Consider the following 71,932-nt stretch of genomic DNA (forward strand, 5'->3'; position numbering starts at 1 on the left):
AAGGCATACCTATAAATAGAGGACATTCTTCCCCTTTTTGGGGTTAGCTTCTTTTTCAGATCTCAATATTGTAATCATCAAACATATAGAAGCTCTCTCTCTCAAAGATATTGGTTCGGATTTTGTGGTGTTCTTCCTTAGCTTTGCTTACCCTTTCAATATATTTAGCATAAATCATCAATCGTAATACACATTCACACAGCACAAACACGTATACATATAACTACAAACAAATCCATCGACTTTTCGTACCAACCAAATAGATTAAAGTTCATCCACATATCCTATACCTCACTTACAAATTTAATTGTTACCGAAATTCGGGTAAAACATTTGAGTGCCCTTCGATACTCGAGAAATTTTTATTATAAAAAAAGATATATTCAAATAGTGAAATTGTACTCCCTTCGATTCATAATAAGCATCCATTTAGCTTTCTTACATAATAAAGCATGAATTAATTTTATTTTTTTAGATTTGTCCTTATTGAGTACTAAGTGACCAGATCCCAATATATTAAGTTAATAGTAATACTCTCTCCGTCTCAGATTATCTGTTGTGGTTACCAAAAATAATATCTCAAATTATTTATCGTTTTAGAAGTTTAAGGCATAAATAATTATGTTTTCTTCATTTTACTTTTAGTAGAATTTAATCATTAATGAAGATGACACGTAAATAAAGTAAATATTAATGAAGAAAGATTATAACTTAGACATAAATAAGGGTAAAGCTAGTCAAATACCATCCTAATTAATATCTCTTAACTGGAACGACAGATAATTTGAGACGGGGGGAGTAATATTTTCTTAAAGGGTGTGTTAAAGACCAAGTGATCACTTATTTTGAACCAGAAGGAATAATATTTATGTTCAAATGGTTAAATGTTACTCCTTCCGTCCCAATTTAAGTGTGTTATTTTCTTTTTAGGTCTATCCAAAAAGAGTTTCTCTTTCAATATTTAGTAAGTATTTTCCCCGGATCAAAAAAAGAGTCCGCTTAGCCATTTGCACACCCCTTAAAAAACTACTCACTCCAAGAAAAAAAATATAAATTGACTAAACTACCCCTAATTAAATAAGCATTGGGATTTGACCACATAACACTTAATAGGGGTAAATCTGGAAAGATAAGGTTAATTGTTTCTTGATTCAATAAGTGAACACTTTTTTTGACCCAAGAAAAAAAGGCTAAATGGACACTTTTTTTGATCTGGAGGGAGTATTTCAATTTAAACATTCTACATGACAAATTTAAGATGAGAAGATTTAAAGCATTACACAAACTTTACTATAAGATCACAAAATTTAAAAATTTCATTTTATTTCTTAAATTTGGTGGCAAGCCAAACTAACACTTAAATTGGGACGGAAGGATTATTAATGCAATCTGTTTGCAGTGGAGTCGTACAACAGTGTTAAAGAGTAAAACGCAGCGTTTTAATCATAACCAAAACTTTCAGTTGTTGCTAATCGCTGTGAAGGAATAACCGAAGCCCAATTTGCATCTCGACAATGGCCGCCATCTTAGCTCGTAAATCGTTATCTGCTTTGCGTTCTCGTCAGCTTGTAAGTCTCCATTTCTTTTTACATATTAATCGATCCCAAATTAGTTGGGATTTACTATCTGAGGTTTCGCACAGTCGATCCTCGTCATAATTGCTAATTCATACAATATTACGCCTGTCCAATTCAAACATAACTGTGTTTTTCATGAAGGTTTCATTTGTGGTGTTTGATTATCGGAGGAAACTTATGGGAGGTGGGGGAGCTGTTTTCTCCGTGAATATCTCAATTTACACTCCATACCACTTGCTCCAACCAATGCTTAAACATTATTATCAATTTTTCTGCTAGATGTTTCATCAAAATTTTCAATGCAAAACACAATCAATAGTTGGACATTTTTATCGATATTTAATACGTGTTTTCCAAAAAGATTTTCCCTCGCCAACCAAACACTGAAAACATTTTCCAAGGAGAACATTATCCTTCTTACCAAGCACACTCTTTGGTATGATGGAAAATGTTTTCCGGTTTTCATACTTATTTTCTTGTGTTTGGTACGTAAGCAGAAAATATTGCCCCAAAATCATTTGTGTATAATCTATGCAAATACTATGGGAGTTGGAGGCAGGGGTAGGGGTGTGGGGGCTGTGGGGATAGAGTGTGTTGAATGGTGGGGAGGGGACAATCAAGGAAGTCATTTTCCTAATTTTTGAGGAACTTATTTTCCCAGAGAAAATGTTTTCCAAAACATTTGACCATCCAAACATGCGAAAAATGAAAATATTTTCTGCAAAATGTTTTCCACCATACCAAGCTCACCCTTAAAAAGTAAAGTTTGGATACCCCCACCTTTCTTGTATTCATGAGCATCACACTACGTCTAGGTGGCCTGATTTAAACTGCCTTAACATCCTTATTTTGGTGCTTTGGTATGTGGATAAAGGAGGTGGCGATGGTATGTTGACGGCGTAAAAAAACACTCAAAACTTTTATGTATTCTCTATAAATTCCAATGTCAGTAAAATTATGTGCATCTAACCGTTTCATTATCCTTGCTTGCTCCCGGAGCTATTTGAAACTCTGATGTTATTATTAAAGTTAAACTTACCTGCACATTTTGGAAGGAGTTAAGTTTGAATAGAGTTAATAGATATAGATGATTCATATAGTGGAACCCAACTTGTTTGGGTTGAGAGGAAGCTGATTGATTGATTGAAATGTACCCGTATGACACTTGATTATATGACTGTCAGCTTTCATTTTAATCCATTGTACTCTGAGCTTATGCTTGAGAGGAGAACCTCCTGTCTTGTAAATTAGTGTTTGTTTTTAATACTGTGCCATCGAACAGTAATGGATGCCAACACTGCTCGACAACTTTGTTTTGCATACTGTTATTTTTCATATTGCAGTTCCTTCAAGGCGCATTTTCATTTACTGGAGTTATTTCTGAAATAGGTAGGGTAGAGAATGGTCTTTTTCTGCATATCCCTTTTTCTCTTGCCCTTACAAGATGCAAACCATGATTAGATATTTTGGCTGGTCTGATGTTTGAATTAGCTTAAAGAGATTTTGGATATCTATTATTGCTGTTTTTATTCATGATTGACAGTTTGACACCGTTAAGATATGCTCTGTCTGTTTGTGAAACTTTGGTGAAAAGGAAAGAGGTGACAAATACTTGGCTACTTTAGGCTTTTGTTGTGTATTACAACTCAAACATGTATGCATATGTGTTTATAAAATGTGTCAGAAGACTCAAAGCTAAGTGGTTTGATCTTTTCTTCTTTGTTTGGGAGGTACAGGTTTTGGCAGGACAGGCACTGCAAGGGACTAATGGCCACAGTGGAACTCTGCTTGGTACCAGATCATTTGCTACCAAGCATTCGTTTTCTACTGACAAAGGTCTGTGCTAAGCTCTCCGGTCCTCCCCCCAATCCCCTAAGTCAAAAGGCCCCTTTTTACTTTGCATATCTTAACATATAAAGCATCTGTATGACTGACCCAGCCTAGACCAATCTTGTATTGTGCCAGTTCGCTACTGATGATTGCCCAGAGGTGCATGATTTTTGACCTCCTAGATTTTCACATACAATGTGCCGTGTAGTATATGACCTCTACAATCAGACAGCAAGAAAAATTATATTCACGTTTGTAGTACGGATGCCCATATTAACCATCCATTGCGATTAAGGACAAAATGAAATTGGCTTTACTGGTTTCATGATACCATACATTACGACTTATTTCAGATGTACAATGTTGCAAGTGTAAACTACTTGGATCAGAGTTGATTGGCTCTATCATTTGTCAAGCTGTTTCTTGGAATCTACTTACTAGGTTCTTTTTGTAGAATAAATGATTCTAGTTACTTTTTCTCATGCATCAGATGATGAAGAAAGAGAGCAGCTAGCAAAGGAGTTGTCAAAAGATTGGAATTCAGGTAAAGCCTTTTCAAAGATCTGTACTTGGCATTGCATTTTGGTTTCTCTACTGCTTCATGCATTATTAAGTTGCTGAATGTTGTCAAATAAATGCAGTTTTTGAGCGAAGCATCAATACACTATTTTTGACTGAAATGGTTCGAGGTCTGATGCTGACTCTCAAGTACTTCTTTGAGAAGAAAGTAACGGTAAGTCTCCTTCTGCTTTGACTTTTTATATCTTTGTCCCTTTTTTTTGGTTTCTTTTCCTGTCAGCCATTTGCTGATTGACTGTGCTCCATCTAATTTTGACATGGTTGCATTTTACATTTTATGGAGTCTTTACATCGATGTAGCAGAAAATCCAATAACCATTTTCACTTTGCAGATTAACTATCCTTTTGAAAAGGGCCCTTTAAGCCCCCGTTTCCGTGGGGAACATGCTCTTCGTCGTTATCCAACTGGAGAGGAAAGATGCATTGCATGTAAACTTTGTGAAGCTGTAAGTGCTAGTTTCAAATGACTAATATCAGCTATAATACTTGATATACATTTGCCACTGGGGTTTGCCACTTTGGTCTAGCGATGAAGGAAGTACCACACGGAATGCAAATGTCTGCGAGTTTAAACCCAGCTGAGCTGCTGAGGACTAAAGCCAAACTAACTGGTGCTTGAGTGGGAGGAGGGTAGAGGGACAGGCCTGTACTATCCCAAGTGTTGAACCTGTGAACCAACTGGGGCTGGGTTGGCTAACTCACAGCGGATTTCCTCAGTTATTAAAAAAAAGATAGTGATACATCCAGTGTTATCAAAGGCACGCTTTAAGCGCGCTTAAGCCCTGAAGCGAGGCTCAAAACATGTTGAGCGCTTCGCCTCGATTTATGTGCGCTTCGGGTCGTCATCAAGGCTCTAAAACATACTTTTGTGCCAATGAGCCTCTCTTGAGGAGGTGACACTAGATGATTGATATTTCACTTTATCTTAATATTTTTACAATTTCTTTGTCCATATATTTGTTATTCATGCTTATTATTATTAATCTTGGACTAAACATATATATATTTGTATTTTTGCACCACTGCGCTTTTTTCATTAAAGCCCACTCTTTATAACTTAAAAAACCTTAGATAGCTTTTGATAACACTGGATACATCTTAATTTTTGCATCTTGTTCACATTGATAGCCGTTGGTTACTCTTATGAAACTTATGGTTTATGTTATTTAGATGCCTTCATGTGCATGGTCACTATCATTTTACTGAGGTGAGAGTTTGAGAAGGTAGAATATGAAAGTTGGTCACTTATTTTGAGATTGATATTAATTGTTTGTATTTAAGGCCTTCTGGGAGTGTATGCACTTAAGTTTACAAGTCTCAAACTTTTTGTTGCCACGGATTCTTCTAACCGCGCCTCCTGACAAAAAAAAAGGGTGTAGCAAAATAGAGGTTGAAGAAATTTCAAAATGGCCCCAGGAATTTGGTCTAGTGGTAAGGTCGCAACATGTGAATTAGGTGCACATCACGGGTTTTGAATCCAGCTGCAGACAAGAGCATGGTCTTTAAGTGGATAAGGGTAGATGGATGGGCCCAATATCCACTGAGTTTCGAACCTTGCGCCACTACTGACCCTTGGGATTTCTCGGTTATAAAAAAAGTTCAAAATGCCTAAAGATGATTTGGTAGAATGTAGTTATTTTATTGCATTCAACCTTGAAACATCTCCTATTCTCCAGATCAAGATCCTGATCAGTTAGTATGGTGATTAAAGGTGAGAGTTGGCAATGTATGCTTTACTCTCAAGGATGCGAAAGCTGTGACAATTACAGCATTCTCGTCTGGGAAGAGCATATGCAGTTTATAGAGCACCTTCAAGAAGTGTAAAAGCAGACAAGCATGTAAATTTATGTTATACAATGGTGAATGTTTTAACTTCCTTAGTTGACATTGCGACAACCTAAACTAGAAAGAAAAGAGCTGCCATGGAGCTAGACCAGTGATCTCTTTATCTTTTTTCAAAGGATTGTTCGTCCACCATTATGAACCATGGTGCTGCCAGATTTAATCTATGGCCTGTGTGGCTGTGTCAATGATGTTACTAGCCTACTTTAACTCTATATAGTATGATGTGTCTTACTTACTGAAACAAATAAAATGGGAATTTAACAGATTTGTCCTGCTCAAGCTATCACTATCGAGGCCGAGGAGCGAGAGGATGGGAGTCGTCGGACAACTAGGTAGATGATGGTGGTTCTTTCAATGTCATACTTGCTATTCAGACATCCGTCACCGATGCTTATGTGTAAATTGAATTTTACAGGTATGATATTGACATGACAAAATGCATTTACTGTGGATTCTGCCAAGAAGCCTGCCCTGTTGATGCAATTGTTGAAGGGCCCAACTTTGAATTTGCAACTGAAACTCATGAGGTTTGTTGTAATAAGTAAATTAACTATGTATCAGAGCGAAAGTTGAGATAAATGAATAATTTATATCCCAAAGCATGGAAAATGTGGATGATAACTACATGGCTTGACTAACATATTGCTTAACCCATTAGGAACTTCTTTACGACAAGGAGAAGCTTCTTGAGAATGGTGATCGATGGGAAACTGAGATTGCAGAGAATCTGAGATCTGAAAGCCTCTACCGCTGAGTGCTTTTGGTTAACTTTTGAGTTGCGATACAATGGAACTTTCTAGCTTCTGAGGAATTAATAAAATAAAGGGATCTATTGAAGGCTGTTCTCTTTTTGTTCTTTCTGTTGCTTTTCCATTATTGAGATGGCTCTATTTAGTATAAAAACAGATTGGTGAAAATATGGAGCAGCATCTTATCATATTTGATAAAGGTTGATGCTACTGTTTTATGTATTCTAGAGTGACAAAATGACAATTTTGTGAAGTAAAAGTTCTTGTCAGTTTAATCTGCTTCATAGGTGGTGTCTCTTTTAGTTTCAAGATATTGGTGTTTATTGTATGAGACATGTAGCCCATGGTGTATCCGCCTGCTCCTGTATTTGCTTATTATTACCAAGTTTTTGGGATTTCAATCTTACCACTTGAGCAATGTCTCATCAGCAAATATTACTGAAGTTCATAGATTGCAGTCCTTTTATTTTGAATTGGCAATCCTGTAGACTCAATATTATACGAAATTTTCAAATGGTAGTATCTTGACATTGTCACAGCCTTTTATTATACACCATTGAAGTGAAGTATTGGAGTATTACAGCATGCATGCTATTACTAGTTTCAATTGTACTCTGTTTCAAAATGTTTTTTTAGTATAATAGATTAGCACACTTCTGGAAACCAAATGTGGAAGCAAAAAGGGGGGAAGAGTTTGAGCCCGTTTGGCTTAGCTTATAAGTTGTTGAAAACAACATGTTTTCCGCTTTTTTGAGTGTTTGGATGGTCAGTTTATAAGCCTGTTTGTGCTTAAAATAAGCCTAAAAAAATAAGTTGGGGATTCCGGTAGTCCAACTTATTTTTTTTGGCTTATAAACTGTTTTTTATTTTACCCCAAACTTATTAGGCTTTATAAAGCTGTTTTTTTTTTTTTTAATTAAAAGCCAAACGGGCCTTTGAAGCCTGGGACCTAGAACAAGGAAAGCTTCAGATTGAACTAATAAAGTTGCACAACATGGAGTTAATGACAGGTTCAATAATGTGGGGTTTATTTTAGGTTTTATAAGTATTAGGTCATTATTTATGTTTTCTACTCCAAATACAATTACTCTCTATAAAACTATTAGCGTACTAAAATTGAATCATCCAGAGAGAAACTATTTCTAGGAAATGGTCTTAAATCTCTTTTGTGAATATTTCCAAAAAATTGTCCAAACGGCAAAGTTGATAATTCTGAGGTTGATTATCCATTAAAAATGAAAATATTTTAGAAAGAGATTATAAATTAAACTACATATTTGCATTTTTCATATACGAGTAAATTTAGTGATCCAATGATGACTTCGAATACCTGTTGCATTAATTTTCCCACTGTTAGCCTTCATGGACCCTCTTTCGAATTTGTGTTTTCATGCTAACTTTTCGTATATTTTTCGTGTTATCGAATGTTCTGAATGACACTTCTAATCCATCTGGTTTCCTCAATTTGTATTTCAGAAAGAAATATTCTACTCCCTCCGACTAGTTGTCCATTTCTACTTGTTTAATTTGAAAAATTAGGAGATAATTTACTGTTTGATACTTATTTTTTTTATTATTAATTATTGGGTTAGAAAGTTCAAAAATTAAATAATTTTTATAATATTTTATTAATTTTAATCCTTAAATGACTTAATAATAATTAGGAGTGATATAATAAAATTCTCAATTCAAATATACTATAAGTAAAAATGGACGGAAGAAGTATTAAAAACACTTTCAGGTGTGTTACAACATAGAGATGACCATCATTCTCCACTTACTAGACACGTGATTGCCCAAGCTTTAGAGTGCAGCACACACCATAATATTCCATTTTCGTAAAATTCTCTTTTGCCCTTTCGGCGTTTCAAAGTAACACACTAGATCAACTTTTTCCGCACAAACATTCTCCCCACACACACAAAAAACAACAAACACTCACACAGATCTACAACTCTATCTACCAATCACAAACTTCATTTCTAGAGAGAGAGAAAAATGGATGAGAAGTTGATACAGCGATTAGAGTCCGCCGTGTCGCGGCTGGAGTCGCTGTCCGTCGGCGGCGGAGCTCCGGTTGGAGACGGCGGAGTTGCGGCGGCGTTAGATCCGTCGATAATTGCGTTTGACGATCTGAGGTCACAGTTCGTAGGGAGAGTACGGAGTGCTGCAGAGAAGATTGGTGGACAAGTTTTAGATGTTACGAAGATTGTTGAAGAAGCTTTTCAAGCTCAAAGACAACTTCTTATCAAAATCAAGGAAACTCAGGTTAATTAGCTTTCTTAAAATCAACTCACACATTGTTTGGATGCTTGTTACATATTGTTTCATAATGTACCGTATTATATCTTATTGTACTGTATTGTTTTGATGAATACAACTTTTGGATAGATTGTATCATTTTCCGTCGTTACATAATGTTAGACATCAACAATTTGGATGTTAATAAGATTGTTGAGGAAGCTTTTGAAGCTCAGAGACAACTTCTTATTAAAATCATGGAAACTCAGGTTAATTAGCTGTTTTAATGAAACTCAAATGGATAGAAATGATTCATATAGCTGAGATTTTAACTAGTTTTGGATAGAGGTTTAGTTGATTAGTGTACTGATGCTACATACGTAATTACAGATTATATGCTTGATATGCTGTCACTGTCTGGTATAGAGTTGTGTGTGTCAATATACAGTTGAAGAAGAGTTAATGGTCAAAAACACACCTAAACTATCACCTTTTCGAGAGTTTTATACCTCGACTATCCAATGTTCCGTTTACCTACCTAAACCATCACTTCTTTTGCATTAAAACACACCTCGATGCTGAGTTGGCCTTCACGTGCCGGTTGTCGATAGAAATGATATAAGCTAGTTCTAACTAGTTTGGTATATAGGTTTAACTGATTAATATGCAGATGGTACATACAGAATTAAGATGATATACTGTATAGTTGATTGATATACTGTAACTGTCTGGTATACGAGTTGAGTGTGTCAATATACAGTTGAAGTACTGTAATGCAAGTTACATCCTTTTTCCATTATTGACACCAAACGTTTATCTATTTAGACAATAGGAAAAAGAGAGAATTGGAAACATGCATCTATATACATATATACACATACTTAATGCATGTAATGTTAGAATAACAATCATAAAAAATAGCATTAGTTTTCGTGACAAATTCATTAATGATTATTCTATTTATAATGTTAATGAACTTAAATAAAAGTTATAAAACCTAGGTTAAGAGAAATAAATTTATACATAATATAAAAACATATTACATGGATAGAGGATTGAAAATGTCCAGGGTAAAATAGACATTGAATAGGATAAGGGCGGTAGAATATCTATTGTTCATAGTTGTTTGATTTTAAAGCAAAGTTGAGGGGTGTAAATAATTTTCACCTTTTTTGTTTTGATAAGTCATATTTGCTACGGTTTGTCTATTCAATTTAAGTAGTACAAATGCGAGGACTTATATAGCATGTACCTTTTGTTTTCTCGTTGTTGTATTTCATGTGGTTTGTGCATCATGAGTGTGGAAAAACACTAATGATTTTTATAGTATATGAACTAGTCTAATTTGGAGGGTAGGGAGACTCGTTTCAAGTGCATCAAGGTGAAATTAGTCAAGAGTCGAATAGGTCTTTTTGGGGAATTCTGCTAATTGAAACAGTTATGAGGTGTCCCGATCTTTGGATTGGACTTGTAATTTCCCTCGAAAGAAAGGTTAATTTGGAGCATAAAGGTTAATTTGGAGCATAAGATGTCTTGTTCCAACTGCATGGAGAAGATAGAGCTCAGAAGCAGAATAGGTTTTACTGAACTTCTGCTTATTGAAAAAAAAGGGTCTTAATTGTAGCTTCTGCAGTTCTGCTAATTGAAGCAATTGTGAACTATCCAAGTTTTTGGACCGGACTCGCTCTTTTTGTCAAAAGAGGTGTTGAATTTAATTTTATTTTTTTGGGAGAAAAAAGAGGCGTTGAATTTTTCACTTTGAAGTTGTCCATCGCGCATGCAGAGTGTAATTTCTTTTGCAAGTTTGCAAAATCTTTCAAGTTTATCTCCTTTCATTTAATGCAACACACATACTGCTGCTATAGACTGTTAATAGACCAATCTGTTAACCAGTGTGCTGTTTGTTATATTTAGGACCTTGAGGTGTTGTGATAATGCACTCTGATTAGCACAAGAATCGAATCTCTTCTGTTTTTGAAATATACTTATTTTTTATGCTGCCAATATAATGCTCACTTTTGGCCTTGATCTGCAGAAACCTGACATGTCTGGTTTGGCTGAGTTTCTTAAGCCTCTGAATGATGTGATTTTGAAAGCTACAAAAATGACAGAAGGTCGGCGATCTGATTTCTTCAACCACTTGAAGGCTGCTGTTGATAGTCTAACAGCCCTGGCATGGATTGCTTACACTGGAAAAGATTGTGGTAAAATATTCTCTAACTTCTCCACTTTGTTTAGTCCCAGTCCACTTGTTGACGATGCCGGTACTCTCCAGGTTTGAGCATGCCTATTGCACACGTGGAAGAAAGTTGGCAGATGGCTGAATTTTACAATAACAAGGTAATTAGACTTTCTCTAGCTGCTCACTTTTTCCTATGATCATTCTCTTGATTGAGGAATTCTTTGAGATATTTTTGTGTGATCTGGCCAACATTAGGTGGAAAAAGGAACTATGATTATTTATATTTCATTCATACCTTAGATTTCCTTGATTAGTGTTGTTTTTTGAATTTACTGTCCTTCATTATTGGAGCAAAAGAGCCATTTGCACTTTTTTATCCTTCTTGCCATATGCCCTTTTATGCAGTATGAAGAAGTGAATGCTATTTTTGGTGCTTTTGGAATGGAGCAAAAATTTTCCATGGGAAAGACTTAAAATTGTTTTTATATATCAGTTTCTAGTGTTTGGTTGGGGTAAAATTTGGGATATATGGTTAGGGGTGTTCATGGGCCGGTTTGGGTCGGTTTTGGGTTAAAACCAAAACCAAACCAATCTAGTCGGATTTAAAATTATTAAAACCAAACCAAACCAAATATAATATATATCCATTGGTTTGGGTCAGGTTTTCGGTTTTTAAGAAAATTAACGGTATTTCTCTCTTTCATGTTTTTCCTACAATTAGGAGATAATTTTCTATCCTTTTCCAACTTATAATCCATTATTACCCTTTTATTGTGGTAGCTATATTTTCTTGCATTATGGAGAAAATGTCTTAGGATTTATGACTTAGATTAAGTGAATAAAGCTTATAAGAAATACAAAAAATAAATCTAGGTAAATCTCATATAGTTGTTTCTTTGAATAAATGAGTTTGAATTCATGGATTTCTTTTTCAAAATCGGCTTAAGGTATAAAGTTCATTAGCCTATTAGAGATAAAATAAACTTTTGCTTAAAAATTATATAAATTATTTAAAAATATTTATAAAAATTAAAATTTTGTATATATATAATTATAAAAATTATGTATAAAATTTGTCGGCTTGGTTCGCTTTTTTCTTCGGTTCGCTTTTAGTAAAATAAAAAATATACCAAATATTATTGGTTTTTAAAAATTCAAAACCAAACCAAACCTAACCCAAGTAAATATCGGTTTATTCAATCGGTTAGGTTTTGGTTTTCGGTTTGGAGCGTTTTTTAACCAAACCGTGAACACCCCTATATATAGTAATAGTACAAGGTGTAGGATAGGTATAAAGATAGTGTTTTCGTGATATATTTTTATTACTGAAGGTTACTGTCAATCACTAAATGGTAGGCCACGACATGAGTTCAAACCCTGCCACAACAAAAATCTGGTATTTAAGTGGAGAAAGGGTAGAAAACTAGAAGGGCGGGTCCATTATCCGCCGAGTTTCGAATTGTGTGCAACTGAACCTCAGGGAATTCCCGGTTATCAAAATAATGTTGATTGAAACAAGTGATATGGAGTAGAGTTGGATATTTGTAAATGAAAATGGCTTCACTGATAAGTGACAGTAGTCATGGTTTTTCCTTTTTAACGGGATGTATTTTCTTCGGAGTAACTGAATATGCAGAACATTTTCCTTCTTACCAAACTACTTGAATCAAAGTATCATGGAATCCTCATCAAAGTATAACGAATAAGTTGATAATTCTTCATTTGGCACTTCTTGAAACTTAAAGAGTGTGCTTATAGAACATTTGAGGAATTTTATGAGATGATTCATAATAGAAACCATGTTTGTTCTTTCTCATTGAAAAGCAAAACACAAACATAATTGGGTCACATTTGAAATGGAGCTGGTGATCAGGCACCTCTCTGGTCCACCTTTTCTCTTTCTTATTGATGATTGGAAACAAGGAATCTAACCAAGGTTTGTTCGACAGCGAGTTAGTACAAGATGTATGGTAGGCTTACGTTACAAGTTCGAATTTTAACCCGTGAATCTAACCTGTTTTTAAGTGGAGATGTTGGTACAGGGATGGGTTCAATATCCATCGAGCTTCGAAGTTGGAAACACGGACTTCTTGGTTATCAAATAAGGAAGGAAGAAAGAGAGAGCATCATGAGATGTTGTTGCAATTTGAAAAAGGTTGTTACACTTTGTAATCCTATCTTTCTTAAAAAAAGGTTGTTGCAATTTGAAGTGAAGGCTGAGGCATCTAATAGAGTGCAAGAGGGTGTGAACTCAACCTGTAAGGTGGGAGAGGTTAAAAGGCCCAAAAGCACCTATGGGCAGAGAATTCTTCAGACTTTTGAGTTCTCTAGAGGCCTCCTAGGGATTGGTGGTATCTGATCTTAGAATTCTGGGAGAAAATTTGATGCCTTCCAAGAATCAGAAAAAAGAAAATTGTGGCCTTCGGCCTTCCATTACCAAATTCTCGATTTATTGGAGGGGCTCCGCAACGTAGTCAAAGTCATAATCACCAAAATAAGGCCGGAGGTGAGAGTGGTGGTGTCAAGGATAAAGAATTGACAAGAGAGGTTGAACTTGTCGCTAACTGTGTCTGGAAGTGTTCCCAAACAAGTGTAATTTCCACACGTTAAGTTTAAAATAAGTATCATTGTTTCAAGACATTGTCCTTTTTACTTTCTATGCTATTGATTTATGAATAATCCCAACTATTTGGGCTTGATGTGTAGTTGTTGGTGTTGAACTGAAAAACAAAGAAACTAGTTATTAAATGTAATTTCTTAGTCAGTGATCGTGCCCCAAGTTGGGTGCACGGTGCACCTCGGCTAATCTACCTATAAACCTGTCCAGCCCACAAGTATAGGTTGCCAAGTAAATCCTGCTCATCGAGGTCAGAGCGATATGCTAGCCCCTAATGTTATGATTGAAATTTGAACCTGGAAACTCTAGGTTATTACTCCCATGCCTCGACCACTAGGCCAGCTGCTAGGAGACTTACCAAATGTGCGTTTTATCCTTGTTTCCATAATTTTAGGACCCCAGAAGAAAAATGACAAAAATTTAGATACCAAAATTGCTTGAGTTGCCTTTAGCTAGTGCAAAACAGTACTCTGAGTCCATTCAGTTCTTTGCTCTGAATTTTCTTCCGAGCTGGAAGATCGTATCCAATTTATGCTCTGCTATTTTGTTGCTGTTATGTATGCTGTTTCCCTTCCTTAATAAATAAGATGGTATGTAAAATGTTCATACTGTTCTAACTTTTGTTAAATTTTATGATATATAGGTCCTTGTGGAGTTCAGAAACAAAGACCCGAATCATGTTGAATGGGCAAAAGCCTTGAAAGAGCTTTATCTTCCTGGCTTGCGGGATTATGTTAAGAGTCACTATCCATTGGGCCCTGTATGGAGTGCTACAGGGAAAGTTGCTGTATCTGCACCACCAAAAGCTCCCGCACCAAGTCGTCCTATGCCGCCGCCTCCACCACCAGCTTCTCTATTCAGCTCTGAATCTCCCCAGGCTTCATCATCACGCCCGAAGAAAGGGATGGCAGCTGTTTTTGATGAAATTAATTCGGGGAAGCCAGTGACCGGTGGTAATGCTCAGCTACCTTCTCTCCTGTTTAATGTAAGATACAGTTTTACCCTTAGTTGATTGTTCTTTTTCTAGGATTGAGAAAGGTGACAGATGATATGAAGACAAAGAACCGCACAGACAGAACCGGGGTCATTAGTGCAGGAGAAAAAGAAGGCCTTGTTAGCTCACCCTCTTTCTCTAAAGCTGGACCTCCAAAACTGGAGCTTCAGATGGGTCGTAAGTGAGTGAAATTCTGCTCTCAATTAATCTATGCTTGAGATTAGGTAAATATGCTTCTGACTCTGATCTTGTGTTTCCTCCAAGATGGGTGGTTGAGAATCAAATAGGAAGAAAGAATCTAGTCATTGATGATTGCGATGCAAAGCAATCTGTCTATATTTTTGGGTGTAAAGATTCAGTTCTGCAGATCCAAGGTAACTTCATTTTTAAATCTAATATGAAGTAGTGGCACAAACTGGAAAATGATGAGTTGGTTTTCAGCGCTCTAATATGCAGAGGATCTTGTTTGATGTCACACAGGGAAAGTCAACAACATAACAATTGATAAGTGCACTAAAATGGGAGTCGTATTCACGGTCAGTGCCTGATTTCATAATGAGGGACTAGGTTGTTTTAAGGATTGGAGGCTGTTGTGTCCTATACCTAAGTGCTTAATTTGATTTATAAATTTGGTGGACAGGATGTTGTTGCAGCTTTTGAGGTTGTCAACTGCAATGGTGTGGAGGTGCAATGTCAGGTATTCAAATAAGTCTTTCCTTTGAGGTTTAGTGATGTATCTATTGGAACTTCAGTTTTATGTACCATCACTTCGTCATTTTTTCCCCTTGTGTGCACTCTTTAGGGTTCAGCGCCGACAATTTCAGTCGATAATACAACTGGATGCCAATTATACTTGAGCAAAGATTCTTTGGAGACTTCCATTACAACAGCTAAGTCAAGTGAAATTAATGTTTTGGTTCCTGGTGCAGGGCCTGACAGTGATTGGGTATGTTCTTTTTTTCTTTTTCTTAATTATCTATTCATGTGTTATCTATTTATGCTAAGCATCAAACTCATATGGGATGAACTTAGAAGCTAATGACCTCCAAAAGCATTGTCGGTGACATTCCACTTGGTGACAAGTTCTTAGTGGGAACAATACCTTTAAAGTGTGTGCATGAAGATAACACATGCAAGTTTTGGACTAATATTTGAAGTTGAAGTCAGAAAAAATTATTTTGAATCAGAAGTTGACGAAAAGTTTCTGTAAGTTGAAATTGTGCATGGATAGTTGTAGTTCTTTTTTTAGAAAAGGTTTGTGAAAGTAGAAGATGAGTGAGTAAAAGTAGATTTGGAAGACTTCAAACCACAATTCAACTTGATGTTTTTTTTTTCAAGCTTAAATTTTGTTCTCAATTTCACAAACGCCAACTTGCAACGTGAAACCTCTCCTTAGTGTTTTGAGAGGTAGCAGAACAGAAAAGGAGCTGTTGATGCTTATAATCTGAGTTTCCGTTATAGTGTTTCAAGCACTGTTCTGTATATATGTTACACCATCAAAAGCCTGTAAGTTGAGCTAAATGCTGAGCTGAAGCCACACCATGGGCTTTTAAAGAAGATCCCGTTGTGTTTGAATTCAGTGTGATATTCTCATCTTGTTGTGTTATTCTGTCTTTTTCTTGTTTCCTTGGACACGCTTGGCAAAATCATGAGCTTCATACCAGCAAGTAAATCCAAAGACGCCCTTTCTCCTTGCAAAAGATGATGCTATTTCCTTCCTATTATCAATCAGTATTAGATGAACAGCACCTGGCATCTCAACTGATGTGCAAGTACATATTATAGTAGTACTGTAGAAGTATTTTTATACCCTATTAACAAAAGTGGTTGGAACTTATTTCTGGCTGCGTTAAATCTCTCTGGATTTCCTGTTTCAATCAACTAGTTTTTATCTTTTTGGATGATAAGTTCGACTTCGAACTAGTCTAACATACGGACAATTATTGCAGGGTGAGCACGCTTTACCGCAGCAGTTTTCTCATGTATATAAGGACGGCCACTTTGTGACTACACCTGTCTCCCATTCAGGAGGTTAACTGGTGACAATTTCCACATTCAAATGCTTGTGCTTTTTCTTCTGAATTACCAATTTGTTTTTTCTAGAAGAGTTTAAAGGGTGGTTGATTATTTTCTTGCTTGAGTGTAAGTTATGGTCTGATCATTGTATCTTGTGCCTATTGTCCGCATCTCGTCTCGGCTGTTTTTCCAAAATGAGCGACTATGTGACTTTTTTTTGTGGTCATACGTCTGTTATTTTTGTATTAAAAGCTTGATTTTTGTAAGGATATCCCTGTAGTGCTGATATCCGCTGCCATTGTCCAACTTTTCCTCCTCAAAAACGTGCATTTGCTGGAGAGCATGTCCAACTTATTTTGACTTGTAAAAACCCACTGGGTGTGCGTAAACATTTTTAGTAAATCTATAGGGGGGAACAATTTTATTTTGTGGACGGATGGAGTAATTTATTATGTACTTCTAAATTTCTGCTATTATTTGGAGCTGGCTCCCTCCAGTTCCTTTCTCTTCGTTTTCCCCTAGTTGGCTTCAGATTATCAGCACATGTCAAGTTTTTAATCTAATGTCTCACATTTATTTGATTAATTTATATTTATTTACAAATAAAATTTCTACCCTGCTCGCGGCTGTTGAAATTAAAAAAAAAAATAGTAGTACATCAAAGAACGCCGCGAATTAAAGTATCGCCATCAACCAACAAGCCTCTTTACGTTGAAATGCGCGTTGTGATCTAGCTTGGATTCCATGGTTAACCGATGTAATGAATTCCCACAGAATATCATTGCAAACTAGATCATTTTTAAACTAGAAACGAATATTTCAACTATATCATTTTTCGTTATCCACCACTGATACCAATTAAGGACTACCATCAGATGACACATAGTTGAATAATGACCTATCATACAAATAACTTACCTTGGTCTCATTCCCATTTTCTAACTACACTTTGATGTCTAACTACGCAAAACAGTGTCGGAACAACACTCGAATTATGTGTCCTCATACAGTTTTAAACGATTTATGTTAAATTGAGCATAACAGTCTTATGGTTGAAGCTAAATAAGAAAACGCTGTCAAACCAAAGCAAGACCAATGTAGCCAAATAAATTCTAGGCTTGTAGCTAAAACTTGCCGATAAATGTCTAGTACGCATACATGCAATTGCCAAATCGGTACGTTAAATAACAAGAGTCCCGAAATGATACATAAAAAGTGCGCACCATGTTGTCTTAAGTTCCAACAAAAACAAAAATGACACAACTTATAAACAAACTTAACCACAAAATTGTTATGTACTCATGCTGCTTCTGACGAGCAGATATATACATTTACCCCCATTAGTCTAATCTATGTTTCAAGGTGGAAGAATATATACAAAGGAAAAAATGAAGAAGCTATTTTTCTGTAGCTAAAGCACCCTTCCAATCTAGTGTACAAGACTACAATTTTAGCTGCATAAATTTGAACTACTCACATGCTATGTTACAAATGCTATCAAGGGTTACTTGGAATGGACAACCTCACCAGTCGATCCATGTTCACTACCTGTGAATTCATCACTTGATATTTCAGATTTCTTCAACTTTTTAATACCATATGAACCTCCCTCACATTCTGAACTTTCGCCTGATCCAGGTATTCCACTATGACCTGGTGTTGATCCTTTATTTAAATCATCCAATAAAGAAATATCGCCTTCTAAAGTACGTACAATCTGCAAAATACAATATATTGTTGATCAACCAATCTTTTCTAATGCATTATACGACACAAATCTATTTTTACTATTCTTTTTATGTTTCTACAAAAGAAACACATTATTTAGATTATTTTACCATTGAAAAATCGATTAATAGAGGCTACAAAGAATTTTCTTAATTTATAGCTATATATACTTATAATCAAAGTTAATAGTACTTACTTAATAAGGAAATTCACTATTATAGAATTATTGCTACGGATTTGAGCGTATATAAAAGAAGTAATAATGTATGAGAAACTAACTTGACTCATTTTTGGACGTCTCTTTGCAGAATGTTTAATGGATGCAGCGGCACAAATGACCATGCATAGCATTTGCTGGCCATCAAATTTTCCTTCCAAGCGTGGATCTATTAATTCATCATAATTTCCACCCTCTGTTGCACGATTGAGAATTGGCCTAGCCTGAATGTACATATATAAAAGATGTGCATTTAAATCAGTTGAAATTAAGGATTTTACGTTTTTTTGAAGCAACAAATTATTAAATTTGAAAATATACATACCCAATCAACTAAGTTGTCACCGTCACTGTTGACATCTATTGGACGACGTCCAGTAATAAGTTCCAGAAGCATAATACCATAAGAATATACATCAGATTTTTCTGTCAACTTGCCGGTTGAAGCATACTCTGGTGCCAAGTACCTATTTTTTTGAAAATAATGAAAACAAAAATAATTCATCTAATATTTTTGAGAGAAATGGAAACATTAGTAGGAATAGAAAGCAGAGAATTTGGAAAGAAAATTTCTGTTATTCTTAAAGGAAAAGAAGTCTAAATTTTTTCTTGTATTGTAGGGGTGGGTGTTCGGTATTTTCAAAGTTCAGGTTCGGCAATTCGGTAATCGGTAGTTGAAAGTGGATACCGAATATCGAACCGAAAAAGTTGGGTTTGGTAATTCAGTAATCGTTAAATCAAACTTTGGTTCGATATGGTATTCGGTAATATCGTATTGAAGTTGGAGTCGATTATATTATAAATTTAATATTGTTCTTCCATTTTTTTTTTTTCTGTTTTTCGATGTGCAGCTTTATAAATATGAAGCCAGTAAAGAGCAAAAACAAGAGCATCCTACCAGTTTATCCAAAAATCTAAGTACATATAAAGATCTCAGCTCCACTAATGTAAGAAGCAGATAGCTAGCAGCATCCTGATTCTTTTCAAAATGGAACACCCTATGAAGAACTGAAATGAGAGAAAAATATAGGCTTGAACTAATCAAGCGAAAAACACCGTACTAGATCACCGTAAAAGGCTGAGCTAGTAAAATAAAACAAGCACAGTAATCAGGGGTTATCGTGTTGGAAATTTGGGAGAGCAAGACAATAAAAGTAACACTCAAAACTCACTAGAAGAGAAATGGAGGAAAGATGATTTTCTATTCAACTTGACTGGATCCAAATGGCTAGATTACATGACTATTTATAAGTGAATTCATCCATGTATCTAGTCTAGCATACATGTATCACTATTAATAATTTCACACTTCACATCCTCCAAGTATATGAATAAGAATTCACTAGAATAATCTAGAATTTTTCACTAATTCATGTATCTCCTAATACATTAATCTACTAGTTCATGAACTCAGTGGCAGAGCCACTCATGGCCAAGGGTGGTCACCTGCACACCCTTGGTTGGAAAATAATACTAGTACATGGATTAGCTATTATAGTTAATTGGATATATATTAAATTTTGAACACCCTTAAAATAATTGAGATAGATAGCTTAGAGGTAAAGGGTGTTCAATTTTAACTAAAAGTCACGGTTTAAAGCTTGCGTCAAACGCTGGTCATCTTCTTTCTTTAAAAGAAAACATACAAACAATGATTGAAGCTACTTGGTTGATTTGTATTTGCACTTATTTTCTTCCATTTCCGACTGAACTTATTTGTATTTGAGTTATGATTTGCATTTGGTTTATTCCTATGTTGGTTTGGAGTTACGTTGGACTTATTTATTGAAGCTTCTTTAGTCTTTCTTCTTTCCTTCCTATTTCCTAGAAAAGAAGAAGACGTATTGTTAAAAAGAAGACAACCAGATCTAATAGCAAGTTAGCTAGCACTTATGTTGTTCTCTTTCCTTTTTTAATTGTTTTTGTGAACATTTTAATTATCCAACTTTGTTCTTTTTTTTTTCTTTTTTTTCAAAGAATATTAATTAGTCATTATCTCTCGCTTTGTAACATTCTCGGAATGCCCCTTGTTGTTCTCCACTTGTGGGATTACGTACACTGGGTATGTTGTTGTTGCTGTCATTTGATACTGTAATCACCGTAAGAGTTTTCTAGCAATGAAATTTATCAAGAATAACTTGCGAAATCAAATGGACCATAAATTTTTAGGCGGGTGTGCAATGATAATGTTAAAAATTTCTTTGCACTCATTCATCGGAAAAAAAATTATATACTTGTCAACATTTGAACAACCTTACCAAAATTTCTGGCTTCGCTACTGCATGAAATAAATTAAATATAATGTGAACAAGTTTATTTTTTCAACACAATGGCCAAGCATGCACTATTTGGCATTAATCAATCAGACCATGAGCACAAGCAAAAATGATAACATTCGGAAACTGAGTTATAATGGAAGATTAACAAGTATGAAGACATCAAGAAAAGCTAATTGACACAACTAAAAGACATCTAGATATATGGGTTATAATTAGGGGTGAGTTTTTTTTTTTAATAAATAATACGGTATTCGGTAAATATCGAATACCGAACGGTATTAATACATCGTACCAAATCCGAACACGAATATCATAATTCTAAAATTTTACTCCGAATACCGTACCGACTACCTAATTACCAAATACCAAATTACAACTAAAACAATAAGATATATTTAGATTGCTTACCCAAAAGTTCCCATGATACGGGTAGACACATGAGTAAAATTATCGGCTGCAAGCTTAGCTAACCCAAAATCAGCCACCTGTTCATAACAATGTTCGTTAGGATATTCATAATAGAGTTGAACAATGTATAATTAGCGAAAAGGAAATTCCTGAAATATTAGTTGGTCTTGTTGTGTGACATGGTTGCTTCTAGCTAGCACATTTATATGTACTCTATCACGTCACTTAAATCAATTACCCATTATCTGTAGAATCAATTTTCTGAAAACTAGACAAGTAACCTTCAATAGCTAGCGCGCAGGTTGAATTACAGTAATAGTGTAAAATAAGATAATCCTACGTACGTATAATATTAATATACCTTGGCTTCGAAGTTGTTGTCCAGTAGGATATTTGCACCTTTAATGTCTCTGTGAATAATGCGAGGGTGGCCTGAAATTTATATAAGACTACTTAGCCATCGAAGGACATATATATATATATATATATATATATATATATATATATATATATATATCAATTATCCAGAGGGAAAATGTTAAATAATAAATAATTGACTTACAATCTTCATGAATATAAGCAAACCCTTTGGCTGCTCCTATTGCAATTTTAAGCCTCGTAGGGAAATCCATAACTGGGTTACCAGGTCCTACAAGGATATATGGACAAGTATTAAAGAAAGGAATAACATGTTTAAAAAGTATTATAACTAAATTACTAGAGTTTTACTAATTTAAGTGTGTTTGGTATGACAAAAGTCATTCTTTATTTCAAAAAAAAAAAAAAAAAAAAAAAAAGAGGAGTCACTCTTTATGAAAGCTATTTTTTTTATTATCTAAAAAGGTATGTTTTCCTCAAAAAAAATGGTGATTCTGAAACAACAAAAAATGACTTTCTCGTGAAAAATATTTTCACAAAAATGACTTGTGTCATACTAAACACACTATTAAGTAATGTTAGTATGTACATATAAAATATTTATACCATGAAGGTGATATTCAAGAGTGTTGTTCGGAATAAACTCATAGACAAGCATCCTTTGAGATCCAGAAATGCAATAACCAACTAAAGACACAAGATGTCGATGATTGACACGGTTTATAATTTCAACCTCAGCTTGAAATTCCCTCTCTCCTTGTCCGCTGTTTGATTTTAAACTTTTTACAGCGACCTCTTTACCATTAGGTAAAACCCCTTTATGTACAAATCCAAAACCACCTTGTCCAAGAAGATTGGCCTTAGAAAATCCTCCAGTTGCAGTTGCTAAGTCATCATAAGTTAAACTACTTTGGTTAAAACCAAAAGATATATTTGTTGGATTTGGAGGCCGTGGCTTAGGGTTTTTTTGTTGTCGTTGTTGGTGTTGTGTGCCAGAGAAATTAGCAGAGCTCGTGGTGCTATGTTGTGTGCTGGAGAAATTTCTAGAGCTCGAGTTGCTCATTGGTGGTGGCGGCGGTGGTGATGCTATTGGCCAATTATATTCGGAGCTAATTCCAGCACTATTAGTTGGAGGGGGAATCTTAACAACATGTTCTGTAGATTGGACATTCTTGTTCCAATTCCCTTGTTGTTCATTGTTATAATAGTCATCTCCTGTACAAATATATCACACACTGATTTAGAAGCCAAATAATAAAAGGCAACAAGCAAGATAGCAAACAAATATAGGAAATCAGAAGAATGATCTGATTTGAAATTTATACACGTTACTGCAATTAGATCTACTATAGAAGGTTAAGCTTACTCTTCATGTTACTAATTACACCATTTATAAATAATTATTTGTAACGATCTTTCAATCGACTTGATAATGTAAAAAATTTCTATACTGTCTGTGTTCATAAATAAACTCCTTTAGTACAATGAAGTAAGTTGGAGTTGATCATTAATATTATGTTCATTTTATAGGCATTGTATACAACGAGGTCGATATCTTGATAGTGAAAATAAGACTAATTATGGGCTTATGATGATTCTGACTTCTGAGGGTAGATCTTTTATACTTAAAAACTAACTATACTCCAAAATAATAAACAAGGAAACTAAGGGAATAAGAAAATAAAAACAACGGGGGTGGGGGAGTGGGGGAAGAAAATATAAGCTAAACAGAAAATGCAAAGAGTGAGATCCATTTGTTAATTTGAATTGGGCTTGTTTATATTCTCTAGTGTATTAGCTGAAAAAAGTTACTCCACCCGTCACAATTTAATTATGTGATACATTTTCGTTGGGCATATGGTCCGCAATAAGCATTTTATGTCGCTATAAATTATGTTAAAATAAAAATTTTAAACTTTAATTATTTTTAAATATATAAAAAAATATCACTCTTTCTGAAATAGACTAAAAAAAAAAAGTGCATCACATCAATTGGGAATAAAAGGTGCATCTATTTATAGCTAGCCAAAAGATAATCTCAGAAGAAAAAAACAAGCATTATATCCACAATATAACAATATAAGGTAATTAAGACATGAAAAGAGAATAGATTACTCTTGGCTCTATAAGAATTGTCCATGTATAAGCCCATATGATCACGTGGCCTCCTCCTTTTCTTTTTACACCAAGATATGAGGCAAACTAGCAATAGAAGAAATAATAATCCAGCAGCAACACCAATTCCTATAAGAAGCGTTTTGTCATGATTATTATTGTTAGATGAGTCACTATCATGTGAAGAATGTTTTGGCAGTGGTGGTGACTTATGTCTTGAATGAGAGTCGGGAGGGGGTGGTGGAGGGGGCGGTGGGGGCGGTGGAGGGGGCGGGGGGCGGAGATGATTGTGATCCTCCCTTAGATGAATCTAACGATTTTGGTGAAGGTTGAGACTTATTATTATCATTGTTGTTATTATCATTGTTATTATTATTGTTATTGTCGTTGTTATCATTAGAAGAGTTAGTACTATCTCCTGATGGTGATGAGTCGTCGTTAGGCGAAGAAGATTGAGAATTTGAATCCTTGGATAAAGAGGATAATGAAGAGTTATTGTGTGACGAGGAGAAGGAGGAAGAAGGTGGAGATTCATTAGATTGTGACGAAGACATTTTTGAAGAGTCTTTGGTTAATCCTAGTTAGGTAAAAGCACGCCGTATAGATCCTTTGGCTAATCCTAGTTAGGTAAAAGCACGTCATATATATCCTTGCCACTCTCCCAAAATAATCAATTCCTGTTGAAAAATCACATTAAATCATGACATGAAAAAGTTGCAACTGCATGCGGTGCTAATAAAAAAACCTAGGTTTTGAACATAATCTAATTCTTCCTAAACGATGAACAAGATGAAAATGTGAAGTCAAATGTTTATATTATTCTTTCGTATTGTCTTGTAGAGACAAATTAGAAGAAAGAGAAGACATGTTAGGGAAGAATTAGAGGGATTGGAGGAGAAGAGGTGATTGATACCTTTAGGAGAAGGGCAGGGAGGATCTCAAAGGAAAGAAAGGTCAAAACATGTGTATGTGATAATAGTTTTTACAAAAAGAACTTATGAGTCATATTCCTTCCTCATACTCCTCCTAAATTTAAGGACTAATCATTATCTTTTCGTTATTACTAAAGGAGAAAAAACAGTTTTCTTTTTTTATTTATAATTTACGCCTAAAATGGCACGTACCTTCTATAAATAGAGCAGAATGTTACACATTATAAGTGGCAGAGGTAGGCGAAAGCCAAAGCACCCTCCACCAAAAGACCTGTGGCAAAAGGAAACCTACAGTTACTATACAAAGTCCTATGGACAACATATATACAACAAAAGTATTAGCTTTTCAAAAGACATTTTTCCTATGTATTTGAGCTACTTCACTGATAATTAATAATGGCATGAAAGATGTCATTGAGAAGCTGGTGCAGGAAATTTGGACCAGGGAATTATTCAATACAACTCAAGTCCCTATGCCTCTCCTGTGCTTCTAGTAGGGAAAAGGGATGGATTTGATTTATGATGGACAGACAACTTCATGAAAGAGATTTGAGTTTATTCGCTCCAACCTTATAGAAAAGTGACATTGTCTGTTACATCCCGTATTCTCGTGCGTTGAGTTGCATCATAGGTTAGTCACATAAGCTCAAAGGACAGGGTTATGTTTGAAGTTATAAGTGTGTATGTTATGTTCCACAAGTGATAAGTAAGTGCCGCGAAGGTTGAAGGTTAAACGAATCAGAAAGAAATAAAATAAGTTTATTTGAGTTTGGGATGTTGAATAACTTATACAGGCCGTATGGAGTTTTGGACATATCCAAGTATGCAAATAAAGAGATCGATGTATAAAAGTTTTAGGTCTCGAAATAATTTCCGCGGATGAACAGTACTGCTACAGTGCTACAGTGATGCCGACTTTGGCACCTATATAAGGGGCAAAAACCCCATTTTTCTGCACTAAAATTCCCCCAAATATTCCAGAAAATTCGCAACAAAGAGAGAGAGTAAATATACATCATAAAAGTGAGGATTTTGAGTAATTTCAAGTGATGGAGTATTAATCGAGATCCGGATAACGTGCAGTTGCGATTGTACTATTGTCTTGCGGTGGAATTGGCTTGGATTTAAAGTGAATATTGAAGATATTGTCGCTCTATCAAGAATAAGGTATGAATTTCTCCTTATTAATATTAATTTCGATTTATTTACGGAAAAGACGTAAAATCATTAAAAAATGGCTAAGTGATGGAAATATAGGACGAACACCATATGGGCTGTTCTATAGAATACGTTGATATGGGAAATGATGTTTTTGTTGTTGGTATCGTTATTGTTATTGTTGGTTGTTGAATTGAGAATTCGGGCTAGGCATATAACAGGGGAAATGCTTTGCCCGATTTTGTGAAATATAAAATAGTGTAGTTTGAAACTTGGTACAAGTGTGTGATAAAGAGGCTAACGTTAGTGTGAATCCTCTTAAATGTAGACTCGCGAATTCGGATGAATAAGTGTGGATAAGCGGAGGTTGAACGGGTATGTTAAGGCTAGTCCCTTTCTTCTAAAGGCATGATTCCTTTCTTATGAATCCAATAGGTGTTTTTCAAATGTCCCATGGTCCCTTTATGTGAATCCATAAATGTTTTCCAAAAATATTTTTATTCCCAAAAGCTAGAAATTCATGATTCAGCCAGAGTTCATGATTCAAAGGCATGACTTCTTTCTTGATAATCCATAAATATTTTCCAAATTGTCCCTATTTTTCGAGTCAAAGATTTATGATTCTATAAGCTTTTATGACAACAACAACGGACATGTTTTTACAATGTTAATGACGATGCTAAAGATGAGAATGTTTCTATGATGGTTACGACGATGATGATGATTTCATGTTTAAAAGTCCCAAGCTTATGATTTCAATGTGAATATGAGAATGTTGAGTTATTTTCGTGATTTTCTTGATTTTTATTCATTGTTATTGATCTCGCCTTATAATAATAGTTCCTTCAAGGTGAGATATAGCGATGATGATTGCTCCATAACATAAATCGGAGGTTACCGACCTTACGTCACTCCGATAGAGTCGTAGCTTTTATTTGGCTCTCGTACGTTTATATATATGTACGTATTTTCTCACACCGCGCCGCGCTATAGTCGGCCGGGCATGGCACGTAGACGTGCACACCACCGCAAAGGCATGTTATGATATTACCCCGGAACAAGCTAATGATGATAACACCGAGCCTTAATGCCGGGCATGACATCGTATCTAACACCGAGCCTTAACGGCCGGGCATGATACTATATATATGACACCGAGCCTTAATGGCCGGGCATGGTACTATGTATATGTATAAAATATTTTTTTAAAAGGCTAAGCACGATGACATCCGCCTGTGAGGCATCCGTATGTATGTGTTATCTCTCATATTCCATGATACCTTTCATATCTATATTATGTTGTTATCCATGCCTTACATACTCGGACATTATTCGTACCGACGTCCCTTCTTGTGGACGCCGGCGTTTCATGCCACACGTGTATACGTACGAGCATGTGATGTTAGTAGAAGATGTTCCGGTTGGATTCGGATCAAGCTCCATTTTCTTCCTGTGAGTGCCGCCGAGTCGCAGTATTTATGTTACGGTATCTTGTTTTATGTTAAAGACTTTGCGTACGCAGTCACGTATATAACATGTCGGTTTTGTAAGTCGGCTCGTAAGCCGATGAATCATTACGCCTCATGTTACGAATTTCCTATGATTACGCTTTTTACTTGATTTGAGAAACACGAAAAGCATGTTTTTTGAACACCACATTATACACTCATTTCATGATTTAAGAGTCCGCAAGATTTTGAGTATCACGAGAATCAATGGGTTCGCCGGCCCTAAGTAATGGTCGGGTGCCCATCATGCCCTATCAAAAGTCATGTGACAAATTGGTATCCGACGATTCGTCCTGTGGGGTTATCGCCAAAGTCGTGTCCGGTAGAGAGTCCCGTTTGTTGGCGCGCGCCACATTTATAAACAGGAGGCTACGGGGGCATCTAGTGTTACTCTTCTTTCACATCTAAGATCGTGCGACAGAGCCAAGTCATAGGAAATGAGGTTCCTTATACTAACCTTTGATTTCGTAATAAAGACGTTTCGACAGGAGAAAGTGAGTGATGATATGGGAAGTCACAGAGGTAAGTTACTTCGTGGAGGTAAGTTATTGTAAGTACAAGTAGAGGAATTGATTAAATGTATCCCTTGATGATAAGTTCAGTCAAAAGTTTGTGAACTGGACAATTGAATGAATCAGTGCAAAGGTAAGCAATGGTACGAAGGATGTATGTCGGGTAAGGTAAGAATATCGCCTATATGATTGAGATCGCTAAAGGATCAGATATACCTCGAGGTGTGATATATGAGGTAAGTTTTGATATCTTTGTTCTTTTACCGAAATTGGGAGCCCTGGGTGGCTGGGATATGTCGTATATGTATGTATATATATATGCCCTGTGAGGCATTGTCGGTATTTGTCGTACGCAGTTTTGGATAGTAAGAATTATATGGAGACTCGCCGCATTTTTTTTTTTTTCAAAATCGGGTCATCCGGTTAAGTACATCTGAAGCAGAAGAAACGTGAAAAGGAAATATCGTAAATAGACAATAAGTGGGATGCGTTGCTTTAGAAGAGTTATGGATTTGACATGGTCTGAAGAATGATCTGTGAGGAAGGTGAGTTATGCGAAGAGAAGGTTATTATGACAAATTCAAAGGTATTAAGGTATTGAAAGGATTATGGGAAGATTGGTAGTACTAAAATATGATTTAAAAAGAGAAAGGTTAACTCCAATAGAGTGTGCTACTGAAGTATCGATTGGGATGGAAAAGCACAAGTGAAATACGACGAGTCTATTATTAAGCATGAAGGAACAAAGATGACAAGAGACAGTGGCATAGAATACGAAGGTTTATAACGAATGTGAATAACTTGGTAAGACAACTTATATGGTAAGTGTAATAGTGGTCAATCGAAAAGAGTTACGTGATAAGTATGCTTACTCCACGAGGGTTATTCGGTTTATAAGTTAGCTTTATGAATGAGAGCAAGTATGGCACTCTATAGAATTGATTATGATTGGGATATAATGAGGACGTAGCAAGAACTATAATACAAAGTAAGTAAAGTATAGCGAGGAAACGGCGAAGAAGAGTGACATGTTCTATGTGAATATAGAGTGAGTGCGAGTGTGAAACCGCAAGCGAACCATGAAGAAAGGATAAGAAAGCTTATAAGACCTTGTTAGGGAAAGTTCATGTCACTACCCAACCCCATAGGCCGTGACTAGTGCCCGAGCTGGGCACCCATACGCACCTGTTAACCATAATCAGCGTACAAACAGATTATACATATACAAAAGTCGACATCGTATCATAGCCGGCATAACCACTCGTATACATACGTAAAAGTGAAACGTCGCCCCAAAGCCGTCACAAATATATATATATATATACGTCACAACTTTCGCAGATGATAACGCGCATAAGCCGTAAGGCCGTCGTAATATAGGTGGACGTCCAAATCACAAATCACACAGACACAATTGAACAGTGGCTACCCACAACCCACACATATGTCTCACGTACCCCTAAGAGCAATAATGGGTAATCATATGACGACGTGGCCCCGCCCCCGTCACCAATAGACATGTATATACATATATATCGGGAAGAGTCGTACCAAAACATAGGCTCCGAACAAGGAGCGCTCCAAAATAGCCGAATGGAAATCCTAAGTCAAGGATCATCACGACGAGTATCCGTACCGCGGGTACGAAACGCGACCCCAAGAAAGCGGGGTCAACACGAAATATGTCGAGTATGCAAAGTACGAAATGTAGTAAACATGTTCATAATCGGAACAAAAGTATAGAAATAAGTGCAAAATCCAGAATACCAAAATACTTACTGATTAAAACACAAATCATGCATGGGGCTCAGGGAATATGGTCGCCCACCCGTCATTGGCGCCATAACACAGCATAACACCAGAGGATTTCATATCTCTCCGTAACCCAACATATCACATAACACATCATAACGCCATAACACATCATAACACCAAAATATAACGGATCGGCACTTTCAATGGAGGAGCTTTCGGCGAACCATAACACATCATACTGAATATATCATAGTGCGCACGATAACATAAACCGCCCGGGACTCGGCCCGAAAGATGTAACAACCATATGCACAAGCAGTAGTCATGAGGAACTATACGCAAGCTTTAAAACATTTTCAAAAAACTCCATAGAAAAGTCAAAACGAACTATCATTTAAACCAAGAGAATAGTCAAATTAAGTTTTCCCCCGAAGGTCACCGGAACATATCAATTAGAACTTTTAGAAATCATAGATACGTATCAAACCATATGAAGTAGCTTACGGAAATCAAGAACATAATCGTCATTACAGACTCGATAGGTAAGTAAGTAATCGACGCTCGAGGGTTAAGATGATAGTCATGCTAAGTTCTTTCAAAAGTCGTTAGAACTACACAAAGGAAAGTCGCGGGACCCACGGACAAGTATCAAACCAATCCGAGCCCGCTTATGAAAGTTAGGGAGAGTCATTATACGCGCGCAGCCTTCTACGAGCATATCGAGGCGATGGCTCCGTTTTACGAAAGTTACGGCCCTTTTCGACATAGAACCCTTTAGAACAAAACTTTGGCGCAACATTTGAAATTCAATCATACCAAAGATATAAGGACCATTATTCTATTACATTACGAATGCCAATATTAAGAAGTGAATAAGAATCGTAGACATGCTCGGATCGCAAGAACGGAGTTACCCCGAGGCTCGTAGCATAGCCTACGACAACTAAGACATGCCAAAAGAAAGAAAGGTTAGGCTTTACATACCTTGCCCGCGTCCTAAGCTAATCCAAACTCAAGTCTCGGCTTCCCAAGATCTACAACAACGTCGTTAGACACCAAACATTAGTCATAAGCACTTAGGAATCCAATTCCAAGCTATCACTTTATCTACAGAAATTTGGGCAGCATTTCCCCTGTAAATTCAACAACCCCGAGAATTCAACTCGGCCAAATCATCAACAACAATACCAACAACCATACCAACAACATCAACAAGTGATTCAAAACTCATTCTAACGTTAGTAACTCTTTTCTATATAATTCGACGGCATTTCTTTTACATTCAAATCACCACATACAATTAAGCCAACTCCAATGCTTATACATTCAAATACCAATCCGAAACCATTCAGACAAAACTCAAGAACATTTCAAACAATCCACACAACATTCCAAATGGCCCAACCAACTTACAACATCACCCGAAACCTTCCAAATTCAACAAGAACAACAACAACACATTTCTTTCTTCCAAATTCATAAACTACACCAACACACATTAACAACATCATTCTCATAAATTCAAGAAACTATAATAAAATCACATTATCTTCTAAAACAACCTACAAACGATTACAACTTCAATTTAAATCATCAAACCTTCATTTTTATCATAGAATCCACAACAACAACAACCAAAAATACTAAATAAAATTTGTTCATCATGTTCTACAAACCAGCCCATACAGCTCAACATCAACATGCAAAATTTCATGAATTTCATCCATTTCTACACTCTACAACACACAAACCATCCATAACATATGTAAAAGAAGATTAAACCTTACCTTTTCCACTTTGTTCTTCACTTGGCTAAGGTTGTGCTTGCAAGAATGAATGGTTTGCTTACTCCAACAACCACTCCATGTTAATAAGGACCTTCTAATGAGTTGAAAATCTAGAAGAAATTAATTTTTTCTTGATCAATTTGAAAGCCAAATTCGCCACCCTCTTTGGCCGAATACCCCTTTCATTTTTCTCTCCATTTTTCTCCAAGTTTCTAAGTGAGAGATGATGAATTATGACTTGCTAGTCATCTAATATCCACATATATAATTCATCCAAATGTCCCATGGCCCACACATGGCTTGGATGAATTAAAATTTAAAACCACAAAGTGGGAACCACCCCTAATCCACACAACCAACTTGGCCTTTTCATGAAAAATAAATAACTTTTCATAATTCACTTTTAACCCCAAATTTTCCTTAATATTCCATACCAACAAAATCATAAGCAACTCATACCTTAAAACAAAGTCGAAGGTCAAAGTCTCAACCTCGTATCCCGTAATAGTCTTGTCCTTAACTTTTCATGGTTAGATCGGAATCCCAACGTACAAAATACGGATATAACATCCTCCCCTTTAGAACATTCGTCCTCGAATGTTAAACGATCTACAGGTCTTATAAGCATTTCGGGAGAGTCTCTTTTATAGCTACCACATACGACTCATTTCATCAACAACCAAATAAGGAATTTAGATTACTTGTAGACATAGGAAATAAGTAGGGATACGTATTCTTCACCTCTTCCCTGTTATTGTTCCGCCACAATACCTTAACGGAAGTTATGTCTTTAGTACGCAATCTTCTCACCCGACGATCCAAAGATGGCTACAAAGGCGTTCCTCGTAGGATGAATCCCCGTCACCGGATATCATCTATGGGAATTACTCCGAAAGATCGCTATACCTTTACGAAGCGATACGCGGAAGACCGGATGCACGCTCCCAAATCGATGGTAGATCTAATTCATAGGCAACCTTGCCTATCTTACTTGACAATCCGGTAAGGTCCAATACGCCTCGGACTAAGCTTCCTCCTTTTCTACCGAATCTCATAACACCCTCAAGGGTGGCACTTCCAAAGATACCCAATCGTCGACCCGGAACTCTAGGTGTCGACGTCGACTATCCGCATATGACTCGGTCGACTCCGAGCCGCTAATAACCGCTCCCGAACGAGTTTCACTTTGTCAACTACTCGCCGAATCATATCTAGGCCCATTTATCTTAGTTTCGCCAACATCGACCAGCCAATCGGCGACCCGCACTTTCGCTACACAAAGCCTCATACGGCTATCCGGATGCGAGAACGGTAGCTATTATTATAGGCAACTCCATAATGGCGGATGATCATCCCAATTCCTCGAAATCAAGAACGCAGCCCGCAACATATCTTTTTTAGTGTCCGAATAGTACATTCGTACGCTCGTCCGTCCGTCGTATCCGAGGTGACATACCTATCGTATCGAGTCACTCGTGACCCCGTCCGCCATTAGTGGTCTCCTTGTAGTAAATTCCGAGCTCCGCCCACCGACATAGACTTTGATCCTTGAGCTGCGTTATGTCTCTCTTATATAATTTCGCACATCCTTTCCATCGATCCAAAGTATGGTATATGAATACGCTTACCGCACCCTTCGCTATCCTTCAACGTTTAGTACACTTATGGCAACTCATAATGGTCCGAGTTTAAACATCCTTGTCACATAACTATTACCTTTTGCTTTCCTTTATCCCTCAATCTCACCCCAAAAGCATGTGGCTATGGAAATTCTTACTCCCTTACGATTCTCCCATAACACAAGTATACGTGTCTTCGATTTCCTTGTATTGGCAATCGTTTTGAATTCTAGCTCCAAGCTAATAAATTTCCCCTTCTGGAGCATAAGAATGTCATAATCTCTTTCAAGTCCGATATGTTCTTCCCCCCTTTATTAAGGAGGTCCTAATACATCAATAATTTTTAGGTATCCACCGTCGTGGTCCCTATCCTTTCGTCCCTTTCGTCGAAATCATTTTTCCTACCCCACACATTCCTCTTTTTGTTCCATACTACCACACTCCTAATCCCTCTCACACGCCTACCCTCAAATTTTTACCCAAATAGTGTCGTACTTTGCCCGTCGTCTCTCTTGGAGGTTTTACTTCTTCATGCTTCTTACTCTTTCGCTTTTTCCGACATTCTGGTCACCTTACCTTCCCTTTACTTACTTTCATTTCTAAATATCATTGTATTAGGACTTTCCAAGCTCAACCTGTAGTGAAAACAACATCAGCTTGCCTTATAACATTTGTGCCATTTTTTTCTCTTACTTGAGCTTCGTTATCTAGTCCGATTATTGCCTTCCAATATGTCACAACGTCGATTGCTGGGATTCAATATAGCCATGTATGGGATATCATATACATACGTATACCTAATTGCTACCGTCTTGCTTACAAAATATCCCCAAACACTATTCAACTTACCCCCGCTTCTAAAGCCGTAACGCACCTTCTTTCTTTTCACCGGTTCACCCGCTCGTCCTGCGTGGCCTCTTAAGGTTCCTGCCCACTCTGTATACTCTAATTTCTCTTAGGCTACCCTAGCTTCTCATTTGCTTCCTATGTCTGAATTTATAAGACTTTCAAAACACTTCCCAGGGGGTCACCCATCCTGAAATTTCTCCCACTCCAGCACGCTTAACTTTGGGACTCTGATGAAATGCGATGCTCTAATGCTAGTATGATCGCGTCCACCTCACCGCATGACCTTCATCACCTAGTCTGGAGTAAATTGAAGTCTTAACAGATTTCAAAACGTTCTCATAACGCATATCCCGCCGAACTAGAAAGGGTCTCTTACTCCAATCAATAATCATTTAATACTTGTAGGCATTCCAAATTCTCAGTTAGGTGGCACTTATATTCCAACGATAAGTGTCCAAAGCTCTCTTGAAATAGTATCTTTATCTCAACCCATAACATCTGTTTCTTAAGCCTACCGTCTTTGTCGCCTAAGGATTCCATTATTTTCAAGGTGAAGTCGTGTGCACACAGTACTCCTTTATGCTTTATGCCTTTTTACCCTTACTGTGCACCTAACACAGGCTTCTAACTCACTCAAAAGCACACCAAGTTCGTCTTAATAATGGTCTTACCTTATCACCATGTCGTCGTACCACCCTTTAGATTCATAACTGTGTATTCCCTTTTCGTTCCATATTCGTACTCATTTAATTACGTCTATCTTGGGTGCTTCCTTTAGTATCCCCTTACCATATTTCTCCGCCTCTATGTCCATCCTTCTTTTCTGCGCACGAGGAATTTTATAATATCTCTATGTCCTTCGGAAAATACTACACCTACATAATCCCTTCTCCTTTTCAAATCATATTTCGTTCATCTCTATTTGTTCTTATCATACCAGTCATTTCCTAGCACTCATTCTACCTCGTTACTCATCTTTCCATAATTTGGTCTTTCACAGTTCCGTCACTGATATTACTCGTGTTCTCGGCTACACATGTCATCATCTATTACTGCACTGTTATCTCGCCCGCTTTTCCTTTCATCTCCTTCTTCCAATTAACCCCTTCTTCTTTTGTGCTCGCTATCATTTCCGTTATCTCATAATCTCTATTCTGAACTTTCCGTATTATAGAACTTCATAAATCCCTCTTTTTTTTTTTTTTGATCAATAGCTCACCTTTATTCTTTAGTCTCATAGATCACGTTGTATCTTTTAATCACTTCCTCGCTAGGCTTGCTCATTTCCACAACAATCCTTATTATATTCACATAATATCCTGTTCGTAATCAATCTTATGGTGTAATACTTCTTAACCTTTTGCCCTTTCTGGTCAATCTTATCCTTAATATCTCACAAGCTGTCTTATCAGTACATTCATATCCGTCACAATTCTCTTTTTTTTTTTCTCTGTACTTTTGTCTCAATCATACTATTATTTCTTCTAACTATAAACTCGTCATAATTTATCCCTGCTTATCAATTCAGTTGGTACCCTAATATAACACTCTATCAAAATTTGCCGCTCTCTTCTAAATCATCTCTTAATATCGCAAGCCCTTTTCCAAATCCTTTTCATCATATCGATATCGACCTCCTAATTACTATTATCATCAATTCAAATAATTTATTTATTTCTCAAGGTCGACTCGTACTTGCAACTTAGCCAAACCTATCCTTACTATTGACACGACCTTTCAAAGCATATCACAAACCCATATCTCATTCTCTCTTTTTTATTTTCCGGGGAAAATTTCAAGGAGTTTTCTATATTTCTTACTATCTCAAAACCTCGTACGCAGAAATACCAACAATGCCTCATGGCCAACATATATATATATATATATATATATATCATACACAGTGGCTTCCAATATCAACAACAATATGAAAATGATGGACTTACCTCATATGTCCAACTCGACCGCACCTCGTTACACTTGCCGTCCACTTTGTCCTTCACATTCTTAACTTTACATTTCAATCGTACCTTAATACCTTACCCGACATATATCTTTTGTGCCTTTGCTTACCTGCGTGCTCTGTAAATTCCAATATTGTCAATCACTCTCTTTTGTCGATGTCGTCCTTCTGCTGAAATCAAAAGTTAGTACGAGGATTTCATTTTCTATGACTTGGCTCTATCGCACGATCTAAGACAAAAAGGTCACCGATTCCTAAATGCCCCGCAACCCCTCGTTGTTTATAAGCGTGGCCGGCTTCACACCATAAACAAGACTCGACGGACACGTGTTCGTAGACAATCCGAGGACGAACCGCGCCCGATACCACCCCCCGTCACGACCCAACCCCGTAGCCGTGACTAGTGCCCGAGCCGGGCACCCATACGCACCCGTTAACCATAATCGCCGTACAATACAATTATACTTATACATAACCGAGATCAAAATGTCGATCATAGTAACATAACCGTATCTCGTATACATACGTAAAAGTGAAACGTCGCCCCAAAGTCTCTCACAATATATATATATACATATATCGTCACAACTTTTCATGATAACGCACATAAGCCGGTAATGCTATCACAATATGTGGGGACGTCCAAATCACAAATCATATACACAACCGAACAAAGTGATTACCCACAACCCACACATATGTCTACGTACCCCCAAGAGTAATAACATAATCATATGACGGACAGGCCCCGCCGTACCCATCGAATAGACATATACATACACATATATTTAACAAAGGTGTCTCGTACCAAAACATAGGCTCGAACAAGGAGCGCTCCAAAATAGCCGAATGGAAATCCTAAGCCGGCGGATCATCACGACGAGTATCCGTACTGGGCGGCACGAAACGCAGCCTCCCGAAGAAAGCGGGGTCAAGATAAATATGTACTGAGTATGCAAAGCATGAAATATAGTAAACAGGTTCATAATCGGAACAAAAGTACAGAAATAAGTGCAAAATCCAGAATACCAAAATACTTACTGATTAAAACACAAATCATGCATGGGGCTCAGGGAATATGGTCGCCCACCCGTCATTGGCGCCATAACACAGCATAACACCAGAGGATTTCATATCTCCGTAACCCAACATATCACATAACACATCATAACGCCATAACACAGCATAACACCAAAATATAACGGGATCCGGCCCTCTAGCGAGGAGCTCGGTGAACCATAACACATCATACTCCGGAATATATCATAGTGCGCACGACTACATAACCCGCCCGGGACTCGGCGAAAGATGTAACAACCATATGCACGAGCAGAGTCATGAGGAACTATATGCAGTTTAAAACATTTTCAAAAACTCCATAGAATAGTCAAAACGAACTATCATTTAAAACCAAGAGAATAGTCAAATCAAGTTTCCCCCGAATGTCACCGGGGAACATATCAATTAGAACTTTTAGAAATCATAGATACGTATCAAAACCATATGAAGTAGCTTATGGAAATCAAGAACATAATCGTCATTACGTACTCGATAAGGTAAGTAAGTAATCGACGCCGAGGGTTAAGATGATAGTCATGCTAAGTTCTTTCAAAAGTCGTTAGAACTACACAAAGGAAAGTCGGGGACCCACGGACAAGTATCAAACCAATCCGAGCTCGCCATGAAAGTATAGAGTCATTATACGCTACGAACCTTCTACGAGCATATCGAGGCGATCCGGCTCGTCTACGAAAGTTACGGCCCTTTTTCGACATAGAACCCTTTAGGAACAAAACTTTTTATGCAACATTTGAAATCCAATCATACCAAAGATATAAGGACCATTATTCTATTACATTACGAATGCCAATATTAAGAAGTGAATAAGAATCGTAGACATGCTCGGATCGCAAGAATGGAGTTACCCCGAGGCTCGTAGCATAGCCTACTTACACTAAGACATGCCAAAAGAAAGAAAGGTTAGGCTTTACATACCTTGCCCGCATCCTAAGCTAATCCAAACTCAAGTCTCGGCTTCCCAAGATCTACAACAACGTCGTTAGACACCAAACATTAGTCATAAGCACTTAGAATCCAATTCCAAGCTATCACTTTATCTACAGAAATTTGGGCAAAAGATTTTCAACCCGTAGAATTCAACTCGGCCAAATCATCAACAACAATACCAACAACCATACCAACAACATCAACAAGTGATTCAAAACGCATTCTAACGTTAGTAACTCTTTTCTATATAATTCGACGGCATTTCTTTTACATTCAAATCACCACATACAATTAAGCCAACTCCAATGCTTATACATTCAAATACCAATCCGAAACTATTCAGACAAAACTCAAGAACATTTCAAACAATCCACACAACATTCCAAACGGCCCAACCAACTTACAACATCACCCGAAACCTTCCAAATTCAACAAGAACAACAACAACACATTTTTTTCTTCCAAATTCATAAACTACACCAACACACATTAACAACATCATTCTCATAAATTCAAGAAACTATAATAAAATCACATTATCTTCTCCAACAACCTACAAACAATTACAACTTCAATTTAAATCATTGAACCTTCATTTTTATCATAGAATCCATACAACGACAACCAAAAATACTAAATAAAATTTGTTCATCATGTTCTACAAACCAGCCCACTACACGGCTCAACTCCAACATGCAAAGTTTCATGAATTTCATCCATTTCTACACTCTACAACACACATAAACCATCCATAACATATGAAAAGAAGATTAAACCTTACCTTTTCCACTTTGTTCTTCAACTTGGCTAGGGTTGTGCTTGCAAGAATGAATGGTTGGCTTACTCCAACAACCACTCCATGTTAATAAGGACCTTCCAATGAGTTGAAAATCTAGAAGAAATTAATTTTTCTTGATCAATTTGAAGAAGCCAAATTCGGCCAGCCCCTTGGCCGAATACCCCTTTCATTTTTCTCCTCCATTTTTCTCCAAGTTTCTAGAGTGAAAATGATGAATTATGACTTGCTAGTCATCTAATACCCACATATATAATTCATCCATGTGTACCATGGCCCACACATGGCATGGATGAATTAAAATTTGCCAAACCATGGGTGGGAACCACCCCTAATCCACACGGCCAACTTGGCCTTTTCATGAAAAATAAATAACTTTCCATAATTCACTTTTAACTCCAAATTTTCCTTAATATTCCATACCAACAAAATCATAAACAACTCATACCTTAAAACAAAGTCGAAGGTCAAAAGTCTCAACCTCGTATCCCGGAATAGTCTTGTCCTTAACTTTTCATGGTTAGCTCGGAATGTCCCAACGTACAAAATACGGGATATAACAGTTCAGCATAGAGGTTTCGTAATGACAGGAATGATAGCAAACATGAGGGAAGAGGAAGTCAACTTGAAAGAGAAATCAGAGAAAGGTGACCTAGCAAGTAGTGGCAGAGATTTGAGATCACGAATGATATTTTGGCTGGATGTAAAGGACCAAGACTACGGAAAGATGAATGACTAAATAGAACAATTGTTGGGAAAGGATCAGCATAGTAAGGATGAGAGGGAATGAGTAGAATAAGTGCTGGAAGCGAAGAATGGATTGTATAGAAGTAATATATTTTGAAGGACAAAGCGGTACTGATTTAAGAATAGGGTTCCTTGTGTGAGGAATAAAGGATTAATTATAAAACGGAGTAAGTAAGGGTGTGGAAAGAAAAGGAAACATGCGAAGTATACAAGCTTAAGAAGTAGTCGTATTATGAGAAAAAGGAAGATGCGTCTCCTACGGATACCCTATACTAAGACAGAACAAGTAAAGTACATAAAGGAATAAGCTGGAAAGAAAAATGTGGCTATGAGTTATGAGTTCACCACATGACGATAGAGCGATAAAGTAAGGCTATCACCAATGACAAGTAAAGATATGATTATGATTGGTTTTGAAATCAATGCGAGTACGACACAAGAATAAAAGAGTATGAGGTACAAGGGGCATTAGTTGCGCGTGAGACTTAGATCCTTGATAAGACGGATGGCGGTTTAAGGGAAATGCGTGTACGGTTGCTTTATAAGTCGATTACGGGAAAGAGAGAAATAACTTGAGATAAAAAGAAAAGGGAAGATGACGCTACCGATTGAATGCGACTATTGAAGAATAGGATAAGTGACACTACATGGATGGTACAGACGGTTAGACATACTATTATTTTGAGTATCCCCATAGGAAAGAGCTATTAATTGGAGCGGATGTAGGCATCGACTCATAATTAACGGTTGAGCTAAGCAAAGTACATCCTTGCTTGGGGTGCTGTGTTGGCCGAATTACTGGGTTACGTAATTGCAAGATGAGTATGTTAAGACTTCACACATGAATTACTACTGCTATAAATTGCAGGAAATGGCATGAATATGATGCAGTACAATAAGGGAATTGAGGAAAAAGATACGTGAGTTCAAGGCTGGAAGTAAGGTAATGATTTGAGAATAGTACCAGTGAGACCCCTAAAGGGGGGAAGTGAGTAAGGAAAATATAAGGATAGAGATTGAAACGATGAATCCTACGATGTAACAAGTATAGACCCTAAAACAAAACGTGAGAGTTATACGGAAATGGTATAGTTGTTATCGTTATACATTTCAGTATGCACATTAAGTGAATCGATGAAAGGAACGTATTAGACTTGAGATTGAAAGTAAGGATTGAAGATCGAAGTGTAGTTTTGTTTTGAAGGCACCGTAAGGTAAGACTCATAAGGAGGGAGAGACTGAATAGAGTGCAAAGATTCTAAACGCACCCAGATATGAAAAACAGATGTAGTTTGAAGTGAGAATTTTGTAGAAGCGATTTCAATAAGATCTAAGGGTTAGTCGACAAAGGAATAGAGTGATTGAAGGGTATCTTTTGAGATTGATCGAAAATAATTCGTGAGGAAGAAAAGAAATTGAACAATATTCCAGTAAAGGGGACAAAGATTGACAAGATATTGGAATAACTACGATGCTTACTATGGTATGATCACCCAGTAAAAGGAGACTACAAAACAGCGCGAGCTGGACAATTGAATGATTAGGTCGTAGAAAAATGATGCAATGGTGCATCGATTATGATAGAATTAAAGGAAGAAGATCATTGAAGGAGGGATTCAAGATATTCCAGGTGTAAGTATACGAATTACCGATAGCCAGACTTAGCATAAAGACCCTTATTAAAAGAAAAAGAAAAGAGAGAATCGAGTAAAACGTAGGGTGAAAGGAAATTTCGGTGTTATACCAACTGGAAAATAAAATACCGCAATGATCGACCCAGTCGCTATAGAAGGGAACGCAAGGGGTGACGATGTTACGAGTTCAAAAGAATGGAAGAGTTGATAGTGATTATGACGTGAGTTTCGTCTTATTTTAACATTCGAGGACGAATGTTCAAAAAGGGGGAAGGATGTTACATCCCGTATTCTCGTGCGTTGAGTTGCATCATTGGTTAGTCACATAAGCTCAAAGGACAGGGTTATGTTTGAAGTTCTAAGTGTGTATGTTATGTTCCACAAGTGTTAAGTAAGTGCGCGAAGGTTGAAGGTTAAACGAATCGGAAAGAAATAAAATAAGTTTATTTGAGTTTGGGATGTTGAATATCTTATACGAGCCGTATGGAGTTTTGGACATATCCAAGTATGCAAATAAAGAGATCGATGTATAAAAGTTTTAGGTCTCGAAATAATTTCCGCGGATGAACGATGAATCGCTACAAGTCTTTACAGTGATGCCGACTTTGGCACCTATATAAGAGGCAAAAACCCCATTTTTCTGCACTAAAATTCCCCCAAATATTCCGGAAAATTCAGCAACAAAGAGAGAGTAAATATACATCATAAAAGTGAGGATTTTGAGTAATTTCAAGTGATGGAGTATTAATCGAGGTCCGGATAACGTGCAGTTGCGATTGTAGTATTGTCTTACGGTGGAATTGGCTTGGATTCAAAGTGAATATTGAAGATATTGTTGCTCTATCAAGAATAAGGTATGAATTTCTCCTTATTAATATTAATTTCAGTTTATTTACGGAGAAGGGGCTGTAAAATCATTATAAAATGGCTAAGTGATGGAAATATAGGACGAACACCATATGGGCTGTTCTATAGAATACGTTGATATGGGAAATGATGTTTTTTGTTGTTGGTATCATTATTGTTATTGTTGGTTTTTGAATTGAGAATTCGGGCTAGGCATATAAACGGGGGAAATCTTTTGCCCGATTTTCGACGAGAATATAAAATAGTGTAGTTTGAAACTTGGTACAAGTGTGTGATAAAGAGGCTAACGTTAGTGTGAATCCTCTTAAATGTAGACTCGCGAATTCGGATGAATAAGTGTGGATAACTGGAGGTTGAACAGGTATGTTAAGGCTAGTCCCTTTCTTCTAAAGGCATGATTCCTTTCTTATGAATCCAATAGGTGTTTTTCAAATGTCCCATGGTTCCTTTATGTGAATCCATAAATGTTTTCCAAAAATATTTTTATTCCCAAAAGCTAGAAATTCATGATTCATAGAGTTCATGATTCAAAGGCATGACTTCTTTCTTGATAATCCATAAATATTTTCCAAATTGTCCCTATTTTCCGAGTCAAAGATTTATGATTCTATAAGCTTTTATGACAACAACAACGGACATGTTTTTACAATGTTAATGACGATGCTAAAGATGAGAGTGTTTCTATGATGGTTACGACGATGATGATGATTTCATGTTTAAAAGTCCCAAGCTTATGATTTCAATGTGAATATGAGAATGTTGAGTTATTTTCGTGATTTTCTTGATTTTTATTCATTGTTGTTGATCTCGCCTTATAATAATAGTTCCTTTGGTGAGATATAGCGATGATGATTGCTCCATAACATAAATCGGAGGTTACCGACCTTACGTCACTCCGATAGAGTCGTAGCTTTTATTTGGCTCTCATGCATGCTTTATATATATGTACGTATTTTCTCACACCGCGCCGCGCTATAGTCGGCCGGGCATGGCACGTAGATGTGCACACCACTGCAGTGGACATGTTATGATATTACCCCGGGAACGGGCTAATGATGATAACACCGAGCCTTAATGGTCGGGCATGATACTGTATATAACACCGAGCCTTAATGGCCGGGCATGATACTATATATATGACACCGAGCCTTAATGGCCGGGCATGGTACTATGTATATGTATAAAATGTTTTTTTTTAAAGGTTAAGCATGCATGACATCCGCCTTATGAGGCATCCAGATGTACAGGTTATCTCTCATATTCCATGATACCTTTCATATCTATATTATGTTGTTATCCATGCCTTACATACTCAGTACATTATTCGTCGACGTCCCTTCTTGTGGACGCTGCGTTTCATGCCACGTGTGTATACGGATGAGTACGGGATGTTAGTAGAAGATGTTCCAAATTTGGATTGGCGAGCTCCATTTTCTTCGAGTCTTCGCCGAGTCAGAGTATTTATGTTATGGTATCTTGTTTTATGTTAAAGACTTTGCAGACAGAGTCACGTATATAACATGTCAGTCTTGTAAGCGGCTCTGTAAGCCGATGAATCATTACGCCTCATGTTACGAATTTCCTATGATTACAGTTTTTACTTGATTTGAGAAAGACGAAAAGCATGTTTTTTGAACAGCTTACATTATACACTCATTTCATGATTTAAGAGTCCAGTAAGATTTTGAGTATCACGAGAATCAGCGGGTTCGCTCGGCCCTAAGTAAGGGTCGGGTGCCCATCATGCCCTATCAAAAGTTGGGGTGTGACACTGTCAGCTGGAGGCGATTTTGCTAAGTTATCAGCCAAGGATTATGAGTCCGTTTGGATTGGCTTATAAGTTGGTCAAACCAGCTTATAAGTCATTTTTAACTTATTTGAGTGTTTAGTAAAATAGAAAACTGCTTAAATTAAGTTAAAAAGTGCTTAAAATAAGCTAAAATCAAGAAGTTGTTCAACCTCAACTTATTTATTTATTTATTTATTTTTACTTAAAAGCCATTTTGGTTTGACCAACTTTACCCTTTTATCCCTTATATTTTCTGCTAATTCCAATATTACCCTTATTTCTAAAAACCTTTAAGCACTTTTATCCAAACACGAATCGCTTATTTATAAAATAACTTTCAAGACTTAAAAAATCTTTTTAAGACTTATCTTATGCTTAAAAGCCACTTTTTTTCAGCTAATCCAAAGGGCTCTGTGTCCCTTATCAGATCCAGAACAAAGTGGAAAATGTGGCCTATAAGTTGTCATTGTCAGCTATTCTATTGTTACGTCCAACTTTTCATGTGTCACAACTTAAACATTGTCATCAGCTACTAACATCCATTTCTCATCCCCCTTTTTCTTTAACTTTTCAGTCCCTGTCGCCTTTAACCTTCTAAGATTCTGAAAAGAAAGATGGTTCAGAAGGGAAGTAAGGTTGTCACTCAATTCTTGGTACAGTGGGAACGACTGCATGCCACTAGAGCGTGCTACCTTGGGAAGATCATAAGGCCCTATTAGTCAGGTTTTGAACTTTTCTTCCTTGAGGTCAAGAAAAATCTTTACAGGTAAGGAATGATACAAATAGGATGAAGGAGTAGATTGTGTGAGTTGTACGTGAGGCTAATTAAAGGGTACTGGCAGTTAAGTTTGTTAGCCTAGATGAGCCGGTAATAAGTTTAATTACTAGTTTAATTTGACAGTTAGTCCCGGCGGGGATATTAAGTTATTGTTTTAGTAATTTCAATTGTGATACGATAGAATATAGTGCTTGACAATTTTAGTCCCATAGTTATTTATTCTATTTTGTCTTTTTTGTTCGCTGTAATTGGTTATATACTCATACTGAGCCTTGGATCCAGCAATGAGAATTATCTTAATTTAGCCCTAGCTTCTTTCTTCTTAGCTGCAGATTCTAGCATTTTTCGTCTTCTTCTTCCATTGATATTGCATCATATTTATAGAGTTTGATTTGGAAAATTATAGAAATGTCTATAGCAAGAGCTTCCTCCCAATTTATGGCATGCAAATGAGATTTTTGAAATGGATTTAGAAATTACTACTAGCCCATTTGTGGATTAATTTGCCTATATTGCATTGACATTTTTTTTCTAGTGGAATGTTCTGTGCAGAATTTTCGAATCCTAAAGGGTATAACTTTTAACATTCAAGATCCTCATACAAAAGCTAAATCATAAAAAATAAAAATAAAAAGAGGTACTGTGACGAGTTATGACATGTTGTAGTTTTGATGATTTGACAAACACGCCAAGGACCAAGTCCCCCGTACCTTTGTACAAAACAAGGCAATTTGGAGCACGGAAAGTTGTTTGCCTTTTACGGTAGAAACGATGTAGCACGAGTGCAACATCCGGAGGTCAAACACGTAGCTAAAGGCCAATATGAAAAGATGAAAGATCCTTATCCATGGTCACATGTTTCTCACATGCTCCCTAATATATATATATATATATATATATATATATATATATATATATATATACAACATGTTGCTAGGTTAAAGACTAACACTTGTAAATCTAAAAATTATATTTCTCTCAAGTGCAGCCGCCACCCCTCTCAAGGTGCTCTCAAGAACAAAGCCTCAACAAGCCAAAGGACCAGATCCCTGAACTTAAGATACTTCAAGTCATTAGGTTGTTGAGTCTTAGTCCTTTGTTGTATAAATTGTAAACCTACTCTTCTCTTTTAAGAAGCTATTTGTAGGTGCTTGAATTCTCAAGGGCTGCTTGTAAGAAGTTTATCTTCACAAGCTCTTGAGTGGTACACTAGGCTAGAGGTAAGCAAAGTGTATTAGTTTTCTTGGCTAGAGTAAGCTAAGTATAAGTTAAGTCGTTGACTAGAGTTAGTCAAGACTTGGAGCTTTGCAATAGAGTTATTGTAAAGGTGCTTACAATGTATGTATTGTAAGGGTTAGGGATTAAGAGTTTAATTCCTAGGTTGTAATCTGAAGTTGCTCGTTTTAGTGAAGTTGGAAATCCTACTGGGGTAGGTCGTGGTTTTTAATCCCTTGAGCAAGGAGTTTTTCACGTAAAATTACTTGCCTTATTTACTTTCTGTCATTATCTGTGAAAACAGTTTAGGGACCTGGTCCCTTAGACTGTTTTAGTAAACTCTCAGGTTGTGAACAAAGTGTGAACCCATAGGTTCTATCAATTGGTATCAGAGCAGGTTCTTTCTAAAAGGGTAATACCTAGAAAGGATCCTCGTCATGGTTAGTTCACCAAACATGGAGAAAGGAGAATCTATCACAAGACCACCAAGATTCAATGGAAAATTCTATGAATGGTGGAAGGAAAGAATGCATGATATATTTTGACCGAGCACCCTGAGTGGTGGTACATTATTTGTGATGGCCTTCATGCTTCTACCAAGGATTGTGAGGCTTAGATCCAAAAGAAAAGAAGAAACTCAGTGATACTGACAAAGAAGTCGTACAAAAGGATCTCAAAGCCAAGAAAACCCTTATTCGCAGTCTTAGGCCAGAAGAGTATAATTTTATTGCTTCATACAAAATGGCAAAGGAAATATGGGATGCTCTCAAGGATGTCTATGAAGGATCTTATAGAACAAAGCAACTCAGAATTGAGACGCTTACTACAAAGTATGATTTCTTCAAAATGAAGGAAAGTGAGTCTGTTCATGATATGTGCACTAGATTCTCTTCCATCATTGAAGAACTTCATTCCCTTGATAAAGTTATTAAGGAGCATCTCTTAGTTCACAAACTGCTGTGGGCGCTGCCAATTTTGTGGGAAGTGAAAGCTTGCACTATCCTTGAATCCATGAATTTGGAACTAACACTCGATGAGCTAATCAATGACCTCAAGATTTATGAGCTAAAAAGCAAAAATGAAGAAAACAAGAAGCAAAAGAAGAAGAAGAAGAAGAAGAAGAAGAAGAAGAAGAAGAAGAAGAAGAAGAAGAAGAAGAAGAAGAAGAAGAAGAAGAAGAAGAAGAAGAAGAAGAAGAAGAAATATGTCAAATCAGAAGAGAAAAGTGACTCAAGTGGAGATGAGTTTGAAATGATGCATATCACTGAAGGCTTGTCAATGTTAGGAAGCAGTAGTAGAAATGTCAAAGAAGAAAAAGAGAAGTACCAGGTCCCTGAGGACAAGGTCAACTCAAAAATGGAAGCTGGCACCTTGGTCGAGGAAGCTTTAGTTGTTTGGGAAGACTCCTTAGATGAATCTGAGGATGAGAATGACAAGGAGGAAAAATGTATCTCTGGATCTAAAAACAGGCGTTGGACTCATTATGATCATGATGGTCATTATAAAGACTTGAGTAAAGTAAAAGCTTAGTATGCACAGAGAAACAGAGAGGATGTTGAAAGCAAACTAAGACGACAGGGACTTGGTCCTCAAACAAAGAAGAGCTTGTTACCTGCATGGGTGAAGAGACATCTAGTTCATCCATTCTGTCACTACTTAGGACCTAAGCTGGTTTGGGTACCTAATTTCTATAAGTAATTGGATGCAAGAGCTGGAGTGAGAAAGGAGCAGTCAACAACGTGTTGGTGAATGTGACTGCTCTGAGCTCAAATTAAAGACTAGCCGTTATGAAGAACAATGCACAATTTTTTGCTATTAAAGTAGGGGCCTTTCGTAGGAATGCCCTTATTTTAGGGTAGTCTTTAATTTTTGTCCCTCAAATTGGTGGTCTTTAATTTTTTCCCTTCGCCTAACACTTATTTTGGGGTGGTCTTTAAATTTTTCCGCTCAAATTGGTGGTCTTTAATTTTTGTCCTTTGCCTAATACCATGATGTTTGGGGTTCGAACTCTGACTCAGTTAAAAAAAAAATTGCAAAGGCAGAGTTTTATAGAAAACTTAGGCCTATCGGGTCAAAGTTAGGCCTGCAGGGAGAATTTTGCCTGCTTCAGGTAGAGTTTCGCAGGTAAAACTATGCCGTGCGAATCCAAGTTCTACTTGGCAAATTTTTTTAAAATTTTTGACTGAGCGGGGGTTCGAACCCGGAACCTAGGAGTTTTAGGCGAAGGACAAAAATTAGAGCATGTTTGGATGGGCTTAAAAAAAGCAGCTTATAAGCTGTTTTTAGCTTATAAGCTGCTTTTTTTTAGCTAAGACAAACGGGTCAACCTATTTTTTTGGGCTTATTTTAAGCACAAAATGGCTTATAAGCTGGCTAGCCAAACACTCAAAAAAGCTGCGACTTATAAGCTAAGCCAAACGGGCTCTTAACATTTTTTTGCGCGGATTACCCTTCTTTTGGGGTGGTCTTTAAATTTTTCCCCTCATATTTGTAGTCTTTAATTTATGCCCCTCATATGGCTTGTCTTTAATTTTTGCCCTTCGCGTTGCAACCCTGAGCGTTCACGCAGAAATTATGAGGTTCTGGGTTCGAACCCCCGCTTAAGCATAAATTAAAAAAAAAAATGCAAGGCAAGGTTTAGGTCGCGTGTATGCCGGACCCGGCAAAAACTTGTTAAGGAAATAACAAAGTTATCTGGGACCGCATACTCATGCATTATGGGCGACTTGGCGTAAGTATCGGTCATAACTTTGGTAATTCCTTAACAAGTTTATGCCGAGTCCGGCATATTTACGGGCAAACTTTTAGTTAAGCCTTAACTAAAAGTCTTTTCCTAGTTATGCCTTATGGGGCATACTTTTAGTTGTGCGCTTAACTAAAAGTATCTTCCATAAGGCATAACTAGGAAAAGACTTTTTAGTTAAGCCTTAACTAAAAGTTTACCCATTAAAAGTTTGCCCATAAGTATGCTGGACCCGGCATAAACTTGTGAAGGAATTACCAAAGTTATGCCGGATCAGGCATACTTATGCCAAGTCTACCCATAAGGTAAAAGTATGCCGGGTACGACATAACTTTGGTAATTCCTTAACAAGTGTATGCCGGTGGGGGCATAGCGAAATTTAAACTCTGCCTTGCGCATTTTTTTTAAATTTTTGACTGAGTGAAATTTCGAACCTGGAAGCCATGGGTTTTGAAAGGGCAAAATTTAAAGATCACCCCAAAAGAAAGGGCCAACAATGTGAGGGCCAAAAATTAAAGACCAGTGGACTTGAAAGCCACTCCGCACAAAAAAAAATGTAGGCTTTGGAGCATAAAGCTAGTAGCCCAATTGAAAGTGACACACTATAAGCCCAATAAAGACCCAACATCTGCTCGGGTTATCCCGACCTCTTATCCCGTTTCACCAGAACACTCTACCTTTAGTCACTGAACCCTCGCCGGAGCATCAAAATGGTGACGTCAGCCATTACCGGAACTTCAGTTATAACAAACGTCTCTTTACGGCACCAAACCTCTTCTTCCTCTCTTTTTTCATCTAGGTAATTTATACACTTGCTTTTATATTGTACCTCTCTTACTTATATTTTACTTTTTTCCGATCCTATTTGTACACGTGTTTCTAGATATTAAGTAGGCGTTTCGCCAAAGATTCCAAATATTTTGAGATAATGGTAAAAAAGGCACCGGTATCACTTTTTTGCGAGTTCCCTACCTGAACTATTTATCAAACTCACCTCAAAATTAATGAGTCAGCTGCCGTGTGGACAGAATTTTACGGGCAAATTAAGTTGTCACACGCCTTTTGGCCTATGTATTCAAACACATTGGTCTAGTCAGTTTCGAGATATGTTTTGATAAATAGTTGGCGAGATAGTTCAGGTAAGAAACTCGCGGAAAAAATGATACTTCAGATGTGTTTTTGACCATTATCTCAAAATATTTTTCACTTTATTTAAAATTAATGGAGTTGGAGTTGAAGATGGAGTTGTGTTTGGTTATACTTTTTGCAAAGAAAATTTGGAATAATGTTTATGCTTGAATGTACTTAAATATACTTCAAAAGGGAAAAAAGTGAGTTGGAAAACAGATTATAAGCTGTTTTTCAAATTTGAAGTGCAACTTCAAGTTGAATTTGGAACTTTCATGATACCCTGATTTTCAAATAAAGTGAAATTATTGGTTGTCTGTAAAAAGAGTGACCGGAGTTTAGAGTAGGAAAGTCGGTATTTGGATTTTCAGTGTGAATATTTCTTCAACTTTTTTTTTTTTTTTTTAATTTACAAACTACATTAGAATGTACAGTAAATGTCAGTGTAAAAGATTATACAGTAATATCTAAAGAACTGTTTCTGGAAAATCATGAAAAGTAAGACTGTCAGGAAGAAATTTATATCATCTTTTTGCTCCTACTTTACATGTGTTATTTTTGGTTTTTCTTGATCTTGAGTAGGTATTAATACTAATTCCTTTTACGCAGAAGTTTAAGGAAACATATAGTTTCTGTTCTCAGAAGTCCATATTCTGATTCATCAGCTATTGGTAAGTAGGTTTTGGATTAGCAACAGAATTTACTTACTTAATTACTTAGTTTGCTACTTAATTATCTTGAACTGGAATATTTCATGAATCTTTCTGATTCAATTTCTAGGATTTTCAAGCAAGAATCTGAGGACCCCATTAAAGCTCAATGAGCACGAATCCGATGCTCTTACCAATTCAAGGTTTATCTTCAATCCTCATACAGCATGCACTAGTAGTCAAGACTTTTTTTATCAGTAACATTCGTGCACAAACTCGTGTGTACTTGATATCATTTTGCTATTATCATATTGCTTTATAAGGTCATAATTTGGTAAAATATACTACTAGATGCAGCAGTGATGTAGTTTTGTAAGAAAATAAGAATAAAGAGACGTTGTCTGCACTTTGGTAGTCAGTCTTCCAACAGACGTTCTTCGATCTAGAATTTAGAAAGATCATTTTCCCTTGCTCTTGAAATGAGCTTACTGTTGCTTTCCTCAACTGATAATTCCTTTTGTTCTTCCTTCAATACTCGCTAGAAATATAGTTTTTGAATTAATTATGAGTAGCTTCACTTTCACTTTGATGGCATTGATGTGTGGTATGTTGTTAGAAACTGAGAATATGGCGAAGAGAACAAAATTTCATGCCCGCTTTAATAATGTTGTGGTGCTTGCTAGGTCTCAGACATCTGGACTAAATAGGTCAAAAGACAACAATTTCTCGTAGGGAAGTGTTGAAACAATTTATCCAAAATATATAATTCCATATTATACAATAAATTAATAAGACACGAGCATAGACCAAAATGTGCATGGAGAAAAGATGGTCGGCCAGCCTGAATTAGCAAGCAGAAATATTGCATTGTGAATGTCTCTCGTGTACTGGGTGGTGCTGTGAAAATTCACTTGGTCAATGTTCACACACATAGACCAAATCATTGCTCGAAACATGTCACCTAGAAAATATAACAGCTGCTGTTTTGAAATTCATGGGAACAGCTATGGTGTGATCGAAGCAAAAAAGGGGGGCAATCCACCTGTCATGCCCGCCGTGATGACGCCAGGGGGCCCGTTGGACCTTTCTACAGTGTTATTCAGGAATCGAATTATCTTCATTGGACAACCAATCAACTCCGCAGTTGCTCAGAGAGTTATATCACAACTTGTCACCCTTGCAACTATAGATGAAAACACAGATATTTTGGTACTGCTTTGCTTTGCCATAACTGTATAGCTAGAATTGTTTTCATCAAGTTGTATGTAAAGGTATTGTTTACAGTTACATCCATGTTTCACAATATCAGATCTATCTCAACTGTCCTGGTGGAAGCACGTACTCTGTCTTGGCAATATATGACTGCATGTCATGGGTAAGTATGCCACTTTATAGTTTCTATAATCATTCAGTTTAATCAACTTTGAACAACTTCCGATTGCAGATATGCTCTACTGCTTGGCATTATGTTCTTACGATAATAACGCTTTCAAGCAATGACTTCTTTTTCAGATAAAGCCTAAGGTTGGGACAGTATGTTTTGGAGTTGCTGCAAGCCAAGGAGCACTTCTTCTTGCCGGTGGAGAAAAGGGCATGAGGTATGCTATGCCAAATGCACGTATAATGATTCATCAACCTCAAAGTGGTTGTGGAGTAAGTTCTCATCTCTTTGCCTGAGAGTTTCAGTTAAGATGTGTTACATTGGGTGAGTTACAACTACTCTTTCTCCGATTTCGCAATATAACAAACACCCCGCTTAAAGATATTAAGAAACACCCTCTCTCCTAAAAAAAGGGGCAATTGGAGTGCCCAAAAGACAATTATAATCTTACTTCAACTTATATTTTGTCTCTATATTTTCTTCTAATTATCGCTCTTTGTTACCTTCTTTTTCTAATATAAATTTCTCAAACAGTTCTGACAAAAACTTTGTAAAATTGATTGCACATTTGTGCTAAACTTTGTATCGGTGCAATATTGCTAAACACTTGGTATGTGCCAATCTGCTATATAATTTTTTCTTTTTGCTTTTTTTTTTTTTTTTTCGTTAGGCATAATGAAAGGGGATTTCATTTTCCAGATAAATTCTTATTCTCTATCTCAATATACTCAAATATGTATTAGAACATTTCCGCTAGTTTAAAACTGTATGAAGATGCTTCTTCTTAGCTACTTGAACTGGTTTTATTTTTATTAAAAGCCTACTTGCACTTACTGCTTTAGGGTCACGTGGAGGATGTGCGGCGCCAAGTGAACGAAGCGGTTCAATCTCGCCAGGTTAGTAATTTTTCTTATTCAACCTTCTGTTCTGATAATCTACTAGTGGGTTTCAAATCAAAGAAGATTAGTTTTGCTCAGTTCCAAATTTAATAATGCTCTCCTTATCTGGATCTTTTTTGCTCAGTACTAGAGAGTTTTTCAATCGGTTGAAGTAGATTCTTCTTTTGTAAGGGAAACTTCCAATTCCTACTTTAAGCTTAATGTCATAGTTTTTTTTTTGAAATTAAGCTTAATGTCATAGTTTTCAGATCAGGATGTGTATCATGTACCAAATTTAGTGGTTGTAGAGTATGTATAGCAACTTCAATGAAAAAGATTCTGATAAGAATCTAAGTATACACAGGAAATATCATGGTTGCCGATAATCAACTGTTCCTTATGTAACCCATTGAAGATTTGATACCAACCTAATTTTAATATGATAATGTACACAAGATCAAGTTGTAATGGTACAACCAAAGTATACAATGACAAAAAATGAAAATAAACTGAAAGCCTTTCTTATAAATTTATCATGCATCTTTTAGATTGATATCCGCAATGCTTAGATTTACATCAGCAATGTTACCAACACACCTCTTCCTAGTTTTAACATGGCTCAGAAAATTTTGACGACTCATAGTATACATAGGGAAATTGTAAGATACAAATGAAATATATGCACTAAATAAATTAATCATAAGATAGGTATTGTTGAAACATTTTGACGAACCATATGTAGTATACCGTACAGATAGAGAACTTGTCTAATAGACCCATAGAGCTAAGTTGATGGAGGTCCACTTGGTATTTGTGGTACTCTACTACAAACTCATTGATATACAATCATCCCGATTAAGTATAGTGATGATTAGATTGGGAATTTGTCAGCACAGAAGTTCCACGGACTTCCATTTTGCATGTGTATAATTTTGGAATATGACACAGCAGAGCTGCATAGGATCATGATGACCATAAAGAAGTGTCTATGTAAACTTCAGTTTCAGTTTTACTGGTTTGTGTCTTGGCTCTTCCATTAAAAAAGATCATTGACTGGGATGCATGTGTGCTCGAATGAATCACCAAATTTCTCAATTCATCTTTATACTTTGGTGTCAACCTTCAGGGTGTTATTTTAAGCAAACATCCATGGCTCTTCACAGTGAGCATGTGACTTGTGAACTTGAATGATATGATACACCAGACTTGTGACTAGGGGTATAAGACTGTTAAGTTGGGATTATGGAAAATAGGATATTGTAATTCACCTATAAAATTAAGCTAAAACTCCAGCAGAGTAGTTAATACCTCCATCCGAATTTATGTGATGGTAATTCGTTTTTTTGTTTGTCTCAGAAAGAACAACACCTTTCTATATGTAGAAACAATTTAATTTTAAACTTCATTTATCGTTACTGAGATGATTTATAGCAACACAACAATCTATAGAATATTTTAGTTCACAAGTTCCAAAATTCTTTCTTTTTTAAACTCCGTTCCCTGTCAAAGACCATCACATACATTGGGACGAAATTAGTAGTATATTTTCCAGGACTTTATGATTGAGTTGATATATCTACTTGATTATGCAGAAAATCGACAGGATGTACACTGCCTTCACTGGCCAACCAATTGAGAAGGTGCAACAGTACACTGAAAGGGATCGTTTTCTGTCCGTCTCTGAGGTAATGTTGCTCGGGCTATAACTTGTATGCTGGTGTTTTAGATGCTACTCCTTGCTATAGTGTTTCTAAATGACCCAAAAACTTGTTACCAATTTCTAAAGTAGTTATTTCTCGTGGTTCCATTTTATCTGATCTCATTTCCTTCAATGCCTTTTTTTGCTGGGCACGAGACAATAATCCATTTGATTAATCAAACATTTTCTTTCTTTACTGCTTTATTGGCAGGCTATGGAGTTTGGTCTCATTGATGGGGTACTAGAAACAGAATACTAGTTGCAGCTGAATTGTTTGGAACACGTCATAGCTAGCTCTCCGATGATGAAAAAGATGCTGTTAATCATGAACCACTTCGAATGACAAGAAGCTGGCTCTTGCAAATTTGTGTCATAGTTTCTCACACACTGCAATACAATTGATGAACGTTCAAAATCTCCGAAAGCATAAGTTTGAAGAAGGTTACTGAAAGCACTCTTGTCTTGTATTACTATTTTGTCTCTCCTGCAGATTCACTCAAAGCACCTTTAGAGGTATTAATTGAAGTCTTAATTTATCAGTTAATTGCGATTCAGTCGGAAGAAAGGTGATCAAACACAGAGCAGAGGCAGGAGGCTGTGGTGTACTGTTTCCAAATATATATTAATTGTTTGTCATCCCTTCACTGTCCTGATGAGTGAATTTATTTTATCGTATGTGAATTGTGCGTGATTTTATGTGGTGGCTATATTTGGAGCTTCTGTCCTATAATTACCGTTTGCTACTAATGCACATATTGACTCTTGGGAAACAGCGAAAGTTAAATGAAGCAACCTCCATATGATAAAATGTCCTATGCTAGTTGGTTAAAAAAATGACCAGCTCTTTAATTAAAAAAACCCATTTTTTTTTCGCGTCATACCAACACGCACTTAATATAGGATAACCAAGTTCCAGCTACATATTAGTGTAACAAAAATTTATTTAGAAAAAACATTCGTATTGCGGTCGGGGATTAGGGAAGGGAAGGGACATAACTATTTGGTCGGGGATTAGGGAAGGGAAGGGACATAACTATTTGGTTTATTCTGAGAGTACAAACACAAAACACACGTATTTGTTGCTAAATTCGTGAAACACCGGTACGGTTGCTGATTGATCCTACCTCTATAATCAGTTTCCAGAGTACAATTACTCTTGTGGCCTTATGCTGACAGACAATTAGTGAAGACTCTGCTTTTTTGCAATCCAAGCTTATTCGGCTTAATTGTTCATTATACCATCTAAAGTACTTAAGTTGAATGATGCCTATTGTAGAAGCTACATTTGGTCTGAGGCAGATGAGGCTACTAGAAAATCACTGATAGCTTGGTCTAGAGTTTGTATGTCTAAGGCAACATGGGGTTTAAACTTAACAAATCTTCACTTGTTGGAGAAAGCTGCAATTGCAAAAACCTGTTGGGATCTGTTAAACAAGCATGACAAACTTTGAATAAGGTGGATACATGCATACTACACAAGAGTTTCATTGGTTCAGTGACTATTTCCAAGCAAGCTTGTTGGATGGTGAGGATGATTACAGCAGCCAGATATACTCACAAATGATGGATGAATTCAAACCTGGAGAAAGTATCATCAGCCAAATCTACTTGCAATTATTAGGGGATAATCCTGTTGTGAGGTGGAAAAACTTAACATCTCAAAATCATATTCCATAATTTATTTACGGAATTGAAAATGGAAGAATATAAAAACATTAAACATATTTTCAATACAACTATTATAAAATTAATTATGAAAAAATAAAGGTACGTATATTTTAAAACAATTCTGTAATGCTTCTCTGTTATACATTTAAATGAGTTTCAAATTGTGATTTAATTAGAACATATTGCGTAATGGCAATCACACTAGGGACTAAAATGTCAATCATAAAAGATACTGGTTAATTATAAAAATATTGATAAAAGTAAAAGTTTATTCTACTAATTATACTTTGTATAATATTTAGTTACAATGTAAACTTATCCAAATACAAAATAGTAAATGAGATTGAAATGGTAAATGCAAAGTAAATATTGTATAGGATAGAAGAGGAAAAATATTATTTAAAAAAAATATATATATCGTTTTAAAATTGGGGGGGATGTTTGACTTCTAATGCAAAGTTGGAGTGAGAAATTGAGCCTTTAATTTAATTACGAAGATTCCGAAATTTATATAAGGAAAATGAAATTTGTTCAAAACTGATATCCTCCGCTAAACTTGTTTTTACTTCCCCAACAATTAGTTTTTCCCAATTATTTACTGGATAACTGACACAGAATTGATGGAATTGTTTTCAACTTTGGCTACAAACATTCACTTCTATTAACTACATACATAATATGGATCCCGAGGTTTTTCTTTCTTACAATTTACATTCGCTTCTTCTTATTATTTTTTGTAGTCCTTCAGTTTCTGACTTCTTCATTCACATGACTTCTTATTATTATTGATTTGTGATCTTCAATTTCCGTTGATGTTTTCTTTTTACTATGGAAAAGTCTGGGTAAATTTAGTCTAACTATTTATGTATGATGAATGAATTTGTCTCATCGAGCCCTAATAGAATTGAATATATATATATATAGATGATTCATACAGTCAAAATAGACTAGTTTTGGATTAATGTATTGATTGGTATTTTGAGAGTGTATGCTCCAGTATTGGTATACTCCCTCCGTCTCAAAATAAGTGTCGTTTTAGGAAAAAAAAAGATTGTTCCAAAGTAATTGGCGCTTTAGGAATTCAAGACAATAATTAGTAGTAATTGTTTCCAACTATACCCATATATTAAAGAATTACTTGTTCAATTCTCAAGAAACATCTACTCCCTCCGTCCCAAAATGATTGTCCTCTTTTGATTTGGTACAAAGTTTAAGAAATAAAGAAAGACTTTTGAAATGTGTGGTCCAAAACAAGCCTTAGATATTTGTGTGGTTGTAAATCATCTCATAAAGTTAAATTGTTTCTAAATATAGAAAGGGTGCAATCTTTTTGGGACAGACTAAAAAGGAAAGGAGGACAATTTTTTTGGGACAGAGTGAGTAATAAATAGGGGCAACTTAGTAAATGATACCTTGTACTTATTGTTTTTCTTAATGGGCGTGAAAAGACACTTATTTTGGGACGGAGGGAGTAGTAAACAGTGGTGAAAGAAAGATTCGATAATTATTTAGACAACCCAAAGCAGCCTTAGGAATGGAGAGGTTTCAAATCTTGGATGAAGAAATGATTTATGTGAATTGTGAACTAAAAATGTAGGAAAGATGATCAGCTTTCAATTATATCTACTGCTATATAATAATGGTGTGTGCAATTCCTTGAATCAGTCAATCAATCACATATTGCATCGATCTTGAATTAGTTGGGGCTCAGCTATAGCCTATATGTATTATTATATGCTCTATTCACCAGTGCAATTTAGTATTTGCAGGATTCCTCATAGTTAGACTATTTTTACTTTGACCCCGATAATTTGCGAAACTCATGTATGCATAGGCAATTCCTTCACCAAAAACATGGCGCAGGGCATTTTCCAAAAACATGAAGAGAGAAAAGCTTATTTAGTTGATGAAATATTGTCTTGAATTTCTGGACCAAGACTGCAGTTTGGTTAATTGACAAAGAACTAATGTTTGTCTCAAGTTTCTCATGAGAGGTGGATTACCTAACATAAATAGACGATCAGAATGGTGGATTGGTCAGCATGAGCTAGGGAATGGTTTTATTCTTTGTCATTTAAGGATTTTTTTTGTTATAAGATGTTTAAGGGAACATAGTTTATACTTCTTTCTATAACACGTCCAAGGACTTTGTATCGAAGTGTGTTTTCTATAATCATTGTAACATCATCTCTGTCTAAACTGTAGGCGCATAATATAGTACCTGCATTTTGATCTTTGGCATTTCTTTGCACTATGTTGATTGAATTTTGAATTTGTTCTCTAAGTCAAGGATGGATTATTTGAGTGGAATCTGCACTCTATTGTTGTGGCAGTTTGGCCTTGAGAAGCATATTTGTGCCTTCATTGTCCCTTACTATTTAAATTGATGCATCTTATCACTTATTACCTATTGCTGCTCTTACTGTTTCAGCAAAAGAAGTTGCAGTTTTTTAATTATTTTGGTGCATCTTTTCTCTCATTGTCTTAGAATGTATCAATTATATGAATCTGAATTCCATTCAATGCAGGTTGGATTGAGACTACTTTTTTCTCCACTGGGTTCTAATATTGTTGTGCGGACAGCATGGTGAGCTAATATTTAATTTTATTCACTGGAACTAGTATTATTTACGATTTTATGAAAACTTGGTTTTCTGTTTTAAAGAAATGATTCTTATTTGGGGAAGATAAGAGATGGTTGCTTCTGTAATTGATGATTTGTGGTTATTATGTGACATCTACAGCTGTTCTGTGGGGGTTGTTTTACCTGTTTATTCCACATTTAAGGCAATTGAGGGAAGAGATGAAAATGAGCAGAAAAAGTGGCTTCTGTATTGGGCAGGTTTGTACTATTGTTTATTTTTCTTTGCTGTGCAAATGCTTTTCTTCATTGATTATTGTTAAGAGTCCCACATCAGTGGATTAAAGGGTACATGGTCTCCTTATATGGACTTTGGCAATCCTCCCCTCATGAGCTAGCTTTTGGGGTTGAATTAGGCCCAAGATCCATTCTTTACAATTATAAACCTCTTAATACACTATTTACTTTTGTTGTAAGCAGCAGTCTCTATCCTTTTTTTCCCTTTAGCATTTCAAGTTTCTATGCAAAACTGTTACATGTATCCACTGGTTAATCAATATACGACTTCTAGTATAGAAATTGTTGAATTTAGGTGCAGGGTGAAAAAAACTGTAGCATCAATTCAACATAGAACTGTTTATATGTTTTGTGGAGGGACTATGGAGAAGACCTATTTAGGCCTCTTAATTTACTAGAACATTAGAATTTTGTTTTGTCATGAATAATTACTATTACTATTTCAAAGCAACTATTGAATTTTACCCACAAACAACCTAAAACCAATAATGATTGCAATGATGCTGACGAACAAGAGATGTTTGAATTTTGAAATAAGTTAAGAAACTTTAGAATTTTAATACACAGTAGGTATATGTGCTTTCCGTGGGCATATTTTGGGATTCACTTTTATGTGAATCAGCATAGCATTCCTGCTCAGAGTATAAGTACTTATTATAATGTTCAGTCTAACTGTTTGGTAGTTTCTCTTCATGTACCCTTGGGTTACCGAATAATTTGGTTGCATTTTCTTGGACATTCTTCTTAGAACTGAAAGAAATTTCTGTTGCTTGCAGCTTATGGGTCTTTCAGTATTGTTGAGTTATTCACTGATAAGTTTCTCCGCTGGTATAACTCCTGCTTCACTCATCTTACTTTTAAACCGTTTTTAATGTTACTGCTAGTTTAGTCCTGTTGAGGTTTTATTCCCCTTCCAATTTTATCAGGTTTCCACTGTATTACCACATGAAGTTTGCATTTCTTGTTTGGCTTCAACTCCCTACCACTGATGTAAGCTAAAGCAGATTCTCTTCTCTTTACATTGCCCGTGTTGTTTTATATTCATCCTCTGTTTATAATTCTGTTTTCTTAAATTTCCCCATGCAAGGGATTGTAAATAATTATAACATCGTTCCTTGATCAAATATCTCATGCCACTGTTTATAATTTTCGTTGGCAAAATTTAAATGTTTGACACATCATGTAATGACTTGGCATATGGTAGGAAGACTACATAGGAGCAGCGAGGGCAGTAGCGACATTGGTAGGCATCATCAGTAGTTTCGGATGCCGTGTTTTTTGCTAGAGTTACTTAGATTGTTGGAATAACAATAGTACATTGGTAGCATCTGCGGTAGTTTCGGAAGCAGTGTTGTTTGTCATAGTTCCTTAGATTGTTGGAATAACAATAGTACATTGGTAGCATCTGCAGTAGTTTCGGAAGCAGTGTTGTTTGTCATAGTTTCTTAGATTGTTGGAATAACAATGGGAGAATAAAGTCTTACTACTATAAGTATTATTTTGTGAGCAGATACACGAATTGCCTTGAGTCGTGCTATGCGTTGACCTAAGAAACTATTTCAGCAATGTGAAAGTTTCCGAAAGGTTAAACAAGTCTTTCTCTAACAGAGAGGGAGCAGGAATATTAAAATTAACTAATAATAAGCTATCAAGTTTTTGAAGGAGAATCCTAGAAGAAACAATTAAGAACTTGGATGAGAGGAGAGAATTGTAGTAGCTAGGAGGCTTATGATGATTGCTTATGATAGAAAATGGTGTCCTATGATTAGCTATGTGTGGGCCAAGAGATGGCCTTTAGTCATGACAAATGTCGTAGTCTCCTTTGTCCCCTGTATAAAACCTCTCATGTGTGAGCCATTTGGCTAGTCTTCTTTGCCATATGACAATAGCCTTCCATGTTGATACCTCTTATCTAATCTTTTTGCCATTTGTTCATATCTTTGAAATACCACTACTACTTTGGCAATAATTCCCATATATTTTAAAAGATTTTTAAGAATAAAAGAGTAAAGTCCTGCTGGATTTCTATGGTCCAGACTTAGACTGATAAACTGCCTCACAGGATTACTGGTGAAAAGTAATATTTCTGTGAACCAATAATATTTATTGTAAGTCAGAGTTACACCTATCACATTTTGGCCCCAGCAATTTTGTTGTTCGGTGAGGTTTTGTGCAAATAGGCCATGCGTATGCTTGATTATTCTTGAGAGTTCTAAAGACTTAGCGAAGCCCACTCCACTCTCACACCCGTGAATTCTTCAAGTGTATACTGCTTTTAAATACACCATCCTTTAGGAATATGAATTCATTAAGAGTTGTAACTCAACCTCTCAATTAGTAGCAGTAAACACCCTTTTAGTGCTTTATTATCAATATATTATTACCCATATGAACCTTCGTCATGGGATCTCCAGTCACATAGGTTGGTTACCATCTTTATTAACATCTTGTTGGCCTCAACCCCATTTCGTTTGGGGTTTGAAGAATTAGTTTTCTTCCAGCAGATTTTGTCGGAGGGTTGGCGAAATTTACTTTGGGCTTCGCGTAGTCAATGCAAATTATTCCTTTTCTTAGCAGTTGCTTAACGATGTCCTGCCTCAATTTCATGTGTCTACTTTTACCATTATAAGATGTATTCTTGGCAATAGCCATTACCGCTTGACAATCACAATGTATAGACACAGGAGGCAACAAGTCCTTTATTAAAGGAATATTACCTGAGAAGTTTCTTAGCTGCTTAGCCTCAGAACCAGCACTACCACCAAGGGTGAACACATAACCACTAGTGAATTTTGTCTCATCTGTATCAGAGATCCAGTTTGCATCACTATAAACTCCTAAAGTAAAAGAAAATCAACCATATAGGATACCATTATTCATGGTACCTCTCAAGTGTTTCATTAATCTAGCCAATGCAGACCAATGCTGTTGATCATTATTAAGAGTATATCTACTCTACATACAACATAGGCTACATCACGCCTTGTAAAATTTGTTAAATCACTCAATAATCCTTACGCCCTCCTAAACAAATTTATTCCTTATTGTATGTCAGTATTTAGTGCCTCTTTTCTTGTTTCACTTTCTGATTCGCCTGTCAATGTGACTTTACACAAAATTTTGGATGCATTTCATCAGTTGCTGCCTATATGTATTGCTTTATGCTTTCTTTGTATAGATGTAGACTGGATTAAACGAATAGTAAAAAGAATCCATGACTTCCAGATCTGACAGAACAATTTAAATGTTGAAGCATTATCTAAATGATATTTATTTCAATTTGCTTTTGACAGGGAGCAAGGCAAATGTATATGACTCACCTTCGTCCTTTCCTCTTGAAGCATCAGGCCAGACTGGACCAAGTAGTTGGATTTTGTTATGGTCAAATGGTAATCATTGAGTTGATCTTTCTATTTCCCTTTTTATATTCTTTGTTCTTTACTTTCATACTGTTTTGGCTCTTCTTGGTTTCTTTCCCCTTCTTCTTGTGGGTGTTGGGGGCAAGGGGCAGGGACCTTGTCTCTCCGAGTTATACGTTAAGATGAATGAATTACATTCTTGATTTTGTTTGGTTGATGAGTTGTGATGGCATCAGATGCCTTCTGACCGAAGGGTTGGATCTCATTTTCCAGTTATTTTATTGTGGATAGATCTTAGTCATCTACACCCTGGTCTGGAGCAGTTCGATATAAAGTTTGGTTTTGGATCTTATAATCAGTATCGATAAGCTGGTTGGCTCTTTAATTTGTTTGAGCTAATCATCTATTAAGGTGCAACTTGCAAGCAGCTGATTTTGTAATGTCATTTGACCTCCATTATTCCCGGCCTTGCAGTCCAAGTTTGTTAGCCGGCATCAAGCTGAAATCCAGTTCGTGAGGGCACTTCTGATGAAGACCTTCTTATCAGGTAGCCAAATAAACACACTTGGGACTTGCTGCTATTTCGGGTGGTAGATATCAATCTTTATTTTTTTTTCTTGATAAGGTGGTGTTAGATATCAATCATTCCTTTCATGTATCTCCGGCTGCTTAATAGTTACATACTTTAATCACTAATGTCCTTCTGGTTCAGTATCCTGATAAAAATAAGTTGGTGGTGTTCAGTTACATATTTATGGGCTAACCCCGCCCCCTTCCTTTTCCTTGTTTTCTTTTTCTTCTTATCAGCAAACCAGTTTGCTTCAGAATTTATTCACCCTGAGCGAAGGCATGTGAGTGGCGCAATCAGAGGACCGAGACAGCAAGTTGACACTTCTGATTCTGAAGATGGAGAGTGATGCTTAACTCAGGAACATTTCATCATTCCAATGGTTTACCTTAGAAAATAGATCTATTCACTTATATCCACTCAAAACTCATAGATGTTTGCATAGTGAGTCTCCCACATTAAGCGTTTTTAGGGCTCTTACGAGTTTCGAAATTGATTGTTCCAGTGGTTTTGTACATAGTTGCTCCCCTTCGCTCAAGAAACATTAGCTTAGTTGTTAAATGCAGCTGAGATTTTCACTTGTCATTGTCTAGGTTGAAATAATTTCTACTAGTATACTAGCAAAAGTTTTTATTTGTACAAGTTTTTGTCTAGATGTCTCTGTTTCTCTTGCTTTTTCATTTTGTCACAAATTACTGTGAGAAATATGACACAATGATCATTTGGTTCATAAATTTGCCAGTCTCAGAAGATTATCTTCTTGAGGAATGGGGTGGGGGGTTTTGGTGAGTGTGTGGAGCCGGGGGGGGGGGGGGGGGGGTGGAGGTTTTGGACAAATGGACGCAGCAAACATTTCTCCTCTGTGGAAAATATGGATTACAAAATTAATTTTTGTTAGGCTTTATTTATTGAAACTATAAATTATGTTTCCAAATGATTTGTTTAGGCTTAAAGCCAACTCATGAACTATATGTTGAGATCTAAAGGTTTAGGACTGCTACAGAGAAGAGAATTATGCTCTGGTTATTGATAGCATAAGCAGCTAAGGTGCTTTTAGTAATTGGCTGATTAGATTTTTTGTTATCACCAAACTTGTTTTGAACTTTTTGATGAGTTTCTTAGTTGACAAATTTGCTGATGAAATGGTTTTTGTTTTCTATTGTCGTACCATAGAAACAAAATAGAAAGGAACAAAAAAAAAAGATATTCTGAGAAATGAGAACAGAAATATCTTTGCTCAGCAATCAAGTCCTCCTCGTTGTCCGATTATATCATAGCAGACATACTGATTCACGTTTTTATGTTGGTACATCTACTTGTATCATTTCATGTACATATGTGCACACGTGAAACCAACTAAACAGTTTCAAAAGAAAGGAAAAAAAAATTGTAAATTGCAAGATATTTTAAAATATTCATTTAATAAATGATCAAAACTTACATGCCTCTTAACTAGAGATAGTGTTTTCAAAAAACTTTATTTCGTGCCTCACACAATTGACATTAGCTGTATGAGTTTTTTTTTTTTTTTGTCTCGTAGATCCAAATTTTATACTGTTGGACTTGGATTAACGAATTTTTGAGGCAAAAAAAATGCCAAGCCAATTATTTAATACATTTAAAATGAATTTTACATAGTTAAAAATTAGATAAAACACAATGTAACCTACAACTAGAGCTAAAAAAATTAAGAATATTTCAAAAATAATTTTAAAATTCATTGAACTTTTATTTATAGTTATAAGTTGTCATTCATTTTTGTGTAGGAATCAGTGTTAGTTAAAAATAATAGAAGTTGCCATATTTAGACGTTAACAGAAAGAAGTAGAGGAGGCTCCAATCCACCAACCGACACTACAGTTAAGGAGACAACTTCTTTCTGTTTTTCCTTTTCTTTCTCTGTTCACCTTTTTCTCTTTCAGATCACTCAAAGTACACACTTTTTCTCATCTTTGATCTCTTAATTTTAGGTGAGTTTTCTATGTTTTTCTCTTTAAATTACATGCATGGCTTATTTTATTACTTAATCTTGTTAAAGATTATGGGATCTGTCTTGGAATGAAATTGATGTGGGAGATTTATAGAGCTGACCCCTATTAGTTTTAGATTAAAGGGTAGTTGTTAGTTGTTTACTTTTGTTGTAATTATGTGATCTGTGGTTGGATCTGTTTAGGTTCTTTGTCTCTTCCATTATTCAGGGTAGTAATTGATTTGTAACTACAACTTATGTTATAAAGTTTCCATCTTTATATAACTCTATATGTTTCTATTAGGTCCTAATAAAACTGTCAAAAAGAGAATAGGTTCTTTGTCTCTTCCAATATTCAGGTTAGTAATTGATTGGTAACTAACTATGTTATAAAGTTTCCATCTTTATATAACTCTATGTTTCTATTGATTCCTAATAAAACTGTGAAAAAGAGAAATAGGTTCTTTGTCTTTTCCAATATTCAGGTGATTACTAACTCTATTATGTATTCCTTGTGATAGAGTTTCCATCTTTATATAACTCTATGTTTCTATTGGGTCCTAATAAAACTGTCAATAAGAGAATAGGTTCTTTGTCTCTTCCAATATTCAGGTGATTACTAGCAATATTATGTATTCCTTGTGATAAAGTTTCCATCTTTATATAACTTTACGCTTCTGGTGGGTCCTATTGTCGTAATAAAACTGTGAAGAAGATAAATTGGTTTGGGGAAAAGAGAATGAATAAAGAAATCATATGGTTGGACTTTGTTCTGTAATTAGCTTGATTTTGGTGTTTTCAATCTGCACTGTGCTAGAATTTGTTCTCATTGATTCAGACGATCCATAATGTTACTGGTAATATAGGTCTTCCAAATTTGTTCTCTTGTTAGTATCTGTTGCGTTTTGTTGAGGGATTTGACTGTTTCTTGGTTTCCGGACATGATTGTTTTTAGTGCTGTTGTTTGCTCATGGTTCTCGATTGAAATGAAAGTGGCTCGAACGGGCCGGAGTATGTGGTGGATTCAATTTCCATTTTTTGGACAGGTAGGGTAAATTTTATTCACATTATAGCACTAGCAGGGAGCTACAAAATTACAAAAGTAGATGGTAATATCCTCTCTTCAACTAAGCAGAAAGTCTATGAACTCCATCATGACGTCCAAATCATAAACAGCTTTCCTGTTACACAAAAAATACTATGTAAGCACTTGAACTTTATAAAAGACGAGGAAGAACATCTACCTTCTAAACATACCCAACTAGTTCGGAATTGAGGCGTAGCTGGCTGATTGATTGATTTTTCAGGATTTTAATGAGCACGAACTAAGAATCAGACACATGTACCCATTAAAAAAAAAAGGAATCAGACACCTATGTCTATAATGGCTATAGGAATTCACAGTAGTTAGTTACCTAGACGGTTGTCAACAGTTTACCCATGGTTCTTGTATAGGTCAATCGCTTAGTGAGAGGGCCTTGCACCTTGGAGAAGTGGGATCTCCTTCTCCATGAAGTCTGGAAAGCTCTTCTGCGTCAGATGCGGAAAGGAAAATCCTTAGGCTTTTTCCCTTTTGAAATGAGTTCTTGATTTGTAGTTTTTCCATTGTGCAACATAAATCTTCTTCTCGCTATTGATGAGCAGTGTGAGTTTTTACAATGGATATGAGTTCCGCTGCTTAAGACAAATTAAACAAACTGTTGGTGGTGTTGCTTGGCTTGCAACAATTAATTCTATGGACTCTGCTTGGAACCGTCAAGAGCAGTGGGCAGATTTTAAGAGAAGCTGGACAAGAGAGTCTACATTTCAGAATGATCAAAGAAAGCTTGGAAATTTTCAACCTGATTATGTTGCACTTCCTATTCAAAAAAAATCCAAATTTATTCCTAATTCAGTCTTTACTAATCCCTGCACTACTAATTGATATTCCCTCTATCCCAATTTATGTGACACACTTCCTTTTTAGTTTGTCCAAAAAAGAATGATACATTTCTATATTTAGAAATAATTTAACTTGATACTTCCCCTTTTACCTTTAATGAAATGGTTTACAGCCACACAAATATCTATGGCTTGTTTTAGATCACAAGTTTCAAGAGTCATCCTTTTTTTCTTAAACTCTGTGCCTAGTCAAACTATATCACATTAATTGGGACGGAGGGAGTATTATTACTAATCTTTGCATTATAATCCCCGTGTGTCATAGGACTTGATAAGATTTTGAGTGTTTCACTCTTTTTGATTCTTGAACAACCAAAAGAATGTAAATAACCAATTCACTTTTTCGAACTTCCCAAACAAACATGCAGATGCATTTTCTCTATGATCGAAAAATGGCAATTCTAAAGAGAAACATTGAAGTAATATATCCAAAAAGCTATAAATACCAAAGAAATCACTACAGTAATTTATACCAAAAATAAAAATCAACTAACATCATCTCCTCAACCTAAATTATGTGCAAAACAAAAAGATTCTGATAATCAGGAACCCAACACAAACTGTACACAATTATCTTTCCCCTTAAGGCAAAAAAAAAAAAATCTGGTCTGTGCAGATTGATAATTTGCTAACAATATCACATCAAGATTCATACTTCCCAGTTCCTTTTCTAGTTTTGCGTTACAATAAGAGTGACACACAAAACTGGTGGAGGCGACAGTAGAAGAGGAGGGTATGGGTTGTGTACATTATTAGATGTTCAGGACTTATCCATGCTAACTTTCTACCTATAATTTGAAGTTCTTAGGAGAGGAGAATTACATGCTATTATCAATGTATAGATTTTGTTCTCATTTCTGAAGGCTGATTACTGTTTCTGTTTGCTGATGTGACAGATTGCGATATTTATCTACTCTATGTTTTGTTTACAGCTTTGTATTTCATTTCTTTTACCCCTCCTCTTAAGCACTCTTTCTTGTTTTTTAATTGCAACTGAGTTCTGATATGCTGATGGTTTATTTATTCAAGGGTTGTGCATATGGATCACGAGACTGGTGAATCATTGGACTCTATGCATTCAGATAATAAGAATTGCGAGCATGGCGATTTTGAATGCAATATCTGCTTTGAAATAGCACAAGATCCTATTGTGACCCTTTGCGGCCACCTTTATTGTTGGCCTTGTCTTTGTGAATGGTTGCAAGTTCATTCACATTCCCACGAATGCCCAGTTTGTAAGGCTCTAATAGAAGAGCAGAAGTTAGTTCCCATATATGGTCGAGGCAAGTCAAGCTCTGACCCGAGGGCTCGTATACGTCCAAGGGTGAACATTCCTAACCGTCCAGTCTTTGGGCCAAGACCACAAACAGCTCCAGCCCTAGATATGAACTATTTCCAGCCCAATGAGTTGGATCCAATGGGCGGATTCATGCCTATGGCCAGTGCAAGGTTCGGGAACTTGACATTATCTGCTCTATTCGGAGCTATTCCAGCTTTTTTTAACCTTCATGTGCAAGGATTTCATGATGCTACTGTATACGGTGCGACTACAGGAGTTCCATACCTCTTTTCAAGTTCAGTTCATGGGGGTTATGCTCATGGCTTTCATCATTCAACAAATGTAGATGGGACAAAGTTCTTCATCAAGATGTTTCTCTTGATTGCTGGTTTCCTCTTAGTTGTTTCCTTAATTTTGTAGAATTCCATCCCATAAGTGTTAGAGATCAAATTAAGATGTAGAATTGTTAATCATGTGTGTATATCTTGAGAGTAGTAGACTTATATTTATGTCTAGCAAAGCAGTGTGCACAGTTATCCTTCATTGTATTCAGAGTTAGGCTTAGGTATTTCCTTATTGCGCCCTAGTTAGCTCCATATTTTTGTTCAATAAAATGTGGTGGAGTTTCACTGTCAAATTGTTCTCTAACTATGAGTTGACTGATATCACTGCTTTTAAAGTCATTCCACTGCTTTGAAAGACAAAATTGAGGCCACTGAACTAGTAGGGGCATAATTTAAAGAGTGGCCTTAGAAAAGGCAATACAGGGCCAGGTAGGAAATCAAAACATACTAAATATGATACTACTTCTTAAGTATCGATGTACAAGTTTGACCACCCTGGTACAAAAAGTTCTTATTGGGATTGGAATTGTCATCTTCTCATGATGAGTAGGTTCAGATGGAGTTATTTTTAGAAAAAACAAGTTAATTGAATATGACACAACTTTCATATCCTTCTAACAGGGATTGAAACTGTCAATCTTCTTATTATAGCAGGTTCAGATGGAATTTGCATGCTAAAATTGCTTAGATATTTTACTTGCATTAAGTTTGAACATAACAAAACTTTCAGATCCTTCTAACAGTTTACGAAATAGGGATTTATCAACTCTCATGTTGTTGCTGCTGTTAGAATATGTAAAATATATTCTGATTAGTAAAATATATTTTGTAATATTTTGTAATCTTCTATTTTAGGATAGCATATGTTAGTATTATTTAGTGAAATTAGTTCCTAATTGGTAGCCTACAATTATGGTGTAAATCATGTATATCAACCCGTTCATGGGAAGGATTATTCAAGGAAAACATTATCTTACATGGTATAGGTTCTCCTAAAAACCCTAGCATCCTAAAACCCTATATCGTTTTCCTCCTTAAAGAACCGTCACCAATATCAAATCATGCAACCTATTGTGCTTGACTACGAAGCTGTACAATTTCTTCAAGCTCCATTGTCGGGCCAGAAATTGTGGGATGATCAATGGACATACCTATATGATCTTCTTTCAAGTAGGATTTTGCGATGTTGGGAGTTTGACTGTTCACACAATAAATCGGCTAGGGCTCTCGCTCTGACGCGAAGTTCACCAACACCAAATTGGTGGATTTTCCGAATGTAAAAGCCTACCGCACCGAGTCGAAAGTTCTTGCGGACAACCTTGCCAACGTCGGTCACACAAACGAAGTTCTTGGGTTGGAATATAAGACTTTTTCGCACATTGGAGATGTTAGGTCATCACAACTTTCCTACATTTCTATAATTTGAAAATAACGCCCAGGTTCAGATGGAGTTATTTTGGGGGCACAGTGAGCCACCCGCACCTTGCGGCGGGAGAAAAACGTCATGTACGAGATTCAAGTGTGCCACAATGACCAACTGTACTCTCTCTTATTAATATGTTGCTTCCCTTCAAGTAAACTTTCATACCTAAACTCATCAAAAACCTTTGTTGTTCGTAAATTTACTATAGATAATATGGTTTTCGTTGAATTTGATCCCTTTGGTTTTAATTTCGTGGAGCAAACTTGAGAGTTCGGGTGATCTTTATCCATTCTTCAAATTTTCGAGCCATCTGATGGTCGCCTTTTATTTTAGGGGTGTCATCTCTTTCATATCTGGCACTCCGTTTAGGATGGATGTTATTCTTCGTTCTTTACGTAGTGTAATTTGATTGAATGTATAAGGCTCGAAACAATGTTTGTCATTCTTGCCCTCCGGGGAAATTAATTAAATTGCCTTTTTATGACTTCTTTCAACTAACTATGAATTTGATATTGTTCACGGTGATGTATTTCCACTTTTTGTTCTTACCTCGTCCAGATGAGATATTATGTTTTATTTTTGACAATTACACAAATTTTCTTTGGACTTTTCCAATCAAAACAAAGTCCGGTGTTTATGATGTTTTCTTGTCGTTGAATTTCATTCGCAGTTGAAAAAGAAATCAAAACTTTTCAATGTGACAATGGGCGTGAATTTGATAATGGTCCTTTTCATAAATTTTGTGAACAAAACGGGATGTGTTTCCGCTTTTCTTGTCCCCACACTTCCCCAAAATTAAGGCGGAACGGAAAATAACTCGATCAATAATGTTGTTCGTACCTTGCAAAATGCCCAAACTATTGGCCATCACGCTTTGGCCGGCCACGTACCTACACAATATTCTCCTTCTAAACTCTTAGCATATAAGACACCCACTCAATTCTTTATCAAAAGAATCCATCCTACTCTCATCTTCGAGTTTTTGGTTGTCTATGCTTTCCTCTCTTTCCCTCCACACAAATTCATATCTAGGTCCACTCCATGTGTCTTCTTAGGATACTTCCAACCATCGGGGGTACAAATGCTATGACTTATCGAGCCGAAAAATAATCATAGCTCGGCGCGGTGGTTTGATGAAAATTCCTTTCCTTTTTCACAAATGCATACTCTATCTCCTGTCATACAGATTTTTTGGATGATGATAATTCCATGAGCACATTTGTGACCGCCGTTCTTCCCCAATTGTCTGCAACCCACCACCCGATCTTCCTACCTCTTTTCCAATTCAGCGGCGCTAGCTTCCACCCCCTTGATGCCATGCCTTTCATGCATTCAACAAATCACGTGGGATTTTTAAGTTCTTCAAAAAGTTCTTCATCAATTCCATCTGTTCCTCGGAATCCCGTTGGTGCCCTTAATGATCCGAATTGGAAGAATGCTATGCAAGATGAATATAATGCTCTTATTGATAGTAAGACTTGGGAGTTGGTCCCTCGTCCTCCAAATTTTAATATTAATTTTTATGGATTTTTCGGCATAAAAAGAAATCCGATGGTTCTTTTTGAGAGGCAAAGCCGTCTTGTAAGAGGTGTTGATTGTGAAGTTATCGGGTTAAACTAGTTCTTACTAAAAACAACCACTTATGTAAAGAATGCTTTCTTGCATGGCAATTTGAACAGATTGTCAATTATCCTTCTAACAGGGATTGCACCAGGTAATCTTTTGTCGTGGGAAAGATATTGCTTATATTTTGTTATATGTGGATGATATTATTCTGGCATCTTGGACTCTCTTTGTGTCCAAATTGAATTTCAATAAGATGATGATTGGGTCTCCGGGGACAACAATATTATGTCTCTCGGAAGTTCTTATACGAGAGGATATTCTTGACGGAAGACGAGCGAGGCATGTCAAATTGGTTGAAGACAAAATTGAGCGCCACTGCTAGTATCGTGCCCGGCATTCGCTCGGCATAATTTAACGAGTGCTTGTTTATGCGTGACCCCCAATATGGAAGCATTAAAACGCATTTTGCGTTACATTCGAGGTACGATTGACTTTGGCACACATTTATACAAATCATACATATACCCTATCTACTTCTTTGATTATGGGACACTCGACGCTCCACATCGGGTTATGCTGTGTATCTTGGGGATAACTTGATTTCTTGGTCTTCAGCCGCGCCAACCTACTATCTAAGTTCTTACGGTAGGGGTTGCTAATGAGTCTTGTTGAAGAACTCCATTGTCCCATTCGTCGAGCAACGTTGGTCTATTGTGATAATGTGAGTGCCATTTACTTGTCCGGAAATCCAAGTACAACATCAACGTACCAAGCATCGAAATACTTT

General features: G+C 36.4%; 5 protein-coding genes and 1 pseudogene across 7 annotated transcripts; 5 read left to right on the forward strand and 1 right to left on the reverse strand.

Annotated features, from left to right (window-relative positions):
- The first annotated feature begins 1,383 nt into the window (after window positions 1–1,383).
- On the forward strand, window positions 1,384–6,981 carry LOC132049966 (NADH dehydrogenase [ubiquinone] iron-sulfur protein 8, mitochondrial). Its single transcript, XM_059440953.1, has 8 exons — window positions 1,384–1,568; window positions 3,314–3,413; window positions 3,898–3,951; window positions 4,049–4,140; window positions 4,319–4,432; window positions 6,096–6,163; window positions 6,247–6,358; window positions 6,490–6,981. Exons 1-8 carry the CDS (start codon window positions 1,515–1,517, stop codon window positions 6,583–6,585), a joined length of 690 nt encoding a protein of 229 aa, XP_059296936.1. The 5' UTR covers window positions 1,384–1,514; the 3' UTR covers window positions 6,586–6,981.
- A 1,473-nt stretch (window positions 6,982–8,454) lies between these two features.
- LOC132049964 (cyclase-associated protein 1-like) lies at window positions 8,455–16,916 on the forward strand. Its single transcript, XM_059440952.1, has 10 exons — window positions 8,455–8,848; window positions 10,857–11,025; window positions 11,097–11,161; window positions 14,264–14,573; window positions 14,648–14,795; window positions 14,879–14,988; window positions 15,095–15,150; window positions 15,255–15,311; window positions 15,417–15,560; window positions 16,564–16,916. The coding sequence occupies exons 1-10, from the start codon at window positions 8,579–8,581 to the stop codon at window positions 16,648–16,650; spliced, it is 1,416 nt and encodes a 471-aa protein (XP_059296935.1). The 5' UTR covers window positions 8,455–8,578; the 3' UTR covers window positions 16,651–16,916.
- An 814-nt stretch (window positions 16,917–17,730) lies between these two features.
- LOC132049967 (putative proline-rich receptor-like protein kinase PERK6) lies at window positions 17,731–23,941 on the reverse strand (annotated as a pseudogene).
- A 25,070-nt stretch (window positions 23,942–49,011) lies between these two features.
- LOC132049968 (ATP-dependent Clp protease proteolytic subunit 6, chloroplastic) lies at window positions 49,012–54,794 on the forward strand. 3 transcript variants are annotated; one of them, XR_009413198.1, is made up of 10 exons: window positions 49,012–49,213; window positions 50,152–50,213; window positions 50,323–50,395; window positions 51,170–51,401; window positions 51,502–51,567; window positions 51,705–51,845; window positions 52,416–52,469; window positions 54,044–54,136; window positions 54,362–54,591; window positions 54,691–54,794. XR_009413198.1 is itself a non-coding variant. In XM_059440954.1 (9 exons), the coding sequence occupies exons 1-9, from the start codon at window positions 49,125–49,127 to the stop codon at window positions 54,407–54,409; spliced, it is 858 nt and encodes a 285-aa protein (XP_059296937.1). In that variant the 5' UTR covers window positions 49,012–49,124; the 3' UTR covers window positions 54,410–54,794. The 3 variants fall into 3 exon arrangements, 2 of the variants coding, with proteins under 2 accessions (XP_059296937.1, XP_059296938.1); XM_059440954.1 differs by having other exon boundaries at window positions 54,362–54,794; XM_059440955.1 differs by having other exon boundaries at window positions 49,015–49,213; window positions 51,197–51,401; window positions 54,362–54,794.
- Window positions 54,795–56,308: 1,514 nt separating this feature from the next.
- LOC132049969 (HVA22-like protein k) lies at window positions 56,309–63,265 on the forward strand. The gene is made up of 8 exons (XM_059440956.1): window positions 56,309–56,508; window positions 58,347–58,405; window positions 58,563–58,660; window positions 59,473–59,524; window positions 59,623–59,686; window positions 61,990–62,085; window positions 62,530–62,602; window positions 62,863–63,265. The coding sequence occupies exons 1-8, from the start codon at window positions 56,497–56,499 to the stop codon at window positions 62,970–62,972; spliced, it is 564 nt and encodes a 187-aa protein (XP_059296939.1). The 5' UTR covers window positions 56,309–56,496; the 3' UTR covers window positions 62,973–63,265.
- A 1,138-nt stretch (window positions 63,266–64,403) lies between these two features.
- LOC132049970 (uncharacterized) lies at window positions 64,404–68,449 on the forward strand. The gene is made up of 2 exons (XM_059440957.1): window positions 64,404–64,593; window positions 67,563–68,449. The coding sequence occupies exon 2, from the start codon at window positions 67,573–67,575 to the stop codon at window positions 68,230–68,232; it is 660 nt and encodes a 219-aa protein (XP_059296940.1). The 5' UTR covers window positions 64,404–64,593; window positions 67,563–67,572; the 3' UTR covers window positions 68,233–68,449.
- The last annotated feature ends 3,483 nt before the right edge of the window (window positions 68,450–71,932 follow it).

The sequence above is a fragment of the Lycium ferocissimum genome, chromosome 3 (assembly GCF_029784015.1).
Source record: "Lycium ferocissimum isolate CSIRO_LF1 chromosome 3, AGI_CSIRO_Lferr_CH_V1, whole genome shotgun sequence".
NCBI classification, from domain to species: Eukaryota; Viridiplantae; Streptophyta; class Magnoliopsida; order Solanales; family Solanaceae; genus Lycium; species Lycium ferocissimum.

Coding starts and splice junctions, on each gene's coding strand:
- LOC132049969 (XM_059440956.1), top strand. Junction 58,661..59,472: donor GTGGCTTCTGTATTGGGCAG/GTTTGTACTATT, acceptor TGTTGCTTGCAG/CTTATGGGTCTTTCAGTATT. Junction 59,525..59,622: donor ACTGATAAGTTTCTCCGCTG/GTATAACTCCTG, acceptor CAATTTTATCAG/GTTTCCACTGTATTACCACA.
- LOC132049964 (XM_059440952.1), top strand. CDS start 8,579: ATGGATGAGAAGTTGATACAGCGATTAGAGTCCGCCGTGTCGCGGCTG. Junction 11,026..11,096: donor TTACACTGGAAAAGATTGTG/GTAAAATATTCT, acceptor GGTACTCTCCAG/GTTTGAGCATGCCTATTGCA. Junction 15,151..15,254: donor AAATGGGAGTCGTATTCACG/GTCAGTGCCTGA, acceptor TTTGGTGGACAG/GATGTTGTTGCAGCTTTTGA.
- LOC132049968 (XM_059440954.1), top strand. CDS start 49,125: ATGGTGACGTCAGCCATTACCGGAACTTCAGTTATAACAAACGTCTCT. Junction 51,568..51,704: donor TATATGACTGCATGTCATGG/GTAAGTATGCCA, acceptor CTTCTTTTTCAG/ATAAAGCCTAAGGTTGGGAC. Junction 52,470..54,043: donor AAGCGGTTCAATCTCGCCAG/GTTAGTAATTTT, acceptor TTGATTATGCAG/AAAATCGACAGGATGTACAC.
- LOC132049970 (XM_059440957.1), top strand. CDS start 67,573: ATGGATCACGAGACTGGTGAATCATTGGACTCTATGCATTCAGATAAT.
- LOC132049966 (XM_059440953.1), top strand. CDS start 1,515: ATGGCCGCCATCTTAGCTCGTAAATCGTTATCTGCTTTGCGTTCTCGT. Junction 1,569..3,313: donor CTTTGCGTTCTCGTCAGCTT/GTAAGTCTCCAT, acceptor TGGGAGGTACAG/GTTTTGGCAGGACAGGCACT. Junction 4,433..6,095: donor CATGTAAACTTTGTGAAGCT/GTAAGTGCTAGT, acceptor GGAATTTAACAG/ATTTGTCCTGCTCAAGCTAT.